Source organism: Salvelinus alpinus, chromosome 5 (genome assembly GCF_045679555.1).
Source record: "Salvelinus alpinus chromosome 5, SLU_Salpinus.1, whole genome shotgun sequence".
NCBI classification, from domain to species: domain Eukaryota; kingdom Metazoa; phylum Chordata; class Actinopteri; order Salmoniformes; family Salmonidae; genus Salvelinus; species Salvelinus alpinus.
Genome location: NC_092090.1, coordinates 69,794,069 through 69,855,016, shown reverse-complemented (window position 1 = coordinate 69,855,016; position 60,948 = coordinate 69,794,069). Strand labels below are relative to the sequence as shown.

Below are 60,948 nucleotides of genomic sequence, written 5' to 3'. Positions count from 1 at the left end.
TATGGAAACTGTATTTCTGAAAATGGAGTACAAAAGTTGAGACACTACAAAAAAAAATTTTTCAAGCACAGTTAGGTTAATTACAGTGTTTCCCTAATTAAGTCCTAGGGACCTTAAGGAGTACACATTTTGGTTTTTGCCCTAGCACTACACAGCTGATTCAAATAATTAAAGCTTGATGAGTTGATTATTTGAATCAGCTGTGTAGTGCTAGGGAAAACAACTAAATATGCACCCCTTGGGGTCCCCAGGACCAAGTTTGGGAAACGCTGGGTTAATGCCTCCAGGGTTCAAAGATACAAATCTGTTGATCAACTAGGCAGAAAGAGACAAGTTACATAGACAATGACACACTGACTGACGATAGCACTCTTAAACACGAATGACACATTGCTGAACACAGAGAGGCGTTAGTGTGTTCACTGTATAACAGTCAGCAGCCTAGAGTGGGCTGGTGAATCAGAATATAGTTAGGAATTCAGAAAATGGAATTGTGTTCAATACTGTAAGTTCCATGGAGCTAGCCAATATCAGAAGATGTCAGTGTGTCTGTGCACACAGTAAATCATTGTGATAAAATGAAGACCCCCTTTAGGAAAACCCAAAAGAACATGACCAAATAAACAAAAACACAGATATCTACAGTAAAACTGCTCATAATGTAATGTAGATATTAAAGACAAAGGGTGATGTAAGGTTTTGTAGTGCAAGTCTTAAGCGATAAAAAAAAGTATATTAACCGACACACGGTTGTGCATGGTTTGAAAACACTTGAATTAACATGATCACTTCACAAGCATTTCATCAGTTGCATCTTGAATGCACCAACATTTATTCTAGACAGTACGTCCACCCACATGATACATACATATTTTAGCTATCAAGTCATTTCAGAGCATTCCTCAAACACGAGGGCAAATATTCCCTGTATAATGACGACACAACCAACAGCCTTCTGCTGTTGATACTTGAGTTATAAGATTACATGGTGAGGAATTCAGCTCAGTAAAACCTCGTCTGAGGAGACTGACCCAGAGACCAAGGCAAACCGTCTCCATCAGTGGAGGCTGGTGGGAGGAGCTATAGGAGGATGGGCTTATTGTAATGGCTGGAATGGAATAAATGGAACATTATAAAACACATCAAACATATGGAAACCACATTGGACTTCGTTCCATTTATTCCATTCCTCCATTCCAGCCATTACAATGAGCCCGTCCCCCTATAGTTCCTCCCACCAGCCTCCACTGGTCTCCATCCAATACAACAGAGGCACAGACAAAGTTAAGTTACATAAATCTTTCATAATATAGACCAAATGTGATATAAAGTTTAAAATAAAAAGTGAGACTGTGAGATACTTCCACACAAGCCTGTATTACCCTTATATATTATTACCCTTATAGTTATTTTCCATGTGTTGTGCTGTTGAACATAGACTACAGCGCCACCTGAGGGACACTATTATTACTACACCTACAGCTTGGACTGAGTCCTCAGCTGTGCTCCAAATGTGAAGGCAAAGACAGGTTGCAAATGGTAAAAACACAACATCGAGCTCTCAACAAACCTTCCCTTAAAGGGGCAATCAGCAGTTGCTACCGCCATTTTGGGATTTATAAATTAATGATATGTACCTATTGATTCTTGAAGAATATAACTTATAAAAGCCTCATGAGCAAAGCACAACTGTCATACCCAAACAGAAACCAAAATAGAACATTTTTGACTCCAATGTCTGTAAACAAAGTAAATGTAAACAAACACTGTATAGCCTAAAAACATGGTTTAAACTATCATTTTGATATAATGGATGGTCAGTCCTTGCATCCATAGCTATGTCTTTGAATTTGAGTGGTTACATTTCTCCAGTCCTTCCCCCCAGCTTTTAACCGTAACAACAGTGGGGTGAAAGCTTTGCTATTGTTTCAACTGCTGATAGCCACTTTAAGATATTCAAAACATTCCCCAAACATCCTGTAAACACCGAAGTCTTATTGTTGTCTAACCAATGAGATATTAGTACTGTTAGCAATGCAAGATCTACATTGTACATGAGACAGAATACTAGTGTGGATGAAAACACATGGACATCATCTTTAGTCACCTATTGGGAGAACATGGAATTTCTGTCTTTACAGTATGCCTTAACATTATATCATAACCCATATCATAACATTACACAATAAAGGATAACACTCCAGACAAACATACCTTAGTATGAAACGTGTTACAACGTGATTAACAGTTCCCAAAACAATACTGAGACTTGCAGATCAGTGGATCTCAGTACCATGGTGAAATAGAGGCCAAATTGAAGATTTTATAATTACAATTATGTTAGAGAGGGGAACATCCAATTGGGTGGTTGATTGCTTGATTGATTGACTGGCACTCTGAGAGATAGGGAGTGATGTGTGTGTCCAGCAGTACGTCCATGATGGAGATGCAGACACACAGGGGGTTGAGGGGTGTGGGGCTCCTCTCATCTCTTACCCCACTCCCTCTTTCGATCCCTCTATTTTCACTCGTCTCCCTTCATCTTCATCTGCGCCTGCATCTGGGAAATCATCTGCTGCATACGCCTCAGCTACAGAGAGAAGAGAAGGAAACAGACAGAAAGAGGGAAAGAGATAGTTGAGTAAAACAAATACCAGAGGCTATCAGCCATTCCAAACACGACAAATTGTATCCATTGTAAAAAGATAATACAATGAGCCACCTAACTTTTTGAGAGCCTTAATGTAAAATATTTTTTTTACACAATAGAAAATATATCCATCTCGTGGTCGTGGATAGGACTTCAAGTGGACCATTTGACTTCACTCAATCGGGGTAAAATGGACTCCAACTAATTTTCACAGTTGGGTAGGGGCGTGTGACTGAATAATAGATTTACTTTAATATTTAAATCTACATCAAACCAGGTTTGTACTCTATAGAACTCTGTGTGTTGCAAACTGAAGGAATGCGATCAAACGTAACACGTTGCTAAACTGATCTGGTATCCCAAGCTGCTTTTCTACAGGAATGTGGGTCTGTGACTCTGCTTATAGGGTTACATCCCCAATTTGGTACTAGTGTTAAAAACTACACCACTACAAGTGCAAAGACTTTAAGGGTCTTCAGAATTCAGCAAACAATGTGCCAATCTCTAAAGAATATTTTTCTGTTTGACTGAAAACCTCTTTCTTAACATCAGTTATTGAACATAAACCTTGAACACATAGTGTAGCTTCTTGCTAGCTGAATACCAGTGCTCTCAGAACCACGTTGTGGAGTTGATAACATTATTTGAAGGTGCTGTATGGGTGAGATGAGAATCTACTGTTCCATGTGGGGTTAGGGTATCATGTGGACATTGTTTTTAAAGCAGAGCCACTACCGTTTATGCATTGTACTTTGTACTTATTGTATTCAGATTGTTTTTATGCACTTTACTAACAGATGTATTTCACTTGATTGTGATTTAGACTGAACTTTACTTTATGGTGACTTCCCCCCCCTTGCGGTGATTTGTCTCCTACATTATCCTATTTTAAACTTACAATTCGACAGAATAAACAACCCCAAATTAGTTTGTGTCCTGTGCTGGGTTTACCTTTGCCAGGCTACATATACAGTTGAAGCATAAGTTTACATACACTTAGGTTGGAGTCATTAAAACTCGTTTTTCAACCACTCCACTAATTTCTTGTTAACAAACTATAGTCTTGGCAAGGCGGTTAGGACATCTACTTTGTGCATGACACAAGTAATTTTTCAAACAGTTGTTTACAGACAGATTATTTCACTTAATCGCAATTCCAGTGGGTCAGAAGTTCACATACACTAAGTTGACTGTGCCTTTAAGCAGCTTGGAAAATTCCAGAAAATGATGTCATGGCTTCAGAAGCTTCTGATAGGCTAATTCACATCATTTGAGTCAATTGGAGGAGTACCTGTGGATGTATTTCAAGGCCTACCTTCAAACCCAGTGGCTCTTTGCTTGACATCATGGCAATCAAAAGAAATCAGGCAAGACCTCAGAAAAAAAATTGTAGACCTCCACAAGTCTGGTTCATCCTTGGGAGCAATTTCCAAACGCCTGAAGGTACCACGTTTATCTATTTAAACAATAGTACTCAAGTATAAACACCATGGGACCACTCAGCCGTCATACCGCTCAGGGAGGAGATGCATTCTGTCTCCTAGAGATGAACGTACTTTGGTGCGAAAAGTGCAAATCAATCCCAGAACAACAGCAAAGGACCTTGTGAAGATGCTGGAGGAAACAGGTACAAAAGTATCTATATCCACAGTAAAACGAGTCCTATATCGACATAACCTGAAAGGCCGCTCAGCAAGGAAGAAGCCACTGCTCCAAAATCGCCATAAAAAAGCCAGACTACGGTTTGCAACTGCACATGGGGACAAAGATTGTACTTTTTGGAGAAATGTTCTCTAGTCTGATGAAACAAAAATAGAACAGTTTGGCCATAATGACCATCGTTATGTTTGTAGGAAAGAGGGGGAGGCTTGCAAGCCGAAGTACACCATCCCAACCGTGAAGCACGGGGGTGAGCATCATGTTGTGGGGGTGATGTGCTGCAGGAGGGACTGGTGCACTTCACAAAATAGATGGCGTCATGAGGAAGGACAATTATGTGGATATATTGAAGCAACATTTCAAGACATCAGTCAGGAAGTTAAAGTTTGGTTGCAAATGGGTCTTCCAAATGGACAATGACCCCAAGCATACATCCAAAGTTGTGGCAAAATGGCTTAAGGACAAGAAAGTCAAGGTATTGGAGTGGCCATCACAAAGCCCTGACCTCAATCCTATAGAAAATGTGTGGGCAGAACTGAAAAAGCGTGTGCGAGCAAGAAGGCCTACAAACATGACTCAGTTACACCTGTCCCCCACCCTGACTGTTGGTTCATCATGCAGAGGCTGTAGATAAGCCAGATTTAGACATTGCATGTAATTTAACAGTGCCAGTTCACGCCATGCTGTTCATCTAAATAATTTATTATAATGTATTGGTTTCTCTCAGTTATGTATCTTGGAAAAGGGGAGTGGTTTTAGTCCGCAAATCTCTGTAACCGGGTTCCCGCAATTCAACCCTGTACAAAACCAATCTGATTTTACATAAGGACACAGCCCCCACCAGCAGCACAGCCAGTACACACCCTGTATACAATATTCTATACATCGCCTGGCCTGGCTTATTCCACCACTTAACTGGACATTAAGTCAGATATGTCATATCCTGCACAGACATGTTTACTAACAGCTCTAATTGCACCCCACCCCACCCTGTTCTCTCTATACATCGCCATGGGAATACAAACAGGCCAATCAGAGGCAATCAGGAAGAAGAGGGTAATTTATTATTTTCTTACAAATCACTGCTTCCACAGTTTAGAACGTAAACAATGTAAACCAAGATGGCCAAAAAGGGTAGAAGCCAGGTTAGGTCCCAGCAAAATAATAGTGGAGGACGCCATACTGGTAAAACATCTGCTTATCACAATAATTCAAACGAAATGCCAAGAAAACTGTAGGCTATTACAATATTATTTGTCATTACCGCATGTCAGAGGCATGAAACATTTACAAATGGTCTTGAAAATAGGTGGTATACGCTCCAAAATGCGATGTGGTTCAATGCGAACACTGACATTTTGCCAAGGCAGAGATGAGTGGCCGACACCGAGACACGCGCAGACAGCATTTGACGCTGATTGACAATAGCTGAATGTCATTACACTTTGTGGTGTTTTGTGTTAACAGATCTCTCTTTCCATTCACCAAGTTTGGAGGCTGGAAATACGTTGCGAGTGGATGAACGTGCTCAGGTAGCCTAGTAAAGGAGGGTGGGGTAAGTTGAGCCCAAGGGGTAAGTTGAATCACCCTTGTTCCTAGGAAACCATACACAAAATGTATCAATTGACCAAATATTTAAGTCGAGGTCATCATTTCACGGAGTCTGTGAACGAAGATTACCACATGGAAGAAGTGGTAAGCAAGTAAGGTCCAAAACCAGATTTTTACAAAGTCAAATTAATGTATTGTGTTAAAGTTTTCATGATGCTTGTATCTAAACCAAAGTAGATACTTTTAAGATTGTTCTATACATCAGTTGGGGTCTCTATAATCTTCAATATGAGGCCATAAACCTAGCATGAAAGTGCATCCTTGTAGCTGTGTGTGCTACAGTCAAAATGTTTGCCTTGGGGTAAGTTGAGCAAATTGAAGTGTGTTCTTCCTGGGCATAATGCATGGCATTATCTGGAATATGAAGTAAAAACAGGACCTGTGTTTAAAAAAGTACAAAGTGTTAGGTGTTAAGCCTGTTTAAAATATGCTTAAAATGGTTAAAAGACAAAAAAGCGATTGTGATTGTGTTGAATTTTCTTTGTAAATTAAGATAGACATGGTTTTAAAAAGGTAGAGGTAATATTTTATTCAGTACATACATTTGTAGGCGGCTTAACGTACCCTGTCCCGTGGCTCAACTTACCCCATTAATTTATTACCTAGGACCTAGTTAATTAACCCTATGAGAGCATCCTAGAACCTAGTTAACCCTATGAGAGCATCCTAGGACCTAGTTAACCCTATGAGAGCATCCTAGAACCTAGTTAACCCTATGAGAGCATCCTAGGACCTAGTTAACCCGATGAGAGCATCCTAGAACCTAGTTAACCCTATGAGAGCATCCTAGGACCTAGTTAACCCGATGAGAGCATCCTAGAACCTAGTTAACCCTATGAGAGCATCCTAGGACCTAGTTAACCCTATGAGAGCATCCTAGGACCTAGTTAACCCTATGAGAGCATCCTAGGACCTAGTTAACCCGATGAGAGCATCCTAGAACCTAGTTAACCCTATGAGAGCATCCTAGGACCTAGTTAACCCTATGAGAGCATCCTAGGACCTAGTTAACCCTATGAGAGCATCCTAGAACCTAGTTAACCCTATGAGAGCATCCTAGAACCTAGTTAACCCTATGAGAGCATCCTAGGACCTAGTTAACCCGATGAGAGCATCCTAGGACCTAGTTAACCCGATGAGAGCATCCTAGGACCTAGTTAACCCTATGAGAGCATCCTAGGACCTAGTTAACCCTATGAGAGCATCCTAGGACCTAGTTAACCCTATGAGAGCATCCAGTGCTGCAGTAGCTACTCACCTCAGCCTCCTTCTGCAGGAGAATCTGGTCTTTGTCCATCATATCCTCCTCCACAGCTCTGTAGGGAACGTTTAAGGGAACATATTAACTACTGTAATATAGTAGTCTCAGCCCAGACAGAGAGAGTGTGTGTGTGTGTGTGTGTGTGTGTGTGTGTGTGTGTGTGTGTGTGTGTGTGTGTGTGTGTGTGTGTGTGTGTGTGTGTGTGTGTGTGTGTGTGAGATAGAAACACTGCAGATAGGAGACTGACCTGCCAGGTCTCTTCAGTCTCTCTGAACGGAAGTTCTCGTAGTGCAGGTCCTGAGTGACCTCCTGAAGGTCCTGCATGTGGGTGCTGGAAACATACACAACCATCACACATTTCAATATCACAATTTGGCTTGTGCAAACCCCCATAAAACCCACTAGACTAGACTACTACACTGAGCAACAGATGGACATACTTGAAGTTCTCTGTTCAACCACTAAGTGGGAGTATAGTAATACATATCCAACATAAGTAAGAGCATAAGAGCATGCATAGATTACTTTTGCATTTAGTCTAAATCAGGGGTACACCAAATAAAAATGTGATTCACATTCTTTTCTTTCTCCACATTTTCAAACATATATATTTTCCAACGGGGCTATACATTTGGGTGAGTTTTTCTCTCGCCTGAGTAGCCTCGTTTTACTGCCAAAAATAAAATTAAACCATCTAGTGTTCAGTGAAATAACAAATACAGGTAGCCTAGTCAAATAATTAACATCCAATCACATTAACTGTTACTCTCTCGCGGGAATTCCACTAACGGTTCGTGTGTAGCCAAACGTAGCTGCTGCTCATTCCGTTTGCTCGAAAATTGATAAATTGTTTAAAAAAAGTAAGGCCCGTGTCCATAGAGACACATACCAGCTCTACTGGTAGAACTGCTACTACCAGTAGTACTACACCTGCACCTGTCGACAACACAAGTTGTTCTGCTTCCACGAGCACATCCAATGCTAGCATCAGTAATTCTACATTTGTTGTTAGCCCAGCTAGCATGGACACTGACATTTGTGAATCTGACGCAGCCGAAGAGCTACTGCCTCCTTACCCGGGAAAGCACCGAACAACCGACAGGGACGTTGGACCATCGAAGAGGCACAAATAAGATGAGAACTACATTGATTGGGGGTTCACTTATATTGGGAGTAGTGCCTTCCCTCAGCCACAGTGTGTTGTATGTGCAAAAGTACTGCCTCACAACTCGATGAAACCTTCACTCTTGCGCAGACATTTAGAAACAAAACATGCCAATTTAAAAAATAAGCCACAGGACTTTTTTGAGCAAGAATTAAGACGACTTTCAAGTAGTAAGACATGTACAAAAGCAACAGATACCATTAATAAGAAGGGGCTAGAAGCGTCTTATATGGTGGTACTGAGTGGCTAGGTCAGGCAAGCCCCATACTATTGTGGAGGACTTCATTCTTCCTGCTGCCGCGGATATGGCTGGAACAATGCTGGGGGGAAAGGCCCAAAAAACTATACAGACAATGCCTTCATCAAACAACACTGTTTCACAACGTATCAGTGACATGGCAGGAGATGTTTCGAAACAATTACTGCTTCGCATACAAGCCAGTGAATTCTATGCGTTACAGCTGGATGAGTCAACAGACGTGGCGGGCCTGGCACAGCTCCTGGTATATGTCCGTTACGTTTATGGGGGGTGAATTAAGGAAAACATCTTCTGGAAACCAGGAGAGGATATTTTTTAAGTACTGGACAGCTTTGTGACATCAAATGGACTTTGGTGGTCAAGATGTGTTGGTATCTGTACTGATGGCGCAAAAGCCATGACAGGGAGACATAGTGGAGTGGTAACGTGCATGCAAGCAGTTACTCCCGACGCCACTTGGGTACACAGCAGAATTCACCGAGAGGCTCTTGCTACCAAGGGAATGCCTGACAGCTTGAAATATGTTTTGGACACTACAGTGAAAATGGTTCACCTTGTTAAAACAAGGCCCCTGAACTCTTGTGTATTTTCTGCACTATGCAATGATATGGGCAGTGACTATGTAACGCTTTTACAACATACAGAGGTGCGCTGGTTATCAAGGGGCAAAGTCTTGACACAAGCTTAAAGTTTTCTTTACTGACCATGATTTTCACTCGTCTGACCACTTGCATGATGACGAGTTTCTCACGCGACTGGCCTATCTGGATGAAGTTTTTTCTCGCCTGAATGATCTGAATCTAGGATTACAGGGACTCTCCGCAACTATATTCAATGTGCGGGACAAAATTGAGGCTATGATTAAGAAGTTGGAGCTCTTCTGTCTGCATTAACAAGGACAACACACAGGTCTTTCCATCACTGTATGATTTTTTGTATGCAAATGAACTCAAACTTACGGACAATGTCAAATGTGATATAGCGAAGCACCTGAGTGAGTTGGGTGCTCACTTACGCAAGTACTTTCCCGAAATGGATGACACAAACAACTGGATTCGTTATCCCTTTCATGCCCTGCCTCCAGTCCACTTACCGATATCTGAACAAGAGAGCCTCATCGAAATTGCAAGAAGCGGTTCTGTGAAAATTGAATTTAATCAGAAGCCACTGCCAGATTTCTGGATTGGGCTGCGCTCAGAGTACCCTGCCTTGGCAAATTGCGCTGTTAAAACACTGATGCCCTTTGCAACCACGTACCTATGTGAGAGTGGATTCTCGGCCATCACTAGCATGACAACTAAATATAGGCACAGACAATAAGGTTTTATATGTAAGATGGTTAATTAAATAAAGAGCAAAATGATTGATTATTATTATATTATTATTTGTGCCCTGGTCCTATAAGAGCTCTTAGTCATTTCCCAAGAGCCGGGTTGTAACAAAACTCGCACTCATTCGTATATTTAATAAATGTATTGTATAGTGTGTGTGTGTGGCAGGCTTACAATGATGGCAAAAAACAACATTTGAGAGTGCGCTGACCCTAGTGCTAGAGGGGATACACAGCTGGAGGTTGAATGTTTGAAGGGGTACGCATTGCGTTGTCATGGTGACTTACACAAGCATGGTGCGTAGTTTGAGGAAGTCGTTGTGCTCGGGGTTCTCCACCTCTACGACCCCCCAGGGGTAGAGACGACCTCTGATCTTCTTTCCTTTCACCTCAATCAGCTGGTTTGAACCAATCACAGAAAACGGAATGCTCGCCTGAGAGAGGGAGACGAGAGGGGAGAGGGGGAGGAGTAGAGAGACATGGATGCAAGGGTAAAGAAGACAAGGGGATAGAAAGAGGATACAGAGTGGGAGGAGTGTGAAAACAGAGGGATGCAGAGATAGAGGGATCAGGGAAGGAGAGATAGGTGGAGAAGAGAATAGGAGAATGATGGTTATTGAAGATGAGTGGAATCTACTAGAGCAGGGGTGTCCAACTCATTCCATGGAGGGCCTAGTGTCTGCTGCTTTTAGTTTTTTCCTTTCAATTAAGACCTCGACAACCAGGTGAGGGGAGTTCTTTGCTAATCAGTTACCTTAATTCATCAATCAAGTACAAGGGAGGAGCAAAAACCCACAGACATTCGGCGCTCCATGGAATGAGTTTCACACGTGTACGTACTAGAGTAAGGAAAAATGACTGGATCGTTTACGTTTGACATAAAGCCCATTCAAAAGATCAACGGGTCAGTTTCAATAGTATGATTCTCACCCATTCTAAAACCCAGTGGTTAAGAGAAAAATGACATAACAGTGGTTCTACGTCACTCCCAGTCCCATTCAGTAATGGTGTTTCTCCCTGAGTTTATTTCTCTTAGTTGGTGTTAGTATTTTTACATCCCAAATGGCACCCTATTCCCTTTATAGTGCACTACTTTCTTTTGACTAGGGCCCTTAGAACTCTGGTCAAAAGTAGTGCATTATATAGGGAGTAGTGTGCCATTTGGGACGCAATCTTTCTGTGTGTGTCGTACCTTCAGTATTCGTGTCTGCTCCTTGAATTCCTCATCCTCATCTGAGTCAGCGTCTGGCAGTTGGTAGATCCTGATGCCATGCTCTGCAATCTCATCCAGGATCTACCAATACAGAAACACACAGGATCAATACAGTCTTAACCCCGCCGTGACCTTATGACCTCTCACATTTCCTCAGGTCAATCCCCATCCGCTTCCCAGAGGAATAACTTGTCCCTAGGCGTTGATCTAAGGTCAGTGTTGCAATCTGTGCCTAAGGGCAACCTGTACCCGGAGGCCGGAGCCGCCCCCGAGCCCAGCAGCAATCCCTCTCATCTGAACCTTTCAGTTTTGGATGGCTGTCATGTTGGGCTGAGAGACAATCAATCCCACAGTAGGACATGAACATGCTCCCTCTGCAACATAATGAGACTGTCACTGCTGTCTGTTAGTCAGGCCTCTCCTCCCTCTGTTCTCGCTCTCCTCTCTTCTGTGTCACTGTTTCAGACATGGCCCAGCCTCCATGACAGGAGTGGGATTCTGGACATGCCATTTCTCTTTTCCCTCTTGTTACTTCTAGTTTTACCCACTTGCCCCGGGGGAGCAGGGGGGGTGTCTAACAGTCATAAGAAAAGTTCTCCCCTCTCCTTTGTTCAACCCCCAGCGGTGAAGCAACAACACAAAGGCCTTTCTTCACCAGTATCTAGTGGACAGATGGAAATATTTATTATTTTATAAATCAAAAGGTGTATTTTCTGTTTTCTCAAGAGCAAAATTGAATTAACAATGCATGAGTGTTGCATAAAGTGTTGTTTTCCTGACATTTTTGGGGGCTTTCATGTAATCTATAAAGGACAGTATGGAGAGAGGCAGGAGTCCAGGATGTGAGAGCACATTTTTCCTGTAGAGCAGGCCACTGTTCCAGCTCCTGTTATGGCTGTGGGTTGTTTTCTCAGCGCGCTCAGAGCAGAGTGTGTGTGATAGGGTCTGTGTGGGGAGTGGAGGGTGTTGTTAAGGACCACATCTGAAAGCAAACAGACTTATGGGACCCGGAGGAGAGCGTGGCACAGGACCAGACCCTCTCCCCATCGCACACACATGCAAGTTCCCACACAGAACGGACAAGTATCAGTTTGGTGGGATAGGACTGGGAGTTTTGAGGAACATGACACAGAGGGGCAAAAAAAAAGGATTAGACACAACAGCAGGAAAAAAGTAACAAACAAAACTGGTTATGTAAAAAAAATCCACAGCTATGAGGAAAATGAAGAAACATGCAGAAAAACATGTTTTTGAATGTATCAGAGATGGGAGGGATACAGAAGTAGCCTCCTACAAAACCACAGATACGACAAACAATACACTCAACAACTAACTATTATAGCACAAGGATGAGAAGTGATATCAGTGGGAGATTTACGAGAGGGCTGGAGTTAGGAATTCACCTAAAAACAGAATGTTAAGTCATGGAATCCAACCACTCAACAGGTGTTTGGACATGTTTCCCAACCTGCTTAACCTAATAACTATTTACCTGGAATTTACACTACCATCTATTTACAGCAGCCTGACTTAACCAACCACACCTGTAATCACTAGCTTCAGCAGTGATGAGGTGTTCATACCACTGCCTGGTCTAAATACGTCTAAATTAGACAAATATAGCACACACAACCGATGCCATGTCAATTGTAGTTTTTATCCTATTTATACATCTTAACACTTTAAAGCAGGGATCATCAACTAGATTCAGTCGCGGGCCGATTTTATCTTGAGGGGTGTGGTGGTATGTGCCAGGCGCACCGGTTTGAGTGTGTCAAGAACTGCAACGCTGCTGGGTTTTTCATGCTCAACAGTTTCCCGTGTGTATCAAGAATGGCCCAGCATCCAAAGGACATCCAGCCATCTTGACAACTGTGGGAAGCATTGGAGTCAATATAGGCCAGCATCCCTTTGGAATGCTTTCAAGTCCATGCCCTGAGAAATTGAAGCTGTTCTGATGGCAAAAGGAGGTGCAACTCAATATTAGGAAGGTGTTCCTCATGTTTTGTCTATCTCTATTATGTGTAGGAATACTTTGGAACAGATTTCCTCAAATAAAATCACTTGGAGCTTATTTGCTGGTGTTTTTACAGTCTTTCATGTCCAAAAATAAACATTTAAAATAAATATATGTAACAGTGCCTTCAAAAGCATTCATACTCCTTGACTTATTCCACATTTTGTTGTGTTACAGCCTGAATTCAAAATTGATTCAATATTTTCTCCTCCATCTACACACCCCATAATGACAAAGTGAAAACATATTTTTAGAAATTTTAGCAAATGTATTAAAAATGAAATACAAAAATATCTAATTTACGTAAGTATTCACACCCCTAAATACATGTTAGAATCACATTTGGCAGCTATTACAGCTGTGAGTCTTTCTGGGTAAGTCTCTAAGAGCTTTGCACACCTGGATGGTACATTATTTTATTTTTTTAAATTCCAAGCTCTGTCAAGTTGGTTGTTGATCATTGCTAGTCAGCCATTTTCAAGTCTTGCCATAGATTCTCAAGCCGATATAAGTCAAAACTGTAATTAGGCCACTCAGGAACAATCAATGTCATATTGGTAACAACTCCAGTGTATATCTGGCCTTTTGTTTTAGGTTATTGTCCTGCTGAAAGGTGAATTTGAAAGCAGACTGAACAAGGTTTTCCTCTAGGATCTTGCCTGTGGTTAGCTCCATTTCCATTTATTTTTATCCCAATAAACTCCCTAGTCCTTGCCGATGACACACATACCCATAACATGATGCAGCTACCACCATGCTTGAAAACATGAAGAGTGGTACTCAGTGATGCATTGTGTTGGATTTGCCCCAAATGTAACGCTTTGTATTCAGGACATAAAGTACATTTCTTTGCCACATCTTTTGCAGTTTTACTTTTACTTATTTACTTTACTTAGTGCCTTATTGCAAACAAGATGCATGTTTTGGAATATTTGTATTCTGTACAGCCTTCCTTCTTTTCATTTAGGCTAGCATTGTGGCGTAACTACAATATTGTTGATCCATCCTCAGTTTTCTCCCATCACAGCCATTAAACTCTTAACAGTTTTAAGGTCACTATTGGCCTAATGGTGAAATCCCTGAGCGGTTTCCTTGCTCTACGGCAACTGAGTTAGGAAGGATGCCGGTATCTTTGTAGTGACTGGGTGTATTGATACACCATGCTCAACTGGATATTCAATGTCTGCTTTTTTTTTTACCCATCTAGCAATCGGTGCCCTTCTTTGCAAAGCATTGGAAAACCTACCTGGTCTTTGTGGTTGAATCTGTGTTTGAAATTCATTGCTTGTCTGAGGGACCTTACAGATAATTGTATGCGTGGGGTACAGATAGTGATAAAAAAAAGAATGTTAAACACTATTATTGCACACAGTCAGACCATGCAACTTATTATGTGACTTGTTTAGCAAATTTGTACTCCTGAACTTATTAAGGCTTGCCATAACAACAGTATTGAATACTTCTTCACTAAAGACATTTCAGCTTTTCATTTTGAATTACTTTATAAAAATTCCTAAAAACATATTTCCACTTTGACATTATGGGATATTGTGTGAAGGCCAGTAACACAAAATCTTGACCATGCTCTTACACCAACCTCTCTCCTTACTGTCTAGCTAGCCTGCTGATTACAGTTCTGTGCTGTAATTGGCAGAGAGAAAGGGAATACGGGGTCAATATTCTGACCCTCCGCCTCACTCTCTTAGTCTGTCTATCTCTCTCTGCCTCTCCTTCTGTGTCTGTTTCTCTGCCGCTCTTTCTATCTGCCTAGCCCTCTCTCTCTGCCTCCCACTTTACCTCTCTCTCTCTCTCTCGCTGTGTTTGAGTTGGCAGGTCAGGTCTCTAGTAACAATAGCACAAAGGGCTCTTCCTCAGTATTAATTAGAAAAGTGAGAGCCTCTGATTTGAAGGCTTAATTTGTTTTGATACGTGTTATCAAATGACTGTGTGTTAGTGAAGGCTAGTGGAGGCGGAAAAATTCCCCTTGGGGGTAATAAACGATAAGGGCGGGGAGAGACATTCTTACTTTATGGGGTATTATGGAGGCAGTGGATATGAGAAGTTTAAAAACAATGCTTCTGTCCCAAATGGCATCCTATTCCCTATATAGTGCACTACTTCTGACCAGAGCCCTATATGCAATATGCAATATGCAACAATACAATACAAAATACTTTAGTTCCTTTAGCATCACGTCCAATATAGCACTCTTCTATATTTAATATAGGGACAGAGGGAACATTGAGTCATTTAGGTCAAGTAAGCCTCCAACCACACTAACAGAAGCAATATGCCTGTTTCTCACTACAAACCCCTTATTACAAGGGGTTACACCAGCGAATAACACAATACAATAATATTTTCATATGTTTACTCATAAACATAACCTCAAAGTAAACCCAGTATGAAAACACCCACAACAGAGTATGACTATCATAGCCACAAACCAGTTGAAAAACAGCCACAAACACACAGCTGGGTTAAGTGTTACTCCAACACATTACACCTAGCTACAGTACGAGTACAAATGGCCACAGACCATAAGTGTTTAGCTAAACAGTCCCATACTCTGTGGCAGTTACCATTATGGCACCCTATTCCCTATGGGCTCTGGTCAAAAGTAGTGCACTATAAAGGGCATAGGGTACAATTTGGGAGTTATCCTGTGTAATCAGTTACAGACCACAGCCCTGTCTGTCCACCTGGCACTGCTCCTGGTCTGACTCAGCAGAAACAGCCTGTTCAGGTCTGTCATTGTGGACTGTTTGTCCCCACTAAACAACTAGTCCACCAGGGAACAATACTTGGAAGTGAAAATATACACTGAAGCAAAGTCTAACGAAATCAACAATGCAAAGCGAAAAAGCTCAATGAGAAAAACAATCGAATGGCATCTTATCGACCCGGGGCGAGGAGGGCAAGGCATTGGGAGCCCAGAGAGCTCACCAAGTCTATGCTGGGAACCTTGATATAAGCTTTATGTAACATTACAGACCAAAGCCTCTAGAGCCACTGTAAAAAAGCTATCCAATACACAATGAAGTTGACAACAACATAATAATAACATATTAGAACAACAACAAATGGATTATTGTTTTGTTTTACAACTGACTGGGCTCACACACATTACACATCTAACGTGGGAGTCAGTGGGTGGACAAAACGCTGACTCCTTGTTAGATTCCACGAGGTCCCTCACTCAAAAACAACTTTAATTCAAAACTGAATTTGTTAACTTTAAATCCAAAATGATTTAGTCTTTCCAGGAAATGTCTTGAGACTAACCCTCCTGCTGCCCCCATGGAGTCAGCGGGTGTGACAGAGCCCCAACAATACTCACTCTGAGGGGAGCAGACTAAGGGTGTTAGACCCCAACACCACTCCCTCTCTGCAGTCTCAGCTCTTGGGCTGAAATAAGCTGGCGTCAGATGGACAGCAGGAGAGAGAGAGCGAGAGAGCGAGAGAGCGAGAGAGAGAGAGAGAGAGAGAGGAGCGAGATGGCCATGGAGAGGGTACACCAGCCTTTCAACATTACACAACTAGCCTCTCTGACTCCATGTCCCTGCTTCATCTATAGCCCCCATGGACCCTTACCCCTGGGCCTAGGAAGCTCCAGGTAATCCTGTAGGAATCATATACTCAGACATAGGGCTCTGGCCAAAAGTATTGCACTATATAGGGAATAGGGTGCCATCTGGGACGCATCCTCATACAGACATCCTGATGCCTGCACCATACTCTAGCTGCCCAGACAGTAATGTACTGTAGCATGCAGGTGTACAGGTGCCCTGGCTAACAGAGCTCCTCACAGCTCTGCCTTGGAAAACAAAGTAGCTTTCTTATTTCTTTCACATTAGAAATGAAAGCGGTGAAGCAACGAGTGACTCGTTCTGAAAGAGCACTTAAACAAAGACATCAAATCGGCATTCCTGACCTAGTCACTGGACCATTAGAGCCGAGGTCCTTCCTGTAATTACTGTACCAGGCAGACTGGACAGGCCCTGGTGGGTCTGCCCAGCCAGGGGGCATGGGGGTGAAGGGGGGCAGACAGTTACCAAGGTAACTGGTGGGATTAACGCTTAATACAAAAAAGGCAACGGAATTAAAGTGCACCCCCCCCCTTCTCGACTGATCCAGACCACCCACCTCAACCTATGATCACAGAGAGTGAAGGAGAGTACAATATACAGTATTAATTAAGCCATGTAGTAATGTACTGTTATTATGCTATAATCACCAAAGACCATGTCAGTTTAAGAGTTTGAAAGGAGTCTGGTCTGTCTGGTTCTGGTTGTCACAGTGCAGTTTCACAGTTTCAAAAGAGGTTGAACATAAATGTTTTACAATCAAAGAAGAAACTTTTAAACTAGTATCATTACTTATATTATTAGTCTCTTAAACTAATAAATAGATTGTGTCTTTCTTTAGAAGGGGTGTCGGGCAGGTCACTTCAGACGGTGACCGTAAGATGTTCCAAATGCAAGGAAACTGGCTGTTATCTCACTGTAAAAGGCCTGTTCCTAATCCACTCCTGAAGAGGTATTTGTGTGTTGAAGTCATTTTCTCTCCATGGAGGGAAACATATATTTATTGTTTTAAATTCTGCAGAAGCGCAGGCATGCCCTGACACAATGACTGCACTAGGGCAGAAAAATAAATACACCTGTGTCCCAGGGAGGAAAGGGACTGGGCAATGACCACACAGACACACACACACACACAGCAGAGAGGGCTGAGTAAGGATGAGGTCATCATCACTGTTCACCAAGTATTTGTGATGGAAAATACCCATTAGAAGCTTAGAGGTGAAGGAGAAACAGTGCAGGACTTGAGGAGGCAAGACAAGGTATTTGGCTAACTCCACCACTGAATGCTAGTATCCAGATCATTGAGGCTAATGCTTGGCTAAGACAACTAAAGTGTATGTAGGACTGACTGGCTAGCTATACCTTAGCAGCTCGCTGACTAGCTAACTGTACTCCACTGCAACTGTATGAGCCTGGAGACTGAGGTACACTAAGCTACCAGCATAGGTGCCTGAGCAATGGAGCAAACGGAGCAGCTGCACCCCCACTTTCAAAATAGGGGTGTAAACATGTTTTTGCACTTTTTTAACAGAAAATTATCATGATCCATTGAGTAATTTGTGATTAGTAATGTTTTGAGCTACTCTGTATTACTCCGGTATTAGTTACAGTTGAAGTCAGAAGTTTACATACACCTTAGCCAAATACATTTAAACTCAGTTTTTCAAATTCCTGACATTTAATCCTAGTACAAATTCCCTGTCTTAGGTCAGTTAGGATCACCACTTTATTTTAAGAATGTGAAATGTCAGAATAATAGTAGAGAGAATTATTTATTTCAGATTTTATTTATTTCATCACATTCCCAGTGGGTCAGAAGTTTACATACACTCAATTAGTATTTGGTAGCATTGCCTTTAAATTGTTTAACTTGGGTCAAACGTTTCGGGTAGCCTTCCACAAGACTCCCACAATAAGTTTGGTGAATTTTGGCCCATTCCTCCTGACAGAGCTGTTGTAACTGTGTCAGGTTTGTAGGCCTCCTTGCTCGTACATGCTTTTTCAGTTCTGCCCACAAATTTTCTATAGGATTGAGGTCAGGGCTTTGTGATGGCCACTCCAATACCTTGACTTTGTTGTCCTTAAGCCATTTTGCCAGAACTTTGGAAGTATGCTTGGGGTCATTGTTCATTTGGAAGACCCATTTGCAACCAAGCTTTAACTTCCTGACTGATGTCTTGAGATGTTGCTTCAATATATCCACATCATTTTAATTCCTCATGATGCCGTCTATTTTGTGAAGTGCACCAGTCCCTCCTGCAGCACATCACCCCGACAACATGATGCTGCCACCCCCGTGCTTCACGGTTGGGATGGTGTTCTTCGGCTTGCAAGCATCCCCCTTTTTCCTCCAAACATAACGATGGTCACTATGGCCAAACTGTTCTATTTTTGTTTCATCAGACCAGAGGACATTTCTCCAACAAGTACAATCTTTGTCCCCATGTGCAGTTGCAAACCGCAGTCTGGCTTTTTTATGGCGGTTTTGGAGCAGTGTGTCACGCCCTGACCTTAGAGATCCTTTTTATGTCTCTATTTTGGTTGGTCAGGGCGTGAGTTGGGGTGGGCATTCTATGTCTTGGTTCTATGTGGTCTATTTCTATGTGTTTGGCCGGGTGTGGTTTTCAATCAGAGGCAGCTGTCTATCGTTGTCTCTGATTGAGAACCATACTTAGGCTGCCCTTTTCCTTCTTTCTGTGTGGGATCTTGTTCTTTGTTTGTGTGCCGCTAGGTTGCTGTTCGGTCGTCGTAATCTTTATTGTTTTGTTGTGTCGTAGTTTCACTTCGTGATTAAAATTATGTGGAACTCAAAGAACGCTGCGCCTTGGTCTCATTCTTCCCAGGACGATCGTTACACAGTGGCTTCTTCCTTGCTGAGCGGCCTTTCAGATTATGTTGATATAGGACTCGTTTTACTGTGGATATAGATACTTTTGTACCTGTTTCCTCCAGCATCTTCACAAGGTCCTTTGCTGTTGTTCTGGGATTGATTTGCACTTTTCGCACCAAAGTACATTAATCTCTAGGAGAGTACATTCATCCATCCTGAGCGGTATGACAGCTGCGTGGTCCCATGTTTATACTTGCGTACTATTGTCTGTACAGATGAACATGGTAACTTCAGGCGTTTGGAAATTGCTCCCAAGGATGAACCAGACTTGTGGAGGTCTTTTTTCTGAGATCTTGGCTGATTTCTTTTGATTTTGCCATAATGTCAAGCAAAGAGGCACTGAGTTTGAAGGTAGGCCTTGAAATACATCCACAGGTACACCTCCAATTGACTCAATTAATTAGCCTATCAGAAGCTTCTGAAGCCATGACATCATTTTCTGGAATTTTCCAAGCTGTTTAAAAGGCACAGTTAACTTAGTGTATGTAAACATCTGACCCGCTGGAATTGTGATACAGTGAATTATAAGTGAAATAATCGGTCTGTAAACAATTGCTGGAAAAATGTATTGTGTCATGCACAAAGTAGATGTCCGAACCGTTTCTTGTTAACAAGAAATGTGTGTAGCGGTTGAAAATACGAGTTTTAATGACTCCAACCTCAGTGTATGTAAACTTCCGACTTCATCTGTAGGTACACCCTTCTAGTACCGGACCCCCCTTTTCCTCCACAACTGCCTGAATTCTTCAGGGCATTTTACAAGGTGTTGGAAATGTTCCACAGGGATGTTGGTCCATGCGGACGCGATGGCATCACATAGCTGCTGCAGATTGGAAGGCGGTACATTCATGCTGCGAACGGCCCCTTCCATCTCATCCCAAAGATGCTCTATTGGGTTGAGGTCTGGGGACTGCACATGTTCCAGGCGATGTTCTTCTACTCCTCAATTGTCCAGTGTTGGTGACTGCGTGCCCCCTGGAGCCGCTTCTTCTTGTTTCTAGCTGATAGCAGTGGAACCCGGTGTGGTCGTCTGCTGCAATAGCCATCCGTGACAAGAATCGACAAGTTGTGCGTTCCAAGATGCCGTTCTGCACATCACTGTTGTAAAACTTGTATGTTTATTGTGCTATAGTGTGATATAAACAGAATTCAATATAATTCCAATACAAGAACCCAAATGTCGCCCCTGGTTATAGCTACATATCAGTATGTATCATCATAGAAATAAATAACCATAGAAATAGAATGTAGGCACTTGGTAGCCTATTGCTTTTCCTGGTTGTAAATGGAACTGTACGTATTGGACGTACATGTTTATGGTAGGCCGGGATTACTTAATTGAATACTTGGGTGAGCCGAATTTGATCCACAGAAGTGCCATATCACAACGTGTTGCTGAACTCATAAGCTGCGTGATTTCCTATGTTTGAAGCGGGCCTATAGGCCTGTTTATTTGGCAAGACAGCTTGTTGCATCTCACTGTAGTAGGCTATGTTTTAGTTATTTGCATTCGCCTTGTGCTTACTGTGTTTGTTTACTGTTAATGTAACTAGCCTAGATTGTGTAATGCCTTTATTGATCTGATATATGTTTATAGGCCAAGTAAGCCTACCGCTGTTATGTTCTGTTCACATTCATTCGATCGCATTCACAGTTGTGTCAGTATTCTAAGCCAAACTGCTTTTCAGTATTTTTGTTTGCATGAATAACTAGGCTACTACTTTCAGCATTTAGTTTGTATTGTTTTGGTAAGACAGCTGTGTGTACAACTGTATTCACATAGGCTGTTTGTAATAGCTGAATTACCCTTGTAGCCTCTATTCCTTGCAAAAATGGCCTTGCTTTAGTGTGTAAGGCACTGTCCATTGTGCTGATACTGTGCAGATGGGCTACAGATTTTGTGCCAACCTGTCACTTCAAAAGCACTCAATGGTCTCAGAGTCTCGGCATTTGAACTTTATGTTTATTGTGATATAGCATGATAAGCAGAATTCAATATGATTACAATGGAAGAACCCCCAAAAATTGTGCCTATCCTGGCACCGGGTCTGTCTGCTTGGCTTGGTCTACCATTTTTGGATTAAATATGTATGCTGTTCATCTTAAACATTTTCATGGTGACAGCACTTCAAACAACGGCGCCAAGAAAAGTTAAGACCCCCCCAGGATCCCTGTAGGGCTGTAGTCGAGCTAGTTCACACAGTAGCAGCAGGGCTGAGAGGACTGAGGATTCATGGGGGAGTCGACAGGAGCGAGACAATGACGGGAAAGCTGTGACAGCACCACAGGCTGTGGCCTGGGTGAAATATGGCAGCTGCATGGCCAAACTGCCTTCCGTGAGAACAGGAGTGGACGGGGGAGAGAGAAGGGGAGAGGGCTGAACAATTGGTTGTCCCCTGGCTCAGTGCAAGAATAGAACCCCTCTCTGACCTCTTCCTCCCTTCAAAATACAGAGGCCATGTACTGTCTCAGAGTACTAAACTTCTAGTAGCAGTTGCAGTCAAATACCCAACTCAAGTGCTACTATACAGATACAGCAGGTTAGTGAGTATTAGCACTACATGCCAAAGTGGTGACACAACTCACTCAAGATAATTTAAAACCCATTGCTGAATAAACATTTGTATTCTCTTTTTCATATATCCGTCTAGAAATGCTAAATGTCCATTATAGCTGATATGCCAGAATTCTGTAATCTCATTTTATTTCAGTAGAATTGTCCTAGACAGGATTCAGTCTAAACCAGCTCCTGTATAAAGTCTGATCAGATAGCGAAGCAGTAGTGAGGTGGTTTATGAGTAAAGCCCCCCAGGGGCGAGCCAGGACAGCTCATAGGGCATATTTTCAGCTCATATAGCCTATTTCCTGTTTCTGTAGCATGATGTACAAGTACACCCCCTGGACAGGACACTAGTCTATCGCAGGCCTATCGCAAGGCCTTGCTGAGTGCCAAGCGAAGACGCATCAGGTCACATTTTTACAGCCTTTGGTATGACTCAGCCAGGGTTTGAACTCACAACCTTCCAAGCTGAGGTCAGACACTCTAACCACAAGGCCACTCAGTTGCAGTGTCACTGACACAGAGGATAAACTCTCCAATATATCCTGCTCAGGGCTACTTATGAGTTACAGACCACTGCTACCTCAGCCAGGGAAACGTAGGGTTACTTGCTTAACCCCGGTTCTATGAGAATATGAATGAGATATGTCACTTATGGGATATGCCTTAGGGCGGGTCACAAGCTCGAGGAATCCAATCACACTAGAGAACCGGGTTCGACCCCGGGCTATATCAAAACCGTCCGTGATCGGGAGTCCCAAAGGGCAGCGCACAATTGACCCAGTGTTGTCCGGGTTAGGGGAGGGTTTGGCAGTGTGGGCTTTACTTGGCTCATCGCGCTCTAGCGACTCCTTGTGGCGGGCCTAGCACCTGCAGGCTGACCTCGTCGTTAGGTGAACGGTGTTTCCTCCGACACATTGGACAGGTTTCCTGGTTAAGCGGGCGGGTGTTAAGAAGGGCGGTTTGGCGGGTCATGTATCGGAGGGCGCATGACTGGACCTTAACCTACCGAGCCCGTTGGGGAGTTGCAGTGATGAGATGAAATTGGGCAGAAAAAGGGGTAAATATAAGGTCCTACAGTTGACAGTGCATGTCAGAGCAAAACCAAGCCACGAGGTCGAAGGAATTGTCCATAGAGCTACAAGACAGGATTGTTTTGAGGCACAGATCTGGGGAAGGGAATCAAAACATTTCTGCAGCATTCAAGGTCCCCAAGAACACACTGACCTCCATCATTCTTAAATGGAAGACGTTAGGAACCGCAAAGACTCTTCCTAGAGCTGGCCGCCCAGCAAAACTGAGCAATCGAGGAAGAAGGGCCTTGGTCAGGAAGGTGACCAAGATCCGATGGTCACTCTAACAGAGCTCCAGAGTTCCTCTGTGGAGATGAGAGAACCTTCCAGAAGGTCAACCATCTCTGCAGCACTCCACCAATCAGGCCTTTAAGATAGAGTGGCCAGATGGAAGCCACTCCTCAGTAAAAGGCACATGACAACCCGCATGGAGTTTGTCAAAAGTCACCTAAAGGACTCTCAGACCATGAGGAACAATATTCTCTGGTCTGATGAAACCAAGATTGAACTCTTTGGCCTGAATGCCAAGCATCACGTCTGGAGAGAAACCAGGCACCGCTCATCACCTGGCCAGTACCATCCCTACGATGAAGCATGGTGGTGGCAGAATCATGCTGTGGGATGTTTTTCAGCGGCAGGGACTGGGAGACTAGTCAGGATCGAGGGAAAGATGAACTGAACAAAGTACAGAGAGATACTTGATGAAAACCTGCTCCAGAGCGCTCAGGACCTCAGACTGGGGTGAAGGTTCACTTTCCAACAGGACAACAACCCTAAGAACACAGCCAAGACAACGCATGAGTGGCTTCGGGACAAGTCTCTGAATGTCCTTGAGTGGCAGCCAGAGCCTGGACTTGAACCCGATCAAACATCTCTGGAGAGACCTGAAAATAGCTGTGCAGCAACGCTCCCCATCCAACCTGACAGAGCTTGAAAGGATCTGCAGAGAAGAATGGGAGAAACTCCCAAAATACAGGTGTGCCTTATGTAAATGTGATATTTCAGTTTTTTTTATTTGTAATAAATTTGCTAAAATATCTAAAAACCTGTTTTTGCTTTGTCATTATGGGGTAGTGTGTGTAGATTGATGAGGGAAAAAACAATTTAATCCATTTTAGAATAAGGCTGTAACGTCACAAAATCCGAATGCACTGTAAGCCAATATAATAGCCTCCTGTCAGGTTTTGCCCAGGACTGTTCAGGTTTTGGTCACTAGATGTCCTCATTGCACCTTTTTTGTACCTTTTGTTTTTTCCTTGCTCTAATTATTGTTTGCACCTGTGTGTCGTTCCCTTGTTAGTATTTAAACCCTGTGTGTTCCTCAGTTCTTTGCTCAGTGTTTGTATGTTAGCACCCAGCCCCAGCCTTGTTGTGAACATATATTTCTCTTATTGGATTTTCCAGAGGTTCTCTGGTTTAGTGCTTGTGTATTTTTGAGTAGTCTTTTGAGGTTTGTTTTTCCCTGCTGTTTTTGCCACTTTGTGGAGTTTCTTTGTATTTTGGAGGATATCCATTTTGTGCCTCTTGGCTTTATTTTTGGACGTGGTGGATTTATATTCTTTGCCTGGAGATCTTGTCCTTTTATTAAACCACCATCTCTAGTACTGCTGAGTCTGCCTCATCTTCTGGGTTCTGCCGACTATTAGTGACTTTCTCTCATCGGGTCCTGACACCTCCACTATCCAATTGGATAGCCGTTGACGAGAGAGGGGCCCACTCTTGCAGGGGGGCGCCCAAGACACGAAGAGTTGGTCACTCTTACAGCATGCTCTCGAGCTATTCAAGTAGATGCGCAAAGCGCGTACTGGGCAGAAATTGTGGAGACGCCCTTCTTCCGTAGGAAGGGAAGGGTGGTGGGTGGAAAACCACAAGCTCTAAGGTGAGACAATTGCCGCTGACCTTAGGTATAAAGGTGGGATTGGGTACCAACGTTACATTGGATAACCCTGGGTTGAACTGTAGGCACGAATGGTGTACTTACAGTGCAGCTCACTCACCGCTTTGTGGATGTAAGGGCAATCAGCCCTTAGAAGGAGAGATATTTCAACTCCATGCTTTCCAGCGGCTCAAAAGGTTGCTGAGAAATCACCTCAAGCACAATAGATAGATCCCAAGATGCGGCTAAAGGCTTGGAGACGGCGTAAGCAACGCGCTCCCTTCATGAAACGACATAACAGAGGGTGTTTCCCTATTGTGTTGTTGTTGAAGCCTATGTGACAGGCAGAGATAGCGGCTAGATAGACCTTAACAGCGGGGAACGCCTTCCCTCTGTCCAAAACAGGGGTGTCAAACGCAATCACCGCACAGGCAATATTGAAAAAACACAACTAATTCACAGGCAGACATAGTATATCTGTTTGCTTTTAGAAAAATATGTGCATACAACTGCGACTCAAACTGCCCATTGTTTTATATAAAAAATATGGCACTTTATAATGTCCACTTATAAACGCACATACTGTAGGATGCTGTATATAGCATTTTAACATAAATAAAACAAGAGATAAATCATATTTGTCCAGCCTTTCCTGCTATCCTTGCAGATATAAATAATATGCTGCGACCTAATCAAAAACTTTTTAAAAACTGCCTATAACAAAAACGTAGGTAGGTTCACTAGGTTGTTGTAAAAATAACATTTCAACTTAAAACATGTTTTTCATTTTTCGCGCTGCATGGATCACTGGTGCGGTTGAATGGAGCAATACTGTATGGTGCGCTCAAAATGTCTTGCAGTTAATTAGCCAGCCTAGGCTACTGCTCAAATGTTGCTGTAATAGGCCTACATGTATTCCATTTGCATGGTGTTTTGATGCTGTTTTGATGCTGTAAAGCACATTGCATTGCATTCCATGTCTGAAATGTGCTGTTTAAATAAATCTTGATTAGATTTTTTGCCTTGCTGGACAGGGGCTTGTCCCAGTTAAGTTTGGCTTCCGCCATGCATGCAGGGACCGTTAAGGAGGAATTGTTTCACCGGGATGGCACGAGAAGGGAGTTTCCTCCCGTCGAACCAGTCCCTTTCAGCGCAGCAATCCCCCACAGGTGCGGACCAGTCGATACCGAGCCTGGTCGTTGCCCGTTTAGATGTTGATAAGCCCAACATTTTTGTTGGGTGCTGATGCTACACTGAGGGCAGAATATGGCTTGGAGCCGTGGGCTTGAGATTTCTCCGCCTCAATGATTTTGAGTATTTCTTCCTCATCGATATCGAGGTTCTCATCCTTCTTGCCCACTGTTTCGTTTTGATACAGTGAATCAAGGGCCCCATATTAATTAGCTTCCTCCAAGGAGGGAAGGGTTTGTGGGTTAGCCTCATTGCCCGAAGGCTGTGAGGGCGAAGAGTCTTGTTTGGAGGTTGCTCTTCGCACTCGCTGATGAAGGCAGTTTGCAGGCAGTGCCCTACAATGCTTGCAGAACTCGGGGTTAGCGAGTGATGCTGTAGCGTGCTCAAAATCCAAGCAGGCGATACACATGGGGTGTGTATCCTTGCCTGCTATCATCCCCTCGCATGGGCCCGTGTGCCGGTGCTGAGGAGCGGGCAGGAGGCATGCTAAGTTCTCACTGTGTAGGGGTAGCAGGCTCCATGTCTGCGAGAAATACTATTCCTCGAGCAAAGTGTGAGCTAGCTAGCATTCACCTCATGGTTAACAGCCTAGCTAGTTAGCACACTGCTAGCCGGAGAATGAGCATGCTATCTTTGTCTCTCAACGAACCATGCGTGTCTCTCGACCGTCGAGCTGTGAAGCTAGGGCGGTCAGTCTGGTCAACACGGTCCGTGATTGTGTTGTGCTAAACGTGAAAGGAGAGCCAGCAATTCTACCCTTGCAGGTAGAAAAACGAGTTTAGTGTAGCTAGACATGCGGCGAGTTACACTGGTTAGCTAAGCTTTGCGGTGACAGCTAGCCCTTAGCTAAAGCCTTGAGGCGAGGGCTAACCAAGTCTCAATAACTAGCCATGTGACGTTAGCTAAACAGACTTTGCTGATAGCTACTTTAGTGAGGAAAACTGTACTTACACTATGACTGAGATATGTGGTTGTCCCACCTAGCTACAGTATCTTAAGACGAATGCACTAACTGTAAGTTGCTCTGGATAAGAGCGTCTGCTAAATTACTAAAATAGAAATGTAATCGACAGGAGCTGAGGTCCTATGTTCGGCAGTGTTAACCTCACGGTTCGCCTGACAGTTCAGTAGAAAGACAATCTATTCGTGCTGATGAGAGCTTTTAGTGAGCGCAGTCACTACCGCAAGGAAGAAATGCGAGAATGACCAGTTGGCGAGCAAATGGTTCCCTTTATTGAGGAGAGCGACTCACCCCATTCGCCACTCCACCTGTCTGTCTTTAACAGACGCTGTGTGATTGAATTCTTCGAGCTTGTGACCCACCCTAAGGCATATCCCATAAATGACACATCAAAACAAGTATTAGAAATAGAACTGGCATTACAAAGAATAAAGAAGGGGGAAGGAGAGAGCGGGGGGAGAGAAAAAGCAGGGAGACCAAAGGAACAAAGTAAGAGGGGAGAGAAGGAGAGAATAAAAGAAAGGAATGGCGAGAGAGAACGAGAGCAAGGTTTGTTCAAAGGTTGATATTGCGCAGGGCGGCAGGCTGCGTCTTGTCGGCGGAATAGTCTTGACCCATTGCAGGAAACGTATATTGTTCTCTACAAGCTCTTTCCCCTTAATAATACAGAGATCGTAGGACTGGGGATGAAGGGAGGGCAACACATTTAGCTGACGGACAAACAACGTAAAAATGGTGAGAAAGTGGCCAGTGAAAAACAAATAAACAAATAAATATCAGGGGGAAAACACTCTAGTCATTAATCATTCTACAGCCGAGGGCTTTTTCTGGTAGCTTCTTGGCTGCTGCTTCTCTGACCTCAATAGAAAGACTGGTACTCAACTACCCTAGTATGGCAGGGGAGGGGTATTGTACTACCCTAGTCTAACAGGGGTGACACAGACTCAGATTTTTCACTTTACATGTCAAACAAAAACCAATGATTGCAAAGTTAAACAAACCATACATCTCTGCACAAGGACTACGTTTAACAATTTCCACAGAAAATTTTACAAAAACACATTTACTTGAAGAACAATGCAGAAATGAAAAAACATTTTTTTTCCAGAAGTGGAAATTGTTAAGTTACTGTGGAATTGACCAGGGAAGGGGCACCCAACTGCCCTAGTCTGGCAAGGGACTGGTACTCAACTACGGTGCTCGGCAGGGCCCACAGAAGCACGTACTGTATATATAATTACTTATCTGATTAAACTGGGAAACAAACATAGTGCAAAGGACAACAAGTAAACCCAAGATGAGTAAATCATCAGATTGTATACTTTCTCTTGTAGATGAACATGCAGTTAGAGTAGAGTTACAGAGAGTTACAGAGAGACTTTAAGCATCACAACATTACCTTGGCCGGAAGATTCAAGACAAAGAGCCAATAACTTTCAGCATCCAGGAGACTGATTGGGAAAATGTGTTTTCTTTCCATAGAAAAATAAATGTAATTGATGCCTAGCGATGGGTAAGATTGACATGCTATAACTATGGGTACAACCGGAGTTTATATATAAATGCGTGGAATATTTCAATTTTGGAGAATCTCTTATAAAATGGGTTAAAGTTATGTATAGTAACCCTAGGTGTAAAATAGTACATAACGGCTACTTCTCAGATTTAAAGTACCAGTCAAAAGTTTGGACACACCCACTCACTAAAGGTTTTTTCTTAATTTTTACTATTTTCTACATTGTAGAATAATAGTGAAGACATCAAAACTATGATATAACAGATACGGAATTATGTAGAAACCAAAAATGTGTTAAATCAAAATATATTTTATATTTGAGATTCTTCAAAGTAGCCACCCTTTGCTTTGACAGCTTTGCACACTCTTGGATTTCTCTCAACCAGCTTCATGAGGTAGTCACCTGGAATGCATTTCAATTAACAGGTGTGCCTTGTTAAAAGTTAATTTGTGGAATTTCTTTCCTTCTTAATGCATTTGAGCCAATCAGTTGTGTTGTGACAAGTTTCTTATTTTTTTTTTTACCTTTATTTAATTAGGCAAGTCAGTTAAGAACAAATTGTTATTTACAATGACGGCCTACACCGACCAAACCCGGACGACGCTGGGCCAATTGTGCGCCGCCCTATGGGACTCCCAATCACGGCCGGATGTGATACAGCCTGGTAGGGGTGGTATACAGAAGATAGCCCTATTTGGTAAAAGACCAAGTCCATATTATGGCAGGAACAACTCAAATAAGTAAAGAGAAATGACAGTCCATTATTACTTTAAGACATGAAGATCAGTCAATGCAGAACATTTCAAGAACCTGTCACATTATTTTAAATGATGAAGCTTACGTAGTTCCCCAGAACAGTTGAGCCAGTCATGTGTTTGTTTGTAAATAGCACAACGGGAGAAAGCGGAAGCAGCTCCAGCTGTGTATTGACAGGGGTCGCATTTTATATTGAAAGTCAAGTGAATTTTTTGCTTCAATAGAGTGATCAGGGACGTGCAACTATAGTTTTCCTTCACAGAAAATACATTAGTGCAACACATTCGGCAACTCATTTTCATCAAATGACCACAGAAGTGCAACACTATTTGGCTGGCAGCCACACAAGTAAATTAACTTACAATGAACAATCCAGTTTTTGGGGCAAAAACTATGCTAAAACTAAAGCTAGCAGCCTTCATGGAAATTCACAATTACTTGTGCTAATTTGGTTAGTATTCTCGTAATAGACGCCCAATGGGCTTTTTCCCCGTTTTTTTTGTGCCCCCTTGTGATCTAAGCTGGTGGGGAATTAATACATTTTGTTGGCGGTGGAGCAGCAGGGGTTTGTGTGTATAGACCTGTGTTTTTGTAAAACTGTATGTGAGTTTGAGATGTGTTAGCGTGCACATCTGTGTAGGCTATCCATTCTGTTTATCCTAATTGCTTGTTAACTGACAGTTGTTATGGGAACGCTAAGTGGACCATGGGAACTAATGCGACAGACAGAGTTTTTAGACAGTTGAACAGGGTGTGCAATTTGTCCCTCGCTCACCCCATTCCATCCCCTCTGACTGTCAGGACACTCACCCTATACAGATAATTTCGCTACATCCGCAATAACATCTGCTAAACACGTGTATTTGATTTGATTTGGTAAAAAGCAAAAAATATAAGACTGTTTAAGGAAAGATTGTGTGTGTGTGTGTTTTTACTAATCTGTAACATCAGCACTTTACACAACCAGACTGTGTGAGTCTTCAACAAAGCTGCTTCACAGTGACTGAGTCTGCAGTCACACATACATATACTCACACTCCTGTAGAACCAGCTCTGTCTAGACCTGGGCCTCCAACAAAGCAGCTGTACAGTGACTGAGTCTGCTATCCTCCACTGGAGCCCAGGTAGGAGAGCTGTTCCCGGCCTGAGTGCCAGGCATGCCCCACTCCGGCCCCATACATGCCAGAGCAGAGGCCTCCCCACTGGGGGAAAAGACCACTGTTTCTGGGGTCTGAAAGAAGGGCTGGTGGGTGGTCTGGGACTGAACATACAATACTAGCTGGGACTGTATCTGACTGTTCTGGCAAGTACAGGGGTTAGTGAGGGGAGGGGGGAGTGTCTCCAGCTGCTAGGTAAGCAAACAAACTTGTTAAAGTATAGCTAACGAGACCGCTCAAGCAAAACGAAGTGGGTAGTGGGCAGGAGTTAGACAATAAGATATTCACTAGTGATTATATTGGATGGATGTTACACACACAAGTGCACACACACATGCAAGCCCTGTCCGGATCTGGTTGCTATCCCTCCCACCAGAGAGAAAAAAGCACCGTTGAAACATTTTAAACAAACTGACTCAAACACAAGAATCAAAAGTGGAGGGAGTAGATTAGATACGAGGAGGATGAGGGGAGATGGAGTGATATCACAGAAGCAGGAAATCCTATTTACACAGCCTCATTCTCCTCTGCCTAGCGTGGGCTATATCAGCTTAACAAACCTCTCATGGTGTGTGTGATGTCAGACCAGATATCAGGAAACCAGAAGCATGCAGGTCTGCTCCAATAGGAAGCATCTGGAAGGAAGGGACACTGACCAAGATATGTGTGCTCTCGCTCCCTCTTTTAAATTTCTATTTATTTTTCCTTTATTTAACTAGGCAAGTCAGTTAAGAACAAATTCTTATTTACAATGACGGCCTAGGAACAGTGGGTTAACTGCCTTGTTCAGGGGCAGAACGGCAGAGATTTACCTTGTCAGCTAGGGGATTCTATCTAGCAACCTTTCGTTTACTGGCCCAACGCTCTAACCACTAGGCTACCTGCTGCCCCCTTTTCTCTCTCCCCCTCTCTTTCTCTTCTCTCCATCTCTCTCTGCACTTCTAAATAAGCCTGCTATTGTCCAGCAGCAATCAAGCTGCATCATTAAAAATGTACACACCCACACACACACACACAGGCAAATGTGTGCGTATTCACACACAATCACGGATGTTCGACTTGCATAGTTGCCTCTGGGCCACTGTGCCAGTGTGCTGATAAGAATCTAATTTCTATTATTATTATATAATCTACTTTCTAATGACAGTGCCATATGGCTCAGGACACAAACAACACAGAACAGCTACTGATGCTAATGCAGCCCTCAACATTCTGGCAACAACCTCATCACTAATTCCATTGGTTCCATCGTGAGCTCAGTGAGGGGCAATGCTATGTTTTTACACCTGTGTAAAAAAGAAATACCTAGGGGAATGAGGGAAAACGCTTGAATGTCTGACATGCTTGTCGCATTGCTTGTGTAGGTGTGTGTGTGTGTGTGTGTGTGTGTGTGTGTGTGTGTGTGTGTGTGTGTGTGTGTGTGTGTGCGCGCACGTGCCCCACTCACCCTCTTCTTAAGGCGGTCTCTTTCTTTCAGTGTGAGTGTGTCAGCCTTAGCGATGACAGGGACGATGTTGACCTTGCTGTGGATGGCCTTCATAAACTCCACATCCAGAGGCTTCAGACTGGACAGGGACAGGTAGAAATACAAACAATAGATAAATAATAGTAGCTAAATAAAAAGTATAAAGTGATTATGTTCCCCTTACCTAGCCTAAATGGTGGTATGAACTAGAAGTAGCAGTGTGTGTGTGTGTGTGTGTGTGTGTGTGCGTGTGCGTGTGCGTGTGTGTGCGCATGTGTTCTTACCCGTGTCCAAAGGGAGAGATGAAGTAGAAGCAGCAGTGGACTCGGTTGTCTACGATGTGTCTGCGGTTCAGGCCACTCTCGTCATGAAGGTAACGCTCAAACTGGTTATCAATGTACTGGATGATGGTCTTAAAGCTGAGGACACACAGGACAGAACACACACACATCACACAAAAAACAACCAGAGACACAGTCTGCACTAGAAAACCACCTCCAGAAAAATAGATTGTGGGATTTTGGAGCCTAGGGAGTATATGTACTGTGTATATATATATATTCACGAAAGGGGATGCATCTCAAAAGCCTAAACTGGCTATATCTCCTCACATCTTCTATCTCATCTGCACCAATTTGAAAACCAGGGATAAGAGAAAGAAAATACCAGAAAAGGAAGCTGTTTCATTGTATTGAGATGCAGCCTATCATCTCATAGACCAACATGGAGAAAAGGAGACCAGAAAAGGAAGCTGTTCCAGAGTATTGAGATGCAGCCTATCATCTCTGCCATCTGACCTGCTTTCTCTGATGACTTCCTACAGGGCCAGTAGGCGTGGTAACATGTTCATTAGGAGGGCGCCTACAGCTTCCCTCCCAGCCAGAACAAAAATCAACACAAAGTCTGCATCCCAAATGGCACCCTATTCCGTGTATAGAGCACTATTCTGGTCAAAAGTAGTGCACTATATAGGAAATTGGGTGCCATTTGGGATGCAGTTTACCTCTGACCTATATTCACCTCACCCTATTGGACCCAGGTAGTGTTGTGGTCCATTCCATAGCAACTCCAGATAACTCAGGCCACTACTGTGAAAAAATGCCTTGACTAATTCTGAGAGGAATGGAAATGGAATTGAAATAGAATGATCCCAACTCTGGATGTAAGCATATCCTTAACACCTGTTAATGGGGCAGCAGATAGCCTAGCTGTTAACATCGTAACCGAAAGGTTGCTGGTTCAAATCCCCGAGCTGACTAGGTAAAAAGAATCTGTTGACGTGCCCTTAAGCAAGACACTTAATTGCCCTAGTTGCTCCTGTAAGTTGCTCTGGATAAGAGTGTGCTAAATGACTAAAATGTCAAATGTAAATGTACTGTTGTCCCTTCGTTGTTACCAACACCACTTAGAGCTGCTAACCTGCTCTATTGCACTCAGCCTAGCCCTTAGATCACTGCCAGTTGTCACCAACCCCGAGTTGTGCATCAAACCAACAGGCCCAAACACAGGTATGTCAGGACAATCAAAAAGAAACGGAGCTGAGAGGAGGAGGGGAAGAGAGAGGGAGGAGGGGGAGGAGCCCACACAGCAGCTGATGGGGGCAAGGGCACAGGAAGAATAACTGCTCCTGCCATCATCAACCATTGTACACACACACACACACCAGTCCTGGCTGTTGATGGCATCTCCGTATCCGGGGGTGTCGACCACAGTAAGACGGAGCTTCACTCCTCTCTCTTCAATCTCCACTGTACTGGCTTCTATCTGCACCGTCCGCTCAATCTTTTCTACAGAGGAGACAAAAGGAAATACATTTTCATTGTGTGTAACACACTAGGTTAAGTTTAGAGGGATCCCGGGGGACACAGCTTAATAATAACTAGTTTCATTACTTTTCAAATCAAAGTTTGTTCCATGTGACTTTAGAGCTTAAATAACAAAGTCTGCATAAGCCAAGCGTCTGGACACAATATCCTTATGCAGATCTTCAGGCACTGGACAGGTGTAAGCAGTATGGCAGAAGTTGCTACTATAAGCCATCACCATATTGCTTACACCTATCCTATCCCTTCAGAACTACAAACACAAAAGTGGTAGGAGCTGGAGGTGCTTTTTCAGACTGGCCAATAATCTAAGTCATAAAGAGGGGATGGGCCTTTTCAAGACTAATACAAAATAAACATTCTTAACATTCCACTCCAGGCAATACAATGCTGGAGACAGCTGAAAACAGACCTTTCTCTGTTATTACAGTGTGTGTGTATGTATGCGCTGTCTGGTCTGAGAGCAGAACTCATTCCTCTTTGCTTATTTCCGCTCTCTCTCTGTGTGTGTGTGTGTGTGTGTGTGTGTGTGTGTGTGTGTGTGTGTGTGTGTGTGTGCGTGCGTGCGTGCGTGCGTGCGTGTTCACCTGCGGCCCCAGGGATGTATCTCTCTGGGTAGAGGTCTGTCAGAAACAGGCTGTTGATCAGCGTAGACTTGCCCAAACCAGACTCTCCTGCAGGAGGAATACAGACCAGGCATAGTACTCTAGGATCTATACATATCTACAAGGTTACTGTAGTACACTACTTTTGGCCAGGGCTCTGGTCAAAAGTAGTGCACTATATAGGGAAAAGGGCACCATTTGGGACACAACCCTCAACTAGACAGCATTCAACTAGACAGCATTCTGGCACAAAATAACTACTGTGTAGGTGTAGGTAAGCTTCTCTTGAATTCTCCTGAATTGAATCAAAATAGTTGTGTAATAAGTCATACTCACCAACGACCATGAGGGTGAACTCAAATCCCTTCTTCACGGACTTCCTGTGTACCTGGTTGGGCAGGTTGGCAAAACCCACATATCCCGCCGCCTCAGGGAACTGACAAACACAAACACATGGTTATAGAGGTAATGTACAGTATTATATAACTATATAGGATTAGCATAGGGAGAGGGGTCTTGAATTGTTTCTCTCCCTCCCTCCCTCTCTCTCTTTCCACTCTGACATTCTTCATCTCCAGTGTTTAGGAGATGTGTGTGTGAGATGGTCTGTGGTAATTGAGATTAAATGGATGAGAAAATCCCAAAAGCAATAAAGCTGCCGATGAAACGGAAGCATTTATACAGGATGTCCTCTGGGCTAGGATGATCGCTCTCTGTGTGCTCTGTATATGCGCCCTCAATATGTGTGTGTGTGTGTGTGTGTGTGTGTGTGTGTGTGTGTGTGTGTGTGTGTGTGTGTGTGTGTGTGTGTGTGTGTGTGTGTGTGTGTGTGTGTTGAAGTGGTAAAGTCACACTCACCTTCCCTTTCTCTACAGACTGAGACATGGTCACTGTTGCTGGTCACCTAAACCTGCAACCAGAAACAAGACATCAGATAAGTCACAATGTAACATAAGCCTGGGTGCTAGTCTTTTTCTGCTTTACTAAACTTGTTGTATTCTTGGAAAGGCAACAATGTACAGTAGCATTGTTGTAAGCAGTAGACTGGCATCCAGGCTGTCTCACCATCTCATAGACAACAACTGTATAATCACTCACCACCAAGCCTGCAGTCACAACTCCTACTACAGTACTACCATTAATTTGCAGTAGTCACTATCATCGGCATTCTGAATAATAATAATGACACTGACAGCATCCACACTAGGGCACTTTAAGACTGCACTGACATCCAGTCACTCACAGCCAACCCCATTAAATCTGTATCACAGTCAGTGGATGTAGCAGAAACAGGGTGGGCATCAAGTTGATTCCCAGACCTCCGGTAAGGGCCTGGTTTGTTTAGTTAGGCTCCTGCTGTCCTACTCAATGGTACTACTCAGATGACAGAGTAATGAGCCTGAATGATAAATTATCACATAATGGCCACCAACTGGTGCCCTGCGCTGCCTAAACCCCACCCCCCCTCCATTTGATCACTAATGCATTGGGCACTGACTGACAGGTCGTGTGCGATAAGGCGAAAGCGGGGAGAGATGGCGAGCGCAGCCAGAGACGACTGAACCCTGTTATGTAACTTTATTAGAAAAACAAACAAAATAAACTTAACAAAATCAGTTTGAGGAGTGTCCCGTATCTGACACTTGAATATTGTCTGGCAACAATTAAAGAGTGATGAAGACTGATTTATTCTACATGGTGCCAGGACCTCCTATCTCCGCAGCAGGCGACGTGGCCAGATATCCCTCTCCGTTTCATCGAGCTCTCAGGAGAACAATGGCTGTTTATTACCCAGGTTCCTGAGGCCTTTCATCTTTCCACGTTCCTGAGGCCTTTCGGATCACCACTCGCTGAGGTAGGAGAGGAAACAAGCACCGGCCCGCGGTCCCGACCACGGTCCCGCTGGCCCGACCTCGGTCCCGCTGGCACGCAATCACACACACCACCAGGAGCTTAAGCACAGAGGTGGTTAGCTTGCGATATGGACCTTAGCAAGCAGGACAAAGCAGGCTAGCGCAGGGTGAGATTCGGCTGAGTGGAGAATTATGCATCCGAGTGATATCCTACATTTAATTCACAGCAATATTATTATTAATCTGTTACCTAGCGCTACATTCTAGGGGCCATCATACTATACAGGTTAAAATGCAAGTATTGAATATGCAATTTTAGTGATATGTTTTATGTCGATATTTAAACAAGCTATTTTATACGCAACTAAATAAGTATCCCCTACACGCACGCACGCACGCACGCACTCTCTCACACACACACACACACACACACACACACACACACACACACACACACACACACACACACACACACACACACACACACACACACACACACACACACACACACACACACACACACACACACACACGTGTTATTTCTGGGCGGTCTCTGTGGGAAACAGCAGTAGATGAATTAAGTTGTTCCATTATCACTTCGGTAATATCACAAAGACAACACTATGGGGGATACAGGCAGGTGGCAATAATACCCACTTAATAATGGAAAGGGGGATATTTAGTCAGTTGCACAACTGGATGCATTCAACCAAAATGTGTCTCCGCGTTTAACCCAACCCCTCTGAATCAGAGAGGTACAGGGGGCTGCCTTAATCAACATCCACGTCATCGGTGCCCGGGGAGCAGTTGTTACTAGGGGTTAACTGTCTTGATCAAGGGCAGACCTTTTGGTTAACGTCCCAACGCTCTTAATCGCTAGGCTACCTGACCGGATTCTGTAAGCTGTTACGAACTCACACACCCACACACAAACACAATCAGAATGCCCGACCTGAGGGAGATTAAACGGTTTGGCAAAGAAGGAAAAATGCCACCTTAGTTAAGCCAAAGTCCTGGCATGTGAGGTCTACACTTGATTTATTAGCTGGATTAAAGCCATGAGGGGCTGTGCTAGGAGTAAAGCTATTCACTTCACCTCTACCACACAGAAACTTAAAACAAAGCATTTACACCATACAGAATTATTTAGACCTATAACCAAATCTATATTTGTTATTATTATTTTTAATTATTTTAAGCTTAATTGGTTAAGAACCTCTTCAAGAAATGGCAGCTAAAGTCCACCCTGATCTGAGCTATGCTATGACTCGGTAGTGAATTGATAAACTGAAATACAATGATAAAAGATAAAGTTGGCAGACACATGTATACACATACCAATACCTATACACATACACACACACACAGAGGGGGGTTTGAGGCTCAACTGTAATAAATTGATCCTTTGGGGGTTGGGAGGTGATGGTGGGCAACAATAATAAAGCTGTTATACTCTGTTTCAGGAGCTCTCTACAGTCTGAGCCATAAATTAAAAAAAACACAACAATGGGCAGAATGAGAAGGCCTTTCAAGCAGACGGAAACCAGCAGGGCCACTCCTAATACACACTTTAGAAAAAGCACAGGATGGCCCTTTTATGAAGGGGACAGAAAGGGAAATAGCCAAGCAACATAAAGGTTGGATGGCAAGTAGTGATGGGGGGGGATCGATACAGTTACATATCAAAATATTATTTTGACAATATCACAATATTATTTTTGCACTAGTTGGCTGTACCTGCACTAAAACTCCAGTAGTTTTCCTTCATAGTTTGTTCTCCATCTTCTTTTTAAATAGGGAACCAATTTGTTTTTAGCACTTAATTCCATGACTGATCAAAACTCGTTTTCTCATGGCTCTCCCTCTGCAGCAGACATGGTGAGTAATGTTTGGAACATTGAATCGCAATAAAATCACAGTATCGAATTGCAATACATATCGTATTGGCACCTAAGTATCATGATATGGCAGTCAGTTGCACAACTGGATGCATTCAACCAAAATGTGTCTCCGCGTTTAACCCAACCCCTCTGAATCAGAGAGGTACAGGGGGCTGCCTTAATCAACATCCACGTCATCGGTGCCCGGGGAGCAGTTGTTACTAGGGGTTAACTGTCTTGATCAAGGGCAGACCTTTTGGTTAATGTCCCAATGCTCTTAATCGCTAGGTTCCGTTATGATTATTTGTTACTAAAGCACCTTATACCACCCACCACTGCGACCTGTATGCTCTAGTCGGCTAGCCCTCGCTACATGTTCGTCGTCAGACCCACTGGCTCCAGGTCATCTACAAGGCTATGCTAGGTAAAGCGCCGCCTTATCTCAGTTCACTGGTCACGATGGCAACACCCACCCGTAGTACGCGCTCCAGCAGGTGTATCTCACTGATCATCCCTAAAGCCAAAACCTCATTTGGCCGCCTTTCCTTCCAGTTCTCTGCTGCCTGCGACTGGAACGAATTGCAAAAAATCTCTGAAGTTGGAGACTTTTATCTCCCTCAACAACTTTAAACATCTGCTATCTGAGCAGCTAACCGATCGCTGCAGCTGTACATAGTCCATCGGTATATAGCCCACCCAATTTACCTACCTCATCCCCATACTGTTTTCATTTATTTACTTTTCTGCTCTTTTGCACACCAGTATCTCTATTTGCACATGATCATCTGATGATTTATCACCCGTGTTAATCTGCTAAATTGTAATTATTCGCTCCTATAGCCTATTTATTGCCTACCTCCTCATGCCTTTTGCACACATTGTATATAGATTCTCTTTTTTTTCTCTTTCTTTTTCCTACTATGTTATTGACTTGTTTATTGTTTACTCCATGTGTAACTCTGTGTTGTTGTCTGTTCACACTGCTATGCTTTATCTTGGCCAGGTCGCAGTTGCAAATGAGAACTTGTTCTCAACTAGCCTACCTGGTTAAATAAAGGTGAAATAAAAAAATAAAAATAAAAATATCATATCGTGAGGTCCCTGGCAATTCCCAGCCTTATTGACAAGGTAAGAAAACGTTCTCATAATAAGCTTCACTATTCACAAAGGCCTAGCTACTGTATGACTAGCATGGGATGATCACAAGGTTAAATGGCAGAGCAATATCAATACAATGTCACGTTTTACTATCTGTTCATTCTGTGACATCATAAAGCTATGCTCTCCTACAATGCATAAACATCTCAATACTGACCCAACTCAATGATGCGTAGGCCTTTAGTATCTGGGCAATTCCACCGTAATGGATCTCTGATTTTTCACTTTAAAATGTATGTCAGACAAAAACCAATGATTGCAAAGTTAAATAAATAAACCATACAACTCTATGCAAAAGGACTACTTTTAACAATTTCCACCAATTTCATCTGAAGAACCGTGCAAAGTTTGGTAACAGAATGTGCTATTTGTGCCGCCATTCTCTTACCAAACTTTGCATCTGCACTGTTCTTCAAGTAAATGTGTTTTTGTCATATTATCTGTGGAAATTGTTAAAAGCAGTTGGATGATTTGTTTATTTTTTAAATCATTGGTTTTTGTTTGACATAAATTTTAAAGGGTAAGGAAGGAAGCATGAGTTTTTAACTCACCAAAGTGTGGTCCAAGACTGAGTAACTTAGTTGTAGTCACGATTATGTTCTGATTATTATGTTCTGATTATTATGTTAAGTTATGTAGTTCTGTTTTAGCGTTTTTACATTTATTAACTTATTTCTGGAAATCTTCTGAACTACCCACAATGCACTATTTCTCAACATCATATGGAGAACCGGTGCTACCTAGCTATGTTCCAGCTGGCTAACATTCGCTACTAGCCATGCTAGCATGTAATTACATTCCAAACTAAGTATTGTGGGCTATTATGTACATCCACGAAGAAGAAACCATATAAATTCATGTGAAAAACTGCATCTCCTCTTCTCCCGTGCGTTTGTTAGTGGTAGTCGAGCGAGTGAGTGTTGTAGTAGTTTTCTGTCGTTAGTAGCTTGTGCAATAATACCCACATACTGCAGTAATACCCACAAGGACGGGGTTACGACTCATTTGTGGCCCAAAAACGAGAAGCTAGTTTTGAAGTGGGACTGGTTTGTCCGGTTGAAGCGAGCGGATTGGAGTATGGGAACCATGCGCACGTCTACTGTATGTTGTGCTCATTTCACTCTGGAGGACTTCGATGGCTTAGTATAACCAGTGAAAGCCAGGATTCGGAATGAGACTGACTGAAACCAGGTGCTGTGCCGAGCTTGAACGTGAAGCCTGAAACCTCTATTTCCTACCGACCTACGTGAAGCCTGCAAACCTCTATTTCCTACCGACCTACGTGAAGCCTGCAACCTCTATTTCCTACCTACCTACGTGAAGCCTGCAACCTCTATTTCCTACCGACCTACGTGAAGCCTGCAACCTCTATTTCCTACCGACCTACATGAAGCCTGCAACCTCTATTTCCTACCGACCTACCGGTACATTGCGAGTGTCAGCAGTGATGGAGATAAACCGGATAAATTCAATGTGGCTTTACCTCACTATATCGCTATTGGATTAACTGACTCTCCCTCTGCTGGTGAAATGGCCTCTCCCTCTGAAGGCCTCTTCTTCGCTCTTCTTTGACTTCGGTAGCTAACTCAGCCGTCAATCGGCAATTCTCCGATTGGCTTGCTGACTAAGATAACTGCATATACCGGTAACATTGTTTGATAACTGGTTAACTATTACTGGTCTGTTCAACCTCTCTTTCGTATCGTCTGAGATTCCTAAAAATTGGAACGCGGCCGCGGTCATCCCCCTCTTCAAAGGGGGAGACACTCTAGACCCAAACTGTTACAGACCTATATCCATCCTGCCCTGACTTTCTAAAGTCTTCAAAAGCCAGGTGAATAAACAGATCACCGACCATCTCGAATCCCACCGTACCTTCTCTGCTATCAATCCGATTTCTGAACTGGTCACGGGTGTACCTTAGCCACGCTCAAGGTCCTAAACAATATCATAACCACCATCGATAAAAAACAGTACTGTGCAGCCGTCTTCATCGACCTGGCCAAGGCTTTCAACTCTGTCAATCACCACATTCTTATCGGCAGACTCAACAGCCTTGGTTTCTCTAATGACTGCCTCGCCTGGTTCACTAACTACTTCTCAGATAGAGTTCAGTGTGTCAAATTGGAGTGCCTCTGGCAGTCTCTATGGGGGTGCCACAGGGTTCAATTCTCGGGCCGACTCTTTTTTCTGTATATTTCAATGTCACTCTTGCTGCGGGTGATTCTTTGATCCACCTCTACGCAGACTACACCATACTGTAAACATCTAGCCCTTCTTTGGACACTGTGTTAACAAACCTCCAAACGAGTTTCGATGACATACAACACAACTTCCGTGGCCTCCAACTGCTCTTAAATGCAAGTAAAACTAAATGCATGCTCTTCAACCGATCGCTGCCCGCACCCGCCCGCCCAGCATCACTACTCTGGACGGTTCTGACTTAGAATATGTGGACAACTATAAATACCTAGGTGTCTGGCTAGACTGTAAACTCTCCTTCCAGACTCATATTAAGCATCTATTAATCCAAAATTAAATCTAGAATTGGCTTCCTATTTCGCAACAAAGCCTCCTTCACTCATGCTGCTAAACATACTCTCGTAAAACTGACTATCCTGCCGATCCTTGACTTCGGCGATGTAATTTACAAAATAGCCTCCAACACTCTACTCAGCAAATTGGATGCAGTCTATCATAGTGCCATCCGTTTTGTCACCAAAGCCCCATATACTACCCACCATTGCGACTTGTACGCTCTCGTTGGCTGGTCCTCGCTACATATTCTCCGCCAAACCCACTGGCTCCAGGTCACCTATAAGTCTTTGCTAGGTAAAGCTCCGCCTTATCTCAACTCACTGGTCACCATAGCAACACCCATCCGTAGCATGTGCTCCAGCAGGTATATTTCACTGGTCATCCCCAAAGTCAACACCTCATTTGGCCGCCTTTCCTTCCAGTTCTCTGCTGCCAATGACTGGAACGAATTGCAAAAATCACTGAAGTTGGAGACATATCTCCCTCACTAACATCAAGCATTGGCTGTCAGAGCAGCTTACCAATCGCTGCAGCTGTACACAGCCCATCTGTAAATAGCCCATCCAACCTACTACCTACCTCATCCCCATATTTGTTTTTTCTGCTCTTTTGCACACCAGTATTTCTACTTGCACATCCTCATCTGCACATCTATCACTCTAGTGTTAATTGCACAATTGTAATTACTTCGCCACTATGGCGTATTTATTGGGGCGGCAGGGTAGCCTAGTGGTTAGTGAGTTGGACTAGTAACAGAAAGGTTGCAAGTTCAAATCCCCGAGCTGACAAGATACAAATCTGTCATTCTGCCCCTCAACAGGCAGTTAATTGAAAATAAGAATGTGTTCTTAACTGACTTGCCTAGTAAAATAAAAAGATGGCGTTATGTATTTCGAAAAAACACTGGTTTACTTTAATGAGTTAGGTGTTGAATGCACTCACATAGTGCTAACGTAACATTAGCATGCTTGTTGGCTAGCAACTTTGCGAGCTGATTTGTAAGAATAAATTGATAGTATTTGCTTGTAAATTCGCTGAAAATGTAATGGAAACCAATAGTCATGAGTGAAAACAATTTGGTTTAATTTAAAATGATACATTTAAAGTTGTTTCTGCCTAGGAAATAGGCTGACTCGTCAGGTCCTCCATATTAAGTCAAACTCTGCAAATGTTTTTTACTGTGTGACTTCGTCATTCTTCGGAATTCTGATCAGTTTTATGTAATAACAACAAACAAAAAAAGTGAGGTGTAACTTTGCATTGGGACTTTTGATGTGTATTCTAATGTAAAACCTGTGATACGTTTTTGCTACCTACCCTTTAAAGTGAAAAATCAGACTCTCAAAATGGAATTGCCCCTATTCACAATGCATTGTCAATGTTGTCACAAGTGACGTTTTGTATTATGATTTTGTATTTTTCAATGTTCCTTCCTTGAATGAGAAGTTAGGATATTTGTAATGTAGCGGAAATGTTTTGGCCTTGTGTTGTCTACTACAGTTTTGACGTCCACACCCAGTTTGGGAAAGATTGACATTTTGCAAACACACCAGACCCTATGAACTATTTAACGGCCAAATGAATAGGAATATGTTTGGCATAATTGCATATACTGTATATGGAAACATTGTATCTTATCTTAAATAGGAAACAGGCCTATAAATAAAACTTGCGAAACACTATGAAACTATTTGTTTCATGTCAAACTTTAGCATGCAACAGTTTTTCCTCATGTGACTGGTGTCATGGTGCCAAACTTCAACTATCTGTAACGCTAATCTCGCTCAAGACACTCAATCCCTTTTCATCAGACTCATTCGGGTAGACAAACATTAATATACGACCGTTTGATACCTTACCTGTGTGTAATTTTTGAAATGGAAATAAACATAAGTATTTTCCCCTCTTCTTTCTATCCCAGGACAGGAAAGAGATTTCAGAAATCGCTCAATTGTTACGCCCCATGATGTCCGTTTGTCACGGGTGGGAGTCAGTGCCACTGGGTCCATTGCGGCTCAAACTATGGTGGAAGTGCAACAATTGGTAGCCTATAGGTAGGTAACGTCCAAAATGGCAGCCATGCTCTCAGTTTCTACACAAGGCGGTTATCGTTGTTGATGGATGATGACGTCAGATTTTGATGTCCTGACACGCTTTGGTCGTTACGGAGGAGGAAACATTCCTTCTCCTGGCCTGGCCTACTCGCTTTAGCCTCGCAACAGTAACAATGTAACAAGCCTTGTCTAAATGGCAACTTTATTTTGATGTCAATGCAAACTTAGTAAAAAATAAAACATTGAGTCGGGGAGAGAGTGCATGGGGTGGATGCATTTTCCCAATAAAATATATTTCAAGAAATGTTCTATGGTAGCCTAGATGTATTTTATAGCCTAACCTACCATAAAAAAAAACATTTGTAACGTAACTAGTTACACCTGCTTACAACTGTGTTGCCAATAACTTGCAAACCGCAAGCTTTCACAGCATTGGGCAATCCAAACTGCTCTGAATGGGGCCATTACATAGGCTGTGTGTTTTTTTTTATTTTGGCTATTATTACAATGTTACAATATTCAAATAAATAAAATAACATTGAATGTGATTCTAATAGGCTATAAATGTTGCAGGTCTGGGTAGAGCCATATACAGTATCCTCTGGGTACAACCAATTCATTGCTTGTGGTTAAATTCTACTGAGTTTCCTTTAAAAATTATACCATTTAATAATTGTGTAGCCCTAGACAAGACTATTCCAGTAATAATCAATTTAGTTAGAACAGGTTTTATTACAGCCTACGGTCAATTGGTCTTCCAAGTGTCCTTTGCGTTTGTTCCCAAACCTATATTCAACCAAATAACATACTTAACCATCTTCGGAATAACTGTAAACACACACAAAGCGCTCCTCTGGCTTTGTTCATTCTCATCCAATTTCCCTGCCTCCTCATTGGGGCTAAGAGGATGCGGTGACTTCTGATTGGGTGAAAGTTTTCATCTGGCTTTAGCCCTTGTGGAGTCGCCCACACCCCACTCAAAATATATCCGTGGTCCAGCCGCTCTATGCTACCAGTTGTTCTACAGCCAGTCAGTAACATACTGACTAAAAATAAATCCGTTTGTAGACTATTTGTAGCAACTTCCTAACTAAAGATCATATATCCTAAAGCGCAGCATCCAGATTGAGACGCGTTGGTAAACACAGAGGAGGACAAATATTATTATTTTCTAAATCCGTTAAAAAGGAGCGAAGATGGTGTCCGCTGGACTGGAGATCCTTGGACTGGGACTGTGCGTCATTGGTTCGCTCCTGGTGATGGTCGTTTGCGGGCTGCCCATGTGGAAGGTGACGGCGTTCATCGAGGCCAACATTGTGGTGGCTCAGACCATTTGGGATGGGCTCTGGATGTCCTGTGTGGTGCAGAGCACGGGCCAGATGCAGTGCAAGGTGCACGACTCGGTCCTTGCGCTCGGCCACGACCTGCAGGCGGCGCGAGCCCTGACCGTCATCTCATGTGTGTTTGGCGTGCTGGGGCTAATGGTGGTGATCGCCGGGGCGCAGTGTACCAACTGCATCAATGACGAGAACGTCAAAGCCCGGGTGGTGAACGCCGGAGGGGTTATCTACATAATCAGTGGCTTGTTTGTTTTAGTCCCTCTCTGCTGGATGGCCAACAACATAATCTCGGATTTCTACAACCCACAGGTGCCCCCGTCCAAGAAGAGGGAGATTGGGGCTGCGCTCTACATCGGTTGGGCGGCCACTGCGCTCCTGCTGATCGGGGGCGCGCTACTCTGCTGCTCCTGTCCTTCTAACGGGAATTCGGGCTATTCGGCCAAATATGCCCCGACCAAACGGGCTACACCGAACGGGACCGTGGACTATGACAAAAGGAATTACGTGTAGCCCTGCGTCTCACCCTCATGATGGGGTGGCTAGGCTGTGCTTAAATGTGGTCTGTGGTTTTTTGAAAAACGTTTTTGAAAAACGTTTTTTTTGCACCTGCAGTTTACTCTGAACTTTGAAATCAATGAAAGCGTCATTCCCTTTTGTAACACTGACTTTAAACTAAACACAATATTGGAGAACATATTCATTCATCCTTTTTTTGCAAACAAGAAAATAAACGTTTGGAGACTATGGGTATAGCCTAAAATGATAGCCAATGACAAAAAGGAGCGTCTTTGTTTTAGGTACAGTATTGTTTTAAATGTCCTAGGCTATATTTTCTATAATTGCTCATAATCTTTTGCATTTAGAAATGTTTACCAGAATTTGTTTTTCTAAATTAAGTTTTAATGACAATATATCTACTGTCTTTTTACTTCAGTGTAGGCTACAGTGACTTCAGAGTGGTTGCACTCCAAACCACTTAAAAGGTTTTTGAACAATGGATTTTTGCTGCATGAGACTGTGGGAAGATCGACAAAAACATGTTGGCCTATTTTTCAAACCAATACACAACTCAGGCATTCTTACATTTGTCTATAACAGCGGGAAATCACATATATTACACAAATTAGGACCATAGATTTAGATGTCAAATATAGGATGTCCACAACACCTGTTCTGGAGTCTAAATTATTTTAAGATAAAACAAAACATTTAGCAAACTTGTGTTTTATATATGCACATATTGTGCCAGATGTGTTTCTTGTCATGGATTTTTAGGAATACACTGCTGTTTTACTGACTGGTTTTGATGTAAAGATCCATTATGTATTTGATGCAATATTCTTCTTTCCGTTGTTACACTGACATTAAACGGATATTGTTTAAAGTATTTGTTTACGTGTTTCATTTAAACTAATCGAAATGTAGTTGAATTAATAGAATAAGGTACCAAAACATCAGAACATGTAGTTTGTAAATCCTTAATATTATTTCTGGTTGGGCCTGCACGCAATGCGTCGTGTTCCCACCGTGGTTCCCCAAACCCCAGCCTGGCGGTTGTAAACCCCCACAGCAGGAGAAAGTACTTTGGTGAACTATAAATCCAGATGACAATACCTATTCAGCTAGAGTGGGGCTCTGCTGTTCAGCACACAATACTCCCCAACCCCATCCCCCTTTCAGCCAGCTCTCCCTCTACCCACCGCGCTGTTTAGCAGGCGTGTAAATTGAAGCTCTGGAGAATGTGCTGGAAACGTCTTCCCGCATGTCTGTCTTTAGACCACTATCGCTCTTTCCTGCCAATGGGTGAGTTTGGTTATGTAGGCCGGATTGTGTGGTTTAAGAGTGGTTGATTGGGGTGGCAAAACAACTTTCCTGGTGGGATTAATATCACCAGACTTCATCAAAGCATTTGGAAATACAGACATTGCCATCCTAAAAGAAACATGGTATAGAGGAGATGGACCCACTGGTTGCGCTATAGGTTATAGAGAGCTGGTAGTCCCATCCACTAAACGACCAAGTGTGAAACTGGGAAGAGACTCAGGGGGTATGTTAATTTGGTATAGAGCAGACCTAACCCACTCTATTAAATTAATCAAAACAGGAACATTTTACATCTGGCTACAAATTAAAGGAAATTATCTCAGGAGAGAAACATTTCCTCATGTGTGCAACCTATATCCCCCCAAAAGAATCCCCATACTTTAACAATGACAGCTTCTCCATCCTAGAGGGTGATCTCAATCATTTCCAGGCCCAGGGACATGTACTAGTCTGTGGTGACCAACATGCCAGAACTGGACAAGAAGCTGACACTCTCAGCACACGACAAACCCTTACCTGGAGGTGACAGCATTCCCTCCCAAATATGCTCCCCTTGACACAACTATCACAAAAAACCAACAAAAACAGGTCACAACTCCCGCAGCTCTGTCACACACCTAAGAAAGAACTTGAGAAACCTATCCAACCGAAAACATAGAGACCCAGAAAACCTGAGTCTATGCCTTCACTATGGTGAATCACTAAAACAATACAGAAATACACTATGGAATAAGAAGGAACAGCACGTCAGAAATCAGCTCAATATAATTGAAGAATCCATAGAATCTAACCACTTCTGGGAAAATTGGAACACACTAAACAAACAACAACACAAATAGTTATCTATCCAAAACGGAGATGTATGTGATGAACCACTTATCCAAACTTTTTGGCTCTATAACAAAGAACAAACAGCAAAAGCATATACATGATCAAATACAAATCTTAGAATCAACAATTAAAGACTACCAGAATCCACTGGATTCTCCAATTACATTGAATGAACTACAGGACAAAATACAAACCCTCCAACCCAAAAAGGCCTGTGGTGTTAATGGTATCCTAAATTAAATTATAAAATATACAGACCACAAATTCCAATTGGCTATACTTAAACTTTAACATCATACTCGAGCTCCGACATTTTCCCAATATTTGGAACCAAGGACTGATCACCCCAATCCACAAAAGTGGAGACAAATTTGACTCCAATAACTACCACGGGATATGCGTCAACAGCAACCTCTGCATTATCATTAACAGCAGACTCGTACATTTCCTCAGTGAAAACAATGTATTGAGCAAATGTAAAATTGGCTTTTCACCAAATTACTGTACGACAGACCACGTATTCACCCTGCACACCCTAACTGACAAATAAACAAACCAAAACAAAGGCAAAGTCTTCTCATGCTTTGTTGATTTCAAAAAAGCTTTTGACTCAATTTGGCATGATATTCTACTATACAAATTGATGAAAAGCGGTGTTAGGGGAAAAACATACAAGATTATAAAATCCATGTACATAAACAAGTGTGCGGTTAAAATTGGCAAAAAACAAATTTCTTTCCACAGGGCTGTGGGGTGAGACAGGGACGCAGCTTGAGCCCCACCTTCTTCACCATATATATCAATGAATTGGTGAGGGCACCCAGCCTCACCCTACTAGAATCTGAAGTCAAATGTCTACTGTTTGCTGATCTGGTGCTTCTGTCCCCAACCAAGGAGGGCATACAAGAGCATCTAGATCTTATCTTCTGCACAGATTCTGTCAGACCTGGCACTGACAGTAAATCGAAGTAAGACAAAATAATGGTGCTCCAAAAAAAGTCCAGTTGCCAGGACCACAAATACAAGTTCCATCTAGACACCAATGCTCTAGAGCACAAACCCCAAAAATTATACATACCTCGGCCTAAATATCAGCACCACAGGCAACTTCCACAAATCTATGAACAATCTGAGAGATAAGGCAAGAAGGGCCTTCTACGTCATCAAAAGTTTGACATCCCATTAGAATCTGGCGAAAAATACTTGAATCAGTTATAGAAAACATTGCCCTTTATGGTTTTGAGGTATGGGGTCCACTCACCAGCCAATAATTCACAAAATGGGACAAACACCAAATTGAGACTCTGCATGCAGAATTCTGCAAAAGGATCCTCTGTGTACAATGTAAAACACCAAATAATGCATGCAGAACAGAATTAGTATAATACCCGCTAATTATCAAAATCCAGAAAAGAGACATTCAATTCTACAACCACCTAAAAATAAGCGGTTCCCAAACCTTCCATAACAAAGCCATCACCTACAGAGAGATTAACCTAGAGAAGAGTCCCCTAAGCAAGCTGGTCCTGGGTCTCTGTTTCAAAATCACAAACAGCCCCAGGACAGCAACACAATTATACCCAAACAAATGAGAAAATAAAAATATATTACTTGTCACATTGGAAAGAATTAACAAAAAAACTGAGAAAACTGGAATGCTATTTGGCCCTAAACAGAGAGTACAGTGACAGAATACCTGACCAATGTGACTGACCCAAAATTAAGGAAAGGTTTGACTATGTACAGACTCAGTGAGCATAGCCTTGCTATTGAGAGAGGCCGCCGAAGGCAGACCTGGCTTGCAAGAGAAGACAGGCTATGTGCACACTGCCCACAAAATGAGGTGGAAACTCAGCGGCACTTCCTAACCTCCTGGCAAATGTATGACCATATTAGAGACATATTTCCCTCAGATTCCTGACCCACAAATCACATTTTGATAAACTCACATATCTATTAGGTGAAATACCACAGTGCCATCACAGCAGCAATATTTGTGACCTGTTGCAACAAGAAAAGGGCAACCAGTGAAGAACAAACACCATTGTAAATACAACCCATATTTATGTTTATTTACTGCTACAACACTGTACATAGCCATAATATGACATTTGAAATGTCTCTATTCCTTTGAAACGTTTATGAGTGTAATGTTTACTGTTAATTTTTATTGTTTATTTCACTTTTGTTTATTATCCATTTCACTTGCTTTGGCAATGTAAACATATGTTTCCAATAGGGTTGAATGGAGAGAACCCGGTTAACAAGATTTACCAGGATTTACCGCCCAAAACCACTCCCTGTTCCCAGGATACATAACTGAGAGAAACTGGTAAATTATAGTAAATTATTTATATGAACAGCATGGCATGAAATGGAACTGTTAAATTATATGCGATGTCTAAATATGGTTTCTCTACGGCCTCTGCATGACGAATCATCAACACTCAGGGTTGGGGACAGACAGCCCATCTTAGTATGGAGAACAGTTCACAATGCATCTAGATCTATCATCTCATCATGGTAACTTTTTTATTGTGACAGGTAGCCATGCATTTGCTGCAGCATAACCTATGCTACAGTAATATAAAGACAGAATTTACCCATCTACATCCGTTTTTTTGGGGTCTCATCTTATTTTTTTAAAATTTGTTTTAAATTGCATTTGCAGAGTTTTAAAACAGCCTATCACTCAAATATAGCTGCTTTAAATCAGTGCATGTGCGAGCACACTCTGGCAGTCTTTCTCTTTATCCATCAACTTCATTAAAATTGCATCCAAAATAGATAATCGTGTTCTAGATTGATATATAACCCTATATATAAACTCAGCAAAAAAAGAAACGTCCTCTCACTGTCAACTGCATTTATTTTCAGCAAACTTAACATCTGTAAATATTTTTATGAACATAACAAGATTCAACAACTGAGACATAAACTGAACAAGTTCCACAGACATGTGACTAACAGAAATGAAATAATGGGTCCCTGAACAAAGGGGGGGGTCAAAATCAAAAATAACAGTCAGTATCTGGTGTGGCCACCAGCTGCATTAAGTTCTGCAGTGCATTTCCTCCTCATGGACTACACCAGGTTTGCCAGTTCTTGCTGTGAGATGTTACCCCACTCTTCCACCAAGGCACCTGCAAGTTCCCGGACATTTCTTGGGGGAATGGCCCTTGCCCTCACACTCCGATCCAACAGGTCCCAGACGTGCTCTATGGGATTGAGATCCGGGCTAAACACACCAGCCAGCTGGTCTGCGCATGCTCTGTGGACGAGGCTAGGGATACCATCTGGGACGGCAGCCCTGCGAGGGTTAACACTCATAAATGACTTACTCAAGTTGGCCAAGGAGAAGGAGAGCCCACAGTCCTTGATAGCGGCCGTGTCAGTGCCACTGTATTATCCTCAAAGCGAGTGAAGAAGGTGTTCAGCCTGTCCAGATGCAAGACGTCGGTGTACGCAACGTGGCTGGTTTTCCTTTTATAATCCATGATTGTCTGTAGACCCTGCCACATACGTCCCTATACCGACGTTTAGCCTTTGCGGAGGCAATAAATACACTGTTTGTATTTTTCCCTATTCCCAGAGTTCTTGCTCTGGTTAAATGCGGTTGTTCGTGCTTTCAGTTTTGTGCAAATGCTCCCATCTATCCATCCACGGTTTCTGGTTGGGGTAGGTTTTAATAGTCACAGTGGGTACAACATCTCCTATGCATTTACCGTATTGGTATATGTGTCTATATTCTTTTCTGAAGCTACTCTGAACATATCCCAGTCCACGTGATAAAAACAATCTTGGCGCGTGGATTGCTATTGGTCAGACCAGTGTTGAATAGTCCTTACCACGGGTGCTTCCTGTTTGAGTTTCTGCCTATAGGAGGGGAGGAGCAAGATGGAATCGTGGTCCAAATTGCCGATTGGAGGGCGGGCGAGGGCCTTATATGCATTCTGGAAGGTAGTATAACAATGATCGAGGGTTTTAGCAGCGTGAGTACAACAAACAATATATTGATAGAATTCCGGGAGCCTTTTTCTCAAATTTGCTTTGTTAAAATCCCCAGCTACAATAAATGCAGCCTCAGGATATGTGGTTTCCAGTTTGCATAAAGTCCAGTGAAGTTCTTTGAGGGCCGTCATGGTATCGTCTTGAGGGGGGACATAGACCGCTGCAAATTCTCTCGGGAGATAGTACGGTCGGCATTTGATTGTAGGATATTCTAGGCCGGGTGAACAGAAGGACTTGAGTTCCTGTATGTTATCACAGTTACACCATAAGTCGTTAATCATAAAACATATACATCCACCCTTCTGGTTCCCGGAGAGATGTTTGTTCCTGTCGGCACGATGTACTGAGAACCCAACTGGCTTTATAGAGTCAGACAGTATATCTCGAGAGAGCCATGTTTCTGTGAAGCAGATTATGTGACAATCCCTGGTGTCTCTTTGAAAAGCAACTCTCACCTTGAGTTCATCAACTTTATTATCCAGAGATTGGACATTAGCGAGTAAAATACTCAGGAACGGTGGGTGGTGCGCACGCTTCCTAAGTCGGACAAGAAGACCGCCCCGAGTACCTCTCCTGCGCCGGTGTTGTTTTGGGTCAGCCTCTGGAATAAGTTCAATTGCTCTGGGGAGAGCAAACAAAGGATCCGCTCCAGGGAAGTCGTAATCCTGGTTGTAATGCTAGATGTTCTGGTGAGTTACTGACGCTCTAATATCCAATAGTTCTTCCCGGTTTTATGTAATGCCACAAAACAATTCCTTAGCTATTTGTGTAAAAAATAGTACATAAACAGAATACTGCAGAGTTTCCTAAGAGCTAGTCGTGATGCTGCCATCTCTGTCAGCGCCATCTGTGAAGCATGGTGTAGTGCTATGGTGTGGGCATGTATGGCTGCCAATGGAACTGGTTCCCTTGTATTTATTGATGGTGTGACTGCTGACAAAAGCAGCAGGATGAATTCTGAAGTATTTAGGGCAATATTATCTGCTCAGATTCAGCCAAATGCTTCAAAACTCATTGGACGGTGCTTCACAGTGCAGATGGACAATGACCCTTAAGCATACTGCGAAAGCAGTCCAATACTTTTTTAAGGTAAAGAAGTGGAATGTTCTGCAATGGCCAAGTAAATCACCTGACCTGAATCCAATTGAGCATGCATTTCACTTGCTAAAGGCAAAACTGAAGGCAAAATGTCCCAAGAACAAGCAGAAACTGAAGACAACTGCAGTAAAGGCCTGGCAGAGAATCACCAGGGAAGAAACCCAGCATCTGGTGATGTCTATGGGTTCTAGACTTCAGGAAGTCATTGACTGCAAAGGATTTGCAACCAAATATTAAAACTCACAATTTAATTTATGATTATGTTAGTTTGTCCAATTACTTTTGAGCCCCTAAAATTGGGGGGCTATGTATAAAAATGGTTGTAATTCCTACACAGTTCATTCAATAATTTTGTCAAAACCCTTAAATTAAAGATGAAAGTACACTTAAAGCACATGTTGATTGTTTCCTTTCCAATCCATTGTGGTGGCGTACAAAGCCAAAATTATGCAAATTGTGTCACTGTCCAAATACTTATGGACCTGACTGTATGTATTGGATAAGGCACAATCATTTGGGCTTGGGCTCATAAAATGCTCATCAGGCTCAGGTAGCATCAGGCTTGAATTTGTTTTATGAAAGCTCTAATCAAATCCAGACATAGGTCTATTTACAGTATATGCTTTATAATGCTTTTGAATGACACTTTCAGTTTTGGCGGTAAATACTGAGTTACCGGGATACACGGAAAATATTCAACCCTAACCCAGAAGTATAGCGATACCGCCAGCGCTTAGATTTACCAATGTGTTAGGTTGTTAAAATAAAGCCCGTAGTGGGTCATATGCCAACATAACTAGAGAATGTAAAGGCCATTCACGAGAACAATTGCGTCGAGGTAGCTATATGAGTTAGGCTGATTATCTTTTGGTGAAAAAATAACTATTAGCAGAGAGAAAATGTTGGTTCAAAAACTGCATGTATCCAATTGATATTTTAGCCGAAAGTGGCCAAGAGCCTGCCCACTTGATAGAACTCCATTGTGAATCTATGCATTGATAAACTTTCATAGTAACGTTTATAGTAATTTTTCGCTATGACGACAAGCTAGGCATTGCATCCCTCCCTCTATTGGCATTCAGACTGTGGTGTGTATCTGGTGTTTAGGCACAAAGAAGCAGACCCTGGTCTGTTGGAAATGGGCTGGCTCTCTGGGCTGTTATTGTGGGACTGTTAGTTCCACTCCTCCAGCCACCTCACAGAGGGCGACAAAGCCAGGGTGTGTGTGTGTAAAGTTGGGGGTGCACCTTTAAAATACCCCCATTCCAGAGAGAAAAGAAGCAAACAGGGCCAGCAATGTCACTCAATGGGCCCTAGCCATGTAACGGTTTAGGACCTGCAGTTGCCTAGCTACAGGATCTATAATGTGGTGGTATGGATGAGCCTAATAAAGGCCCAGCCTGTGGACATTCCGACACACACACACACACACACACACACACACACACACACACACACACACACACACACACACACACACACACACACACACACACACACACACACACACACACACACACACACACACACACACACACACACACTCTCTCTCCCCTGTCTGGGACAGGGAGAATGGATTTATGAACAGCCAGTGATTCAGCAATGAACAAAGCATGAGTAACTATGTGTACGAGTGTAAGAATGTTTCTTTCTGTGTTTATGAACTATCACAAATGGTTTCTCTCTAAAAACGTTTTTGGAAAGTCTTCACACGGAAAAAACAACAATCCAATCTGATCCAAAATGTTGACGATAAAAGCATGACAAGTAGGGATAAATAATGTAGATTAACTTTATTGAATTTTTCATATTGCTTTACCAATATTCTACTCCATCTCAAAACATTTCATTCTCAAACAGGTGACCAATGTAATACAACGATACAATATACCTATAATAATCTCAGTAGCATTGGGAACATCATAACATTAACCCAGTACGGTGGTTGGCAGTTGGGCTGGGTTGTTGTTTCTCATGACCTGACCTTTCACCTCTAACCTTGGCCTGTGGAGTCAGAAGTCACTTCCCTCTACTGATCACGCATGAGCTCATCTCCCTGGAATCCCCCACATCACTGAGGTCACAAACCTTCTGACACCTCACATCTGCTGGAGCACTCAAAGCATTAAGGTCAGGTGGTCACTGCACACCTTATAATGAAAAATAGACAAAGACCGAAAGACAGAGAGATACAGGGGGAGGGGAAAGAAAGAAGGAAAGATAAAGACCACTCACCTTCTGAATAACAAAATATTGTACTTTATGTCATATCAAGCCTCTAAATCCCAGTTAGGTAGTTTCTATAAAGGAGTCTGGTAGGAGCATACTTTCTCTCAGTCAGATCTTTGATAAATAAAAGGTTAGGGGATTTACTTTAACAAGGTGATTCAGACAAAACGAGAGAGTAATAGATGACTCAGCCAAAGCAGGTGTATCCAGATAAAGAGTCTCCAATAAAACAGAGTTTCCGTCACTCCATTCCCATGCTTACAGTAAAAGGACAAATGGGAGTTTATCATCTTAACTGATGAGCAAGTACATAAGCTATTTTTAGAAGTGGTAAGTGGCATAATTCATGACTAGATAGTTGTGGACCACGAGACTTAAGCCAGCCCAGTAGCACGATCAGACTTCCTGTCGGACAACGGAACAGGGAGGAACATGTGAAATATGGGAGAGAGGGGGCTTAAACACTGCTCCATCACACATGTGAAACACTCCTTGTTATGGGCTCTCTAGTTGTTGTCTCACACTACTATCCCTCAAGCATGAACACACACACAGATGCACACACACATGTCCACGAACACGCGCAGAGAGAAACACACACACACACACTTCCACACACACACACGTTCACACACACACACACACACACACACACACACACACACACACACACACACACACACACACACACACACACACACACACACACACACACACACACACACACACACACACACACGTCCACACCCACACCCCCCCGCCCACACACACAAACCTGGGCCAGACAAAGTCACTCATTCCAAATCATTAATCACATCTACCCTGCACTACACCGTCCTAAAGTAGTTGTGTTTGTGTTGGAGATGTTTTTGGACTTGTCAGCAAAAAAAACAGAGGCTACTCCCTCTGACATCCCACCCAAGACATTCCTGCTTTTGTCATCTAGATGGAACAACATGTTGTTCCTTTACACTAGAATAAGGAATCAAGTCTCCAGTGAGGAGGTTATCAATTGCATTACAAAATATTAACATAGAGTGAAAAGATTTTGAGAATGGGAGTTTTATCCAATTTTCCACTCCACCAATCATCCAGAATAGATTAACAGATTCTAAACACCAGTCTGCCTACTGTATAGTACACCAATACAACACCAGTCTGCCTACTGTATAGTACACCAATACAACACCAGTCTGCCTACTGTATAGTACACCAATACAGTCTGCCTACTGTATAGTACACCAATACAACAACATCAGGCCACAACACAAAAAACAACCCTGTTAAACACTGAAACAAACATGCCACAGAACAGACAACACATCCAAGAAACCACAAGGCAGCCGGACCAGACAAAGGCCTGACAGCTCTCTGCTGAGATGAAGGAGAGGGCCTGCAGGTTGTGGAATGTCAGAGTCGGCTCAGGAGACATTTTCTGAGTCTCTCTTCTTGTATGTCTGTCAACCTTTTCAGCTAAGAACCCACATTTGGGGGGAGGGGGGTTGTAGTGACCAATCAAGTAAACCAAACTATAACCCAGGAATTACATACAACACATCATTTGGAGAAACAGTGAGTGTCCTAAGGAAAGCTGCCCCTAACCCCTAAGGTGTGAGTGCATGCCATGCCAGCGGTCCTCTATCTACTCTGTCTACATTCGTTGCTGAAAGTTTTGAGAATGAGACAAATATTAATTTTCACAAAGTCTGCTGCCTCAGTTTGTATGATGGTAATTTGCTTATACTCCAGAATGTTATGAAGAGTGATCAGATGAATTGCAATTCATTGCAAAATCCCTCTTTGCCATGCAAATGAACTGAATCCCCAAAAACATTTCCACTGCATTATAGCCCTGCCACAAAAGGACCAGCTGACATCATGTCAGTGATTCTCTCGTTAACACAGGTGTGAGTGTTGATGAGGACAAGACTGGAGATCACTCTGTCATGCTGATTGAGTTCGAATAACAGACTGGAAGCTTCAAAAGGAGGGTGGTGCTTGGAATCATTGTTCTTCCTCTGTCAACCAAGGTTACCTACAAGGAAACACGTGCTGTCATCATTACTTTGCACCAAAAGGGCTTCACAGGCAAGGATATTGCTGCCAGTAAGATTGCACCTAAATCAACAATTTATCGGATCATCAAGAACTTCAAGGAGAGCGGTTCAATTGTGGTGAAGAAGGCTTCAGGGCGCCCAAGAAAGTCCATCAAGCGCCAGAACCGTCTCCTAAAGTTAATTCAGCTGCGGGATCGGGGCACCACCAGTACAGAGCTTGCTCAGGAATGGCAGCAGGCAGGTGTGAGTGCATCTGCACGCACAGTGAGGCGAAGACTTTTGGAGGATGGCCTGGTGTCAAGAAGGGCAGCAAAGAATCCCCTTCTCTCCAGGAAAAACATCAGGGACAGACTGATATTCTGCAAAAGGTACAGGGATTGGACTGCTGAGGACTGGGGTAAAGTAATTTTCTCTGATGAATCCCCTTTCTGATTGTTTGGGGCATCTGGAAAAAAGCTTTCCCGGAGAAGGTGAGCGCTACCATCAGTCCTGTGTCATGCCAACAATAAAGCATCCTGAGACCATTAATGTGTGGGGTTGCTTCTCAGCCAAGGGAGTGGGCTCACTCACAATTTTGCCTAAGAACACAGCCATGATTAAAGAATGGTACCAACACATCCTCCGAGAGCAACTTCTCCCAGCCATCCAGGAACAGTTTGGTGACGAACAATGCCTTTTCCAGCATGATGGAGCACCTTGCCATAAGGCAAAAGTGATAACTAAGTGACTCGGGGAACAAAACATCAATATTTTGGGTCCATGGCCAGGAAACTCCCCAGACCTTAATCCCATTGAGAACTTGTGGTCAATCCTCAAGAGGTGGGTGGACAAACAAAACCCCACAAATTCTGACAAACTCCAAGCATTGATTATGCAAGAATGGGCTGCCATCAGTCAGGATGTGGCCCAGAAGTTAATTGACAGCATGCCAGGGTAGATTGCAGAGGTCTTGAAAAAGAAGGGTCAACACTGCAACTATTGACTCTTTACATCAACTTCATGTAATTGTCAATAAAAGCCTTTGACACTTATGAAATGCTTGTAATTATACTTCAGTATTCCATAGTAACATCTGACAAAATATCTAAAGACACTGAAGCAGCAAACTTTGTGGAAATTAATATTTGTGTCATTTTCAAAACTTTTGGCCACGACTGTAGTCAACCCAAGGTCTTTCTTATTAATGGACGAGGCTGGTCTTAGTATCAGCTGGGCCTTTTGGCCCACATATTTACATGGGAAATGGCAATCAGTACAAGGGTAAATAAACAAACAAGTTACAACACACACACACAGGATCCTGAGGAGAGCATTGTTTTGACACTAATTGCGTCTTGCAGGAAACTCTGTGTTGCTTATTCCAGGCACTGGTGTGGATTTTCTCTGTTGACTGATGCTCACAACAGCACAGCTTGGGAAAAATAAACAACAAACTATTTGTTTAGGATTAAATTAGTGTTGAGATAATTCCTATGAGTGTGTGAGCCCCTATCAAAGTTTATCTTGGTACTAAGTAGCAGAAACAGTATGGTTCGAAATCCTCCCACTGGGCACTGATGTCAGTTCATGTCTAGTTTTGATTTACATTTGGTTGAGTTGTCAACTAACGTGAAACCAACAAACAATGTCACCATGGCATTGGATATAGGTTATAAGTTGGGTGAAAATAAATATGAAATTCCCTTACGTTGATGACTTCTAAAAAATCCAATCAGTTTTCCACATTTTATTCAACGTCATCACATTTAATTTTGGGGTTGAAATGACATGGAAACAATGTTGACTCAACCAGTTTTGGCCCAGTGGATTCTGTTTTGAATACCCTCAGGACTGGACTAGGATAGTGTAAAGAATGTCCTTCCTTCTCTGTGAGGTTTCCAGGAAGTGCAGTGTGTCCCTTCTCATGAAAGGCTTTAATTGGCCTCAGGTCTGGCCTTCTGTGAGGCTGCCCAGTCATCTGAGACACTGGCCTCTCCATGCCGTGTATGTGTCTATGCATTCGGTATAGTCACAGATCCATGACGGTGGATAGGTGGTTAGACTTTCAGAAAGCAGTGGCAGTGGTAGGTCCTTTGTTCCCAACATGGTCTGTAGTTCGATGGCATCTTGGTTTTAAGAAGGAAAGAATAAAAGCATGCACTGTAGTCAGGTTCATTGCTACAATACCAAATAAAAAATAAGAAAAATGCACATCAACATTTATACTCTGTTTCAAGTGCGTTTAGAAAGAGGGTAGTGATGCCAGCTTTCGAGGCTGAACCTATAACTGTGAGAGGTCAGAGGTCACTAGGATTAAGGGTCAAAATGTAAAGGGCATCTGTAGACCCCAGCTGAAGTTTTGGGGAGCTAGTGACGATTGGCTCAGTAAATCCAGCACTGTGGAAGGGCAACTTTTTTTGTGTGTGTGTGTGTGTGTGTGTGTGTGTGTGTGTGTGTGTGTGTGTGTGTGTGTGTGTGTGTGTGTGTGTGTGTGTGTGTGTGTGTGTGTGTGTGTGTGTGTGTGTGTGTGTGTGTGTGTGTGTGTAACCCACTCACCCTCCTCAGCAGTGACTCGGTGAGACGGGCGACAGGGAGTGGGAGTCAGCTGTGGGCTTTGGTCCCTGGTCGTCCAGCCTGGCTAATCCCATCAGGAATCTGGGATTGTTAAATCGAGAAAGAAAGAGGAAGAAAAATAGTGAAACGGCTTTAGATGGAGAGGGTTATGTGCGAGAAGTGATTGAGACATGCTGTAAATATGTATGTGCCTGAATGCTTCACAGCCACTGTAAAAAAACATTAAAGTAAACTGCCGAAGAGACCACAACTCATCTCCTTCACTCTGAAAGTGAGTTTGAGAGAATGTTCATCATTAAGCAACATTTTAAATTTGAAAATGTTTTCCCTAAAACTTTCAAACATCTCTTTAAGTCTTTCTAACCAATAAACAAATATGTAATACTATATGAATAAAGAGGTAAAGAGCTGCAACGGTATTGACACAGTGACCCATACACACACTGGTACACAGTGCTCTTGGGTAAAGTAGTCACTGGGGTCCTTCTGTGAACAAAGTAGCTAAACCCTAAAGAGTAAAGGCAACACGAGTGTGTGAGACTGTAGGGTCATCTAATACCCTCTGTCCCACACCCTACCCCTCTCCTGCCACGTGTGTGTGTGTGTCGTGGCGATCCAACCAGGGGAGTGTGTCATAATCCTCTGGAACAGAGCAGCGGAAAGACCGATGGCTACACATCACTGGTGGTTGGATGGGTGGAAGATGGGAATCAATAAATATGGTGGGGTTTGAGGGGTGAGGTGGTTTGGTTTAAAGGTGGATTGAAATGATGGCGAGATGGAGATTGTTTGGAGATGAAGTAAAGATGGGTTAGGACTGGAGAGGTACAATTGAGGTTGCATCCCACGACACCCTATTCCCTATAAAGTGCACTATTGGACCCTGGTCAGATGTC

At 42.9% G+C, this 60,948-nt stretch overlaps 2 protein-coding genes across 2 annotated transcripts; one reads left to right on the top strand and one right to left on the bottom strand.

The window, feature by feature from the left end:
- Window positions 1-2,098: 2,098 nt before the first annotated feature.
- On the bottom strand, window positions 2,099-44,052 carry LOC139576628 (septin-2-like). The gene is made up of 12 exons (XM_071402922.1): window positions 43,915-44,052; window positions 35,485-35,536; window positions 34,963-35,062; window positions 34,609-34,695; window positions 33,862-33,985; window positions 32,483-32,617; window positions 32,181-32,298; window positions 11,128-11,229; window positions 10,224-10,369; window positions 7,429-7,512; window positions 7,179-7,236; window positions 2,099-2,590 (listed from the first exon to the last, which is right to left on the bottom strand). The coding sequence occupies exons 2-12, from the start codon at window positions 35,509-35,511 to the stop codon at window positions 2,525-2,527; spliced, it is 1,047 nt and encodes a 348-aa protein (XP_071259023.1). The 5' UTR covers window positions 35,512-35,536; window positions 43,915-44,052; the 3' UTR covers window positions 2,099-2,524.
- Window positions 44,053-45,090: 1,038 nt separating this feature from the next.
- LOC139576630 (claudin-4-like) lies at window positions 45,091-46,833 on the top strand. Its single transcript, XM_071402923.1, has one exon. It carries the CDS (start codon window positions 45,306-45,308, stop codon window positions 45,957-45,959), a length of 654 nt encoding a protein of 217 aa, XP_071259024.1. The 5' UTR covers window positions 45,091-45,305; the 3' UTR covers window positions 45,960-46,833.
- Window positions 46,834-60,948: the final 14,115 nt, after the last annotated feature.

Coding starts and splice junctions, on each gene's coding strand:
- LOC139576630 (XM_071402923.1), top strand. CDS start 45,306: ATGGTGTCCGCTGGACTGGAGATCCTTGGACTGGGACTGTGCGTCATT.
- LOC139576628 (XM_071402922.1), bottom strand. CDS start 35,511: ATGTCTCAGTCTGTAGAGAAAGGGAAG. Junction 33,986..34,608: donor ATACATCCCTGGGGCCGCAG/GTGAACACGCAC, acceptor TCTCCTCTGTAG/AAAAGATTGAGCGGACGGTG. Junction 32,618..33,861: donor GCCATCAACAGCCAGGACTG/GTGTGTGTGTGT, acceptor GTGTGTCCTCAG/CTTTAAGACCATCATCCAGT.